Source organism: Diceros bicornis, chromosome 31, assembly GCF_020826845.1.
Source record: "Diceros bicornis minor isolate mBicDic1 chromosome 31, mDicBic1.mat.cur, whole genome shotgun sequence".
NCBI classification, from domain to species: Eukaryota; Metazoa; Chordata; class Mammalia; order Perissodactyla; family Rhinocerotidae; genus Diceros; species Diceros bicornis.
In genome coordinates this window covers 5,701,945-5,767,084 of record NC_080770.1, presented here as the reverse complement: position 1 = coordinate 5,767,084, position 65,140 = coordinate 5,701,945, and the positions used below count along the sequence as shown (strand labels likewise).

General features: G+C 43.3%; 1 protein-coding gene across 6 annotated transcripts; it reads right to left on the bottom strand.

Annotated features, from left to right (window-relative positions):
• Window positions 1-4,527: 4,527 nt before the first annotated feature.
• On the bottom strand, window positions 4,528-59,861 carry KMT5B (lysine methyltransferase 5B). 6 transcript variants are annotated; one of them, XM_058526216.1, is made up of 11 exons: window positions 59,851-59,861; window positions 40,992-41,227; window positions 34,082-34,229; window positions 29,898-29,966; window positions 25,119-25,284; window positions 24,009-24,118; window positions 22,382-22,548; window positions 22,066-22,085; window positions 21,849-21,985; window positions 15,785-15,981; window positions 4,528-8,814 (listed from the first exon to the last, which is right to left on the bottom strand). In XM_058526216.1, exons 2-11 carry the CDS (start codon window positions 41,149-41,151, stop codon window positions 7,337-7,339), a joined length of 2,652 nt encoding a protein of 883 aa, XP_058382199.1. In that variant the 5' UTR covers window positions 41,152-41,227; window positions 59,851-59,861; the 3' UTR covers window positions 4,528-7,336. The 6 variants fall into 6 exon arrangements, with proteins under 6 accessions (XP_058382199.1, XP_058382197.1, XP_058382198.1 ...); XM_058526214.1 differs by lacking the exon at window positions 59,851-59,861 and adding an exon at window positions 59,180-59,537; XM_058526215.1 differs by lacking the exon at window positions 59,851-59,861 and adding an exon at window positions 58,904-58,987.
• Window positions 59,862-65,140: the final 5,279 nt, after the last annotated feature.

The following is a 65,140-nucleotide window of genomic DNA, read 5'->3' as shown; positions in this document are numbered from 1 at the left end:
AGTTTGGGTGGAGAAGGTTGTGATGAAGGCCGTTTGAGCAGGTGTCAGCCGGAGACGGAGAGGGCAGGGGCCGGGAAAAGAGGCCCGTGTGGCCTGGGGTGCTGGGCACCAACTGTTGGGGTGGCACAGACTGACGCCAGCCAACACTAACTGCTGACGTGGGTGCCTGGCCCCACGTGAGGGACCAACTGGCAGGGACTCCGACTGCATCCTCAACAACCCCGCAGTTCAGCGTTATCGTTACCCGGTGTCCAGGTAAGAAGGCCGAGACTCAGAGAGTGGAAGTGCTCTGTCCGTGCTCACGCAGCTAGGCCGGCCAGAAGGGCTGAAGGTGCTGCTTGAAGCCACGTCGGCCGCGCGGCCTGGCCCCAGGCAGACTTTGGGGTTGGGGGGGATCAGGCCAGGTGCCCCTGCCTGCCGTGACCCCAGGCTGAGCCGTTTCCTGGGTCAGCTCTGCTCCCCTCGGAGGCCGGCGGGCTCAGGCCTTCGCTCACCCTCCTCCCCCAAGAAGGAAAGTGAGGTTTGGCGAGAGGAGGAAGTACAGGTTGTTCTGTTTGGTTTGCAGGAGAGGGACCCTGGAAGGGCTTCCTCCAACCCAACAGCGGCTGGGGGCGAAGTCACCGCCGCCTGCTCCTTCCCAGTCGTTCCCAGCCACTCCCCCTCAGCGGCCGACTGGCATCCCCAGCGCGGCTGGTGTGACGACGTCAAAATGCCCCACGTGCTGCCAGGGACTCACAGGAACAGTGGACAGCCCGTCGCTTCACAGGTGCGCTTCTGGAAGGTTAACAGAACCCTGCTTCCCACTCACACAAGTACAGCCTCCAAAGTCCACCCGTGGGAGATCAATTGTCCCAGGAGAACCACGCGTGTATTTTAGGGGAAACACAAGAAACTTCCTGGTCAGATTTGGTCCCTCCTCTGTGCCTAGGTTACATTTGCGTTGAGTCCCTGTGACAATGGCAGTCGCGCTCCCCGGGCTAGAGGAGACCTTGGACCTTTTCTTCGCTGTCCCGAGGCATCCTCGTGTTTGACTCACTTTTTCTGATAAGGAGGAGTCCGCACCCCTCGGGGTCCCAGCAAACACACGTGGCACCTCGCCCACTCTCCAAGCTCCCTAAGCATATTTGACTAAGGGGGTGGCTCGCCCCACTTATCCACATGATAACCTCTGGACGAAGTTCTCCCGGCCCCATGGAACCTCGTGGAAACGAGAGTAAAAAGCAGTGATTGCTGTCACCCAACGGAATTTTTAGGAAACAGAGACTTCCAGAATTAACCCGGTGAAGGTGGGGCCTCGTGACGTGGGCTGGAGGGACCCTCTGCTCTGGGACTCCCACCCGCGCTCTCCTTGGGCAGGCTGACTCACTCATTCATTGAACTGAAGTTACCAAGCCTTTACTCACCTCCCCTGGGGGCCCCGCAAGGTGCCCTCACCACCCCTGTCTCCACGTGTTTGTCCCCTACAGGCTGTTTCTCTCTGGCTACGGGCAAGCTTGCTTGGTTCCCAGGTGAAGGCTGTCTGTTGTCATCTCAGGTGACCTCAGTTCTGTCCAACGTCCTTGTCTCTCAGAAGCAGGACACGCTCCTCCAGGCCCCTTTGGGACCTTGTCATCATTGAAGATGCAGCCCCTCTGAAGTTCCGAGAGCCCGCCCTCTGACCTCAACCTCCTCTCCTTCCCGCAGGCTTGTCAAGCTACTGCTCTGCTGTTCTCTGAGCACAGGACTGCCTCTAGGCCTTGGGCACCTCTACTTTCCCAGGGGCCCACTGGGGTTGCAGACTCATCTTCTCTTCCCTAACCCGTGTGCACCCCAAGGCTCTTCGTGCAAGCCCTCTCCTGCCCACCTGAACCTTATGTCTTCCAGCTCTGGCATCTTCTGTGGCTCCCACCTGGCTGAGAGCCTCACACCTTCGCGGAGAAGTGCAGCCACCAGCCTTGGCTCCCATGGGTGCCTGCACCACCAACTGGTGCCTAAAAGGTGACAGGTCAAGATTTCTGTACGTTTCTATAGTCAGCTTGCTTTCCCTTTCTCGATTTCAAATCTCCTTCACACTCCTCAAGCTTTGGGGGCCCTCATCTCCCTGTTACTCTCAGCTGACCTCGCCTCCTACCTTAGACAAAATAGAAGCCCTCATGATGGAAACTGCTCCCACACACACCCACCACCTTTTCTCCTCGTTACCAAGGAAGATGGACCTACACCCCTAAGACCACCCTCCTCCCCAGACTCTGAATAATTCCTTCACTTCCTGTCTTGGAACTCACCCCCCAGCCCTCCCACCCCAACAGTTAGACTTGCTTGTCCTTGAAGCACCTCCTTAACTCCACTCCCTTTCCAGCGTCAGCCTTCCCTCCTGCACAGCACAACTTCGCCCTCTCTCCTCCACTGGGCGGGCCCCTCCTGGAAGCGCCGCCCCAGGCTGCACTCTCCCAGGTCAGGACCAGGACAACGCACCTGCCTGTGCCTGTCCGGCCTCTTCCCCTCCGTCATCTCACCTGCTCCCACAGCTTTAATTACACCCCACACCCAAGGCTCCCACACCTTGCCTCCCCACCCCCGGCAGCACCAAATACGTAATAGGTGTTCAAGAAATATTAAAGAAATGCCATTGTGGAGCCAGCCCCGTGGCGTAGTGGTTAAGTTCGGTGTGCTCCGCTTCCGTGGCCTGGATTCAGTTCCCAGGCTCGGACATACACCACTCATCAGGGGCCATGCTGTGGTGGCGACCCATACACAAAACAGAGGAAGACTGGCAACAGATGTTAGCTCAGGGCGAATCTTCCTCAAGCAAAAAGAGGAAGATTGGCAACAGATGTTAGTCCAGCGTGAATCTTCCTCAGCAAAAAAAAAAAAAAAAAAAAAGAAATGCCATTGTACTCCTGCCACTCTAGACACCACCTGCTCTGGGTCTCGACTGGGTTCCCATCTGCAAATTCCCTGCCAGCCCTCTGACGTCCCTGAGCAGACCCAGCAACGCTCTGCTTCCCTTTGGCAGACTCAACTGGGTGAGTTACCTCCAAAGGGCAGAAGTCACTGTCCACCGCAATTTAGCAGAAAAACTCACAAATCTCACAAGGAGAAAAGAGACTGACTTTTTTAAAAAGAACATTACAAAGTCATCCCTCTGAGACTGCAGGCTGTCTTCTGTCCTCCAGATCAGCAGCTTTCCAACCGTTTCTACGACTATAAGCTCAATGTCCCGGGAAAGTGGAGTCGCAGAGGTGCGGGAAGAGGGGTGGGGGCAGCCTGGGTGGGGACCCCCTTCCCAATCCTGCCCATCCACACACCCTGCCCCCTCCTGGAGAATCCAAACCCACCTTTCCTCTGGGCCCTATCGCTAGCAAACACAAGCAATGCCCAAGCTCTTTCGACATGGACTGATCTTCTCACCTACTTGTGTGCCAGGGTCACACTTACCATGACCCTGAGCTACAAAAGTGCCCTTGAGGGTGGCAGCTTGCACCGTGCTTAGTGCTGCGGGGTTCTGCAGCAAACATGATGAGGTGCACATCAGTGACAAGAGCTGGCACCTGAGAAGAGAAATCACACAGGGCTCTGGGCAGCACGCTGCAAGCTCGTGACCCCTGGTTACTGCAAAGGAATAACTCACTTCAGAGCAGAGAGAAAACCTGAGCCTGAACGAGAGTCCTGAGTACTGAACAGACAGGCCATCCCTCAGCCTTTCTTCCTACTGGGAACCCAAGTCTGGGCAGACACGTCACTTAACCCGTCAGTCAGTGCCTTGCGGTCCGGCCTGCATCTCCCACCCTGACGGCACTCATCAGAGCGGACGCAGCTCATCCCGAAGCTTAACTGGTGACCGGGCCAGTGTCCACGCTGACGTCTACGCTTCGCTAGCAAGATGAGCTCTGGGGATTAGCAGCTTGCCAGGGTCTCCCGCATGTTGCGGAGCTGGGCAAACTCAGGTTTCCAGCTTCCTGAGCCAGTCATAAGTCCTCTTCCAACTGGGTTTTGCCACAGTAACTGGGAGAAAAAAGGACCCACGACAGTTCTGGATGTGCCAGTTTTGTCCAATTCAGTGACTCAGGAACCACTAAGAACTGGCTTGCACAAGCCTTCTTGGGCTCAAGGCCTAGGGGGTATGTAGTTTAAAATGAGCCTCCCCGGGCCGGCCCGGTGGCGTAGTGGTTAAGCTTGTGTGCTCCGCTTCGGCAGCCCAGGGTTCACAGGTTCAGATCCCGGGTGAGGACCTACACACGACTCATAAAGCCCAGCGTCCCACAGACAAGAAAGTAGAGGAAGATGGCCACAGATGTTAGCTCAGGGCCGTGTTCTCACCAAAAATAGATAGATAGATAAACAAAAGGAGCCTCCCCATTGTGAGAAGAATGAGAGCTTCTCCCTATTCTCTGAAACTCAGCAGCACCAGCAGCAAAAGGAGACCAGGGCTCAGAGAACTCCCCACTCACCGACACTGAAAAGCTCTAGAAACTCCGATTTTACAAATTCGACTGTAAATTAAAACCTTGTGGAGGAAGTCACCACTTTAATTTTTTCTTCTCAGATACAGTGAACACCGGCCAAATTGTTTTAATTTCCGAATTTATTAAAATGATTAACCTCAATACTGCAAGTGCATGTACAAAATATTTGTAAAAAATGTTTTTAATGAAACGTTAAAGAACTTACCTCAAATGCTGAAAAAGTCCTTTTTTCATTCTTTCAGTACAAGGAATACATTGTATCTCAAAAGTATTACAACTCAGCAAAACAATTTAAAACAGTAATTTGAAAAATGATTGAAAATTGAATACTTTACATATATTTCTACCATCACTTCCTAATTCTTACAATGCCAAAATCTTTACCAATCATTGCATAAGCTCAAGCTAAGTTTTATTGAATGCAACCTTTTCCAAGTGGTCACCAGGGTGTGGATTCGCCCTTCCACACAGTGAAGCTCTACAGCAGAGCCAGAACAGCTCCGAGGCCCCTAACTTGCAGAACGGAAATTAGGTTTCCCTGGAAGGCGCCAGCAGCGGCTGCCGAGCGCTTGTGCACACCGACTCCTGAGGCAGTGACCGCTGCCCAACGGCACTGCTCAGACCCACGGGAAGGTCGGCCTCAAAAGACAGGCCGAAATAAAGTGAAAACAAACGGCATAAATAAGTTACTAAAATTAACACTTAAAAATGGAGAAAAGTGGGAAATGTGGTATTTTGTTACTTTTTCCTTAAGATTGAAATTCCTGACAGGGCTACTGTTGGTATTCCAAGAAACGGTTCAGGATTTAGTCTCGGAACCGCTTCAAAACACCCCAAACTAAGGTGGGACCTTCCAGACGTGGGGTCTAAGCTTGACCTTCCTTAGCGGCACGGTCTCCCACTTCTCCCACATAGGGCCACCGTGCGGACTGGCCGCGGTGTAAGGCGCTCCGAGGGCCTCACGATAGGCCTAGCGGGGCCGCCCTCTCTCTCGGGGTGAGGAAGGCTAGACGGAGCAAAGTGGGGGAGAGTGTGTGGGGCAAGGAAGTCGGCCACATGCTACCACATGAATACCTGAGGGGTTAACTGCACCGCAGCAAACAGGAGACGATGTAAGACTACAAGTGATTCCTTGAAGAACGTAAGGAGAAAAAAAATTCTAAATTTAAAAAACTTTTATGAGTATTATTAATTTCTATTTGAAAGCTACTAGCAATAGTTTTAAGGAACTTAGTTTAAATGATGTCTCCAGAACCTGGAAAACTGGTAGGAATCAATAAGTCTAACAGTAAGCATTGAGGTTTTCTCCACTGGACTTTTCATTACCTGCAGATTCCTTTTAATGTTTTAAGACATGGGCTACTTCTCTCTAGACACTACACAAATCCTCTAAATTGATTTTACTCAGGAACACTGAATTATCTGAAAGTACACGTTCACATTTCCCAGACATAGAGACCCACTGGCGTCAGACACCTGTTACAGATTTATATTCCCAAATCCTTTGTTCAGTGATTTGTAAAATAACCCAAAGAAATGAGATTGGTATTGAACATAAAGTAGTAATCAAAAATTTGCTCATTAAGTTACTTAAAATTAATTTCTCTTCTCAAAGTGCTTCAAAAAACAAATTAAATCTGACTCCTCTTTTTTAACTGATAATATAGTCAAAAAATCTTTGATATTTTCATACATAAACTAACATAAGCCAAGAACTCCCACTGATGCAGTGCTTAAAACTATATATTTATAATTTTCTATTTTATTGGCATGAATATTTCTAAACTTAAAAACCTTCCTGGTAAGTTCTTTTAATTTCTTATGACAAAAATTTCTCACAACACACAAATATTTACAACATATACATTGCCTTCAGTTCTTTACAATGAATTTCAAAGACAAACATTTTTTATAGGTTACCACAGAACAAAAGCTGTGACTCATGTCTTTATTTCATAAACTATTATAAGTTAAAGTGAATAGTTTTTTAATATTCCTTGTAGCATTTTACAAGTGCAACAGAAAACTTGAAGACCCAAATTAAGATAGCTGTAGTTCATTAGATAAATGTTGCTTGTTGTCATCACATTGTTCACAGCAAATTTTTGAAAAAATAAGCACCAATCATTCTTGCAAAGAACAATTTTATCTAAAAGGATTGAAAAGTGTTAAATACAAGGTCTTTAATTTACATGACAAGCAATAAATACGCCACATCGAAACTCATCCTGCACACTGCCACCCTCATACAGACAACGTACTGAAAAGTTGGCGGTCACGCATGTCATTGTACTTTTTTTTTTTTTCAAAGAAACCAATTTGACTCCCAACCGATGGTTTGCTATTTTAACCAAGGCCACAACAGTACACCTGGGCCAGCAGACAGTGTGAAACTGACACAACTCCAAAGGGGAAACATCTAGCAAGTAAATCAAAAAGCCAAAGATCATTGCTGGTGATATTAGCATATACTAGAAAACCTTAATATGCTGCTACTATGATTTGTTTTAAATTATTGTTTAGTCATATATTAAAGAGCCAGTTGATGCTCTTAAAGTTAAAAAAAGAAAACTGTGTAGCCACGTTATTGTCTTCAACGTCCTGGGTGGAAAGTTGCTGTCACTGTACAATTTTGCTTGAGCCTTTATTTTACAACAGGGCTTTACCTCTACCTCCGAATTGCACATAAGAAGGCTACTGAAAAAGTACAATAAAAATCTGCACAAACTAGACTTCAGCAGAGTCAGTGCGTTGTACACTCTACAGCACTATGCTGAGAAGGGAAGAGACAACAGAAGTGCTGCCACTAAAATGTTTCAGTTGAGGAATAATTGACTGGAATTTTTTATTTCTTTAAAGTAGGTATCCCAGGTCAGATTAAGACCAAGAGCTTATGCATTAAGCCTCAAAGACTGATCTTCTCTTCTCCTGGAAGAAATGTCAATATCTATAGAGTCTTTTCCAACTATTAGCCTCAATCGCTTGGCTGGAGGAAGAGGAATAAAATCATCTTCAAAGTCATCATCATAGTCATCCTCCTCCTCATCTCCTTCCGAAGAGGAGGAATCATCGGTACTTTCCTCCTCATACTGACTGTAGTCGTCAACTTCCATCTGAGACTCCAGGAGAGAGAGAGGATCACTACAGCACACCCCATTTTCATGAAGCCCCTCAGTATAGGACCCCCTACTCTCCTCGTCCCGTTTGAGCTGGATTTTCAATTTTGTAGAACTACTGCCTGATCCTGAGTTAAATCCATTATTAAGCTTTGCTACATAGAGATTATTATCATTTTCATGGTCTTTACTTAACTTGATGCTTATTTTTGAAGAATTCACTCCACCGTTCTCTTGGTCGTTTGTCTTGCTGCTGCTATCATGACGCCTGCGAAGAGTCAACTTGGGGATCCCCGAGCTATTCTCCAGGATTAACTGTGCATCATACCTCGTAATGCGCCTCTTCTTTTTACTTTTTGCAGTTCTGAAGTTGTCTTTTGCTTTGAAGCCATCTGATGTCACAACCGCAGCACCCCCAGGGGAAGGAGCCCAGTCTGGGTAGCTCCCAGGCACGCCCTCTGGGCCGCCGTGCTCGCCCTGGTCTGAGTGGGGCCCCATCACGTCTGGCACCACGCCGGCTTTGCCAGGGGAATCATGCACCGGAGTGGACTCCTCTGCTTTTGCCAACTGTTTCACAAGTTTTCCTTGTCTTGACTTCTTTCTCGACATGCTGTTGTCATTCTTATGACACTTAGCTTCCCCATTCTGTGCAGTCTCATGAGCCAGTTCTTCCTCCGGCATGGCAGGAGCCGGCTGCTCGTCACTGTCGGGGCAAGGCTCCGTCAAGCCATTCTTGTAGCTGTCCAACGTGTTTGGTTCAAGCTGGATGTCAGAGGTCTCCTTCAGGTCCGTTCTCGTCCTCACTGACCGCCTGGTTGTGTACGTGCAGGGAGCGCCCTCCCCATGAGCAGGAGCACCTCGCCCGGAGCTCTGTTTGTGCTCTCTTGCTGCGTGTCTCGTCGAGCACCCACCAGCCACTGAGGCTTGGGCTGGTCCCTCCAGCTCCTTATCTTTTTTAATGGGCAAATTTTTATACAGAACTACTTTAGGCTCTTTAAGTACCAAGTTTCCCATTTCGAGTTTTCTCGAAGCACTCTTTTGCTCCAGCCGTTTGCACTGATTTCTTAATTTTATCTTCGAAAGTAAAGGCTTTGCGGGCTTTTTCAGTTTCTTTGGTACCCTGGAATTATTTACGTGAGTTAGCTTAGCTGAGGTAGAATTGGAAGGAGCTGGGATTCTTGGCATAGATTGCCTTGTTAATGTTCTGCTCTTGCTGTTCTTTTTCACACCAATTGAAGATTTTCGGTTAGAAGCTGCAAAGGGAAAAAAAAAAAAAAAGGATGAAAAACCACCTTGGTAACACAGTAGTTCAACAAGACAATGCCAAAACCCAGACTATTAGTTATGACACGTTCAGGTTATACAAACATACGGCAGACAGACCCCCAGCTCAGTTTCCGCCAGCACATAAACATTCCCTACGCTGTTTTCCTTCAAGTTCTCTCATTTCTGCCGCATCTATTCATTTTTGAGGTAAGTAATTTCATGGTTAAAGAGCTCTTAGCACAGCAAGGCTCTACATTTCACTCTAAGCTTGTCCCTCATCATGATACTGGTCCAAACTAAATATTTCTTTTCCTGATTTAGTACTTTCCCACATAAAAAATTTGAAGTAAAGCTAAGGAAAAATCATAGGTTTTTTTTTTCCTTTCACAAATTCTTCTTAAATTCATCATTTTAAATGTTTCTAAAATCTATTACTCATTAACTCAAAGTGTATTACTTGACCAGTAATACAGGACTGAAATACATTACTAATGGGCTCTGCGAGACAAATCCTACCACAACGGTTTCAAACAAGAAACAGATCCTAGGAGCCATATATTGTTATTCCCAACAGACGTTTACCCCAGAAAACCACACTATTCTAAGTAGTTCCTGTCAGCTCTGAGAGGAGCAGCAGAGACTCCGAAGGGCTTCAGAACTGACATGGCTCCCTCCCTCCAGGGACTGCGGGCTGCCAAGGATCAAACTGAAAGAGGGAAGGAGACTGCTGCTGGAGTTACACTCTTGGGACAATCGGAGATCCAATTTCCTTCTTCTGGACCAGGATACAAAAAGGCTGTGATGACCCTACTGAGAATGACAACCTGAGAACTAACGTGACAGTCAAATGACTTCTCAAAAGGCTTATGTGTGAGTCGCGTTTAAGGTGCTCCCATAATGAGCCTCCAACCTTGCCACTTTCTGCCGTCTTCATGTTTTTCTCCACAATTACTTTTGGACCTGTACTTACACTGTTTTATATGAGTCAATTTCTCAATTATTTAGTATCCCCATCTCCCACCTGAAAACCTCTTCCCCATCAAAATACTCCTTTAAATCATTCCCTAGGGAAGCTGAGATGACCAAACTAACAATCACCACCTCTCACCAGAAAATGGGGAGAATAAAAAACAACGAATGTGGATAAACCCAGCATACTACCCAATAAAGACTTCGTCGCTTACTATATGCCTGAGCGTTGCCAGGGTGACTGCTGTTCCTTCTGCATGGCTAAGCAAGTAAGTTACCATTAATTTTTATTGAGAGAGATGAGCAAGAATGTATAACAAGCATTCCAAAAATATCAAACCACCAAGGATAGAAGGCTCTGTACTCAAGAAGACTGGCTCATAAATGGCTTCAGGGTACCAAAACCAGCAGAATTCCTAGGAATGAGATTCACTGATTGAACCAAGAACGTGCTTATCCATGTGGGCTGCTACAACGGAGGCAACTTATTTTTAGAAGAGTAGGAGTAGTGAAGTTTGGATGCCATTCAATTTGAGAACTGATGGATTATGAACCAGAATTATATGGAACTTACTGGAGATGATTTTTTAAATATAAGGATATTCAGAGAATTCTTTTGCTAGAGTATTTCTTTATAAGCTTACAAGTCTTCCTACAAGGTGGACCGAGATGTTTACTGATGTGAACACACACTAGTGTTTTGGTGCTTGGCTTGCTCAAACGTGGCTACGCTAACCCTCTGCTCAGCCTAGGACTCTTCAAGGATCTATGCCCGGGAGCTTAGTGGTTCTCAACCTTACTTTTCTGTTTCCCACCCCATTCTCATTTCGTTCCCGCAATCACCCCTACACGTCACATACGATCACACGTACATTGTCGTCTTGACGGCAATCCCCCTGTAATTTGGATGCAGCCTTTTCCTCCAAGAGCCTCTGCCACTCTGACAAGCTCCTTATCATGAAACCCTGTGAATACTTTTCAGCCCTTACCTTTCTTTCTCTGCAGAATGTGACATTGCTAATCATCCTTTTTCCTGAAAAACCCTCGCCCCCTGGCTGTCCATGAGAGCACTTTCCTGACTTTCCTTCCACGTCCCTGGCAATCTTCCTCCACTTGCCCCTTAGACTGCATTCCTCATGCTCTGCTGGCCTAAGGCCCTTTGGAAACTCTACACGTGGGCTCTGGGTGGTAAGCAACCACTCCTCCATTGCTATTACCGTTGTGTGCTGGCAGTTCCCGGAACCACTTTCTCTAGCCCGATTCTCTCCTAAATTACAGATCCATATCACCAAATGCCCACTGGCATCTGGATCTCCCTGAGGCTGTCTCATAAGTCCCTCAGTCAACATGTTTAAACTGAACTCACCATCAAGCCTTATGGCTACTTCTCCTTCTAAGTTCTCCATCTTGGTCAATACCACCACCATCCACCCAGCTGCCCAAGCAGAAACGAGGTCATCCTTGACTCTTGCTTTCTCTAACGGCCTCACCCAATCAACCACCATGTCCCGTGGAGTCCACTCCTGCAACGTCACTGGAACCATCTTCTCCATTTCCAGTGCCACAATCTCCTGCCTGAACTATGGGATAGCTTCCTACCTCTTCTGGTTTCTCCTGTTGCTTCCCCAACATTCCACTCTCCACCATGTAGCCAGAACGATTTTCCTAGTACATCACATCGCTTCTGGGCTTTAAACCTTTCAAGTACCTAATGCCCTAAGAATAAGGTCCATAGTTTTAAATTATGGTCACATCCCTTCCTCCCACCTTCCACTCCAGCCATGATGAACTTTATTCAAGTCCTACACTCATCCCCATTATCTTCATTTATGAAATTCCCTCTACTTTGAATATGCTTCACTTGGCCAACTTCTCACCCCCCTTTAAGACTCAGTTTGGGAAACCCTTCTCTCAGGGAGCCTGTCCTGACTTTCTACGTATGACAGGTTTCCATTCCAATGTATTCTCACGACACCTGAGACTCTCTTTACTTGGGCACTTAATTTTAAACCATTAGATGAACCATTTTATAGTGATTCTGAATCTGGGCTCTCCCCCTTCCACCCCTTCCTTCCGAGACAGTCATTGTTAGCTGACTGCAGTGAACCACTGACAAAGCACTTCAGTGTGTCTGTGTTCTAAACAGCACAAAATAGACTAAATTTGATGCTCTGGATTATTTCAACGGAGAATTCACTTTCATGTTTATGTATTTATCTGTGTATTCTCATTTTGTTTGAAAAGCATTCTCTCATCAAAAGCCCAGCTAAAAGGTGTGCTCACCAATCAAAGGTCAAGGAAGACAAAGACAAGCTGGGCAAGAGAGACATGAGCAACGGGACTAAGATGAGAGTCCAGTAAGTGCCAAGGGCTCTTCACTGACCCAAAAAGGTGCTACACTGTCTTTGAGCAGTTTGAGAACGTTAGTAACACAGGCTAAAGGAGGAAGACAGGGGCCACAATGGCAAACTAATAAAAGTCTATTGAGAGTCTAGGCATCCTGAGGGAAGTGGAGATAAGGTATGCCTGTGGCTACCCTGGCTTCAGCACTAATACGTCATATATGAGTCTCTTCCCTAGTGGCTGGGACATATCTCAAATGCATAAACAGTAACTTTAGGTGGAGATACACATTCTTCGCAATTGTTATACACTAGGTGCTGTGCAAAATGGCCAAATTAGTATGATCTCAATCCTAATAAGCATTCTTTGAAGTAAGAGCTATTACGGCTGTGGGAAAACGAAGCTTACATGAACTACCATGTCTAAGATCATCCATCTGGTGAGTGGCAGAGATGGGATGTGAACTGAATTCTGTGGCTCAAGAGTCCAAGTTTGTAACCACTGTATTACACTGCTTCTAAGGTATACCACAGAGTTATTATGGTGCCAGTCACCACTCAAGGATTAAGGACCCACAGCATGGCTATCACAGTCACTTCAGGGTGTCCCCAAAACCATACAGCAGCCCTGTGTGGGCATGAAGAATTACAGCCAGATACAAGAGCAAAATGATGTCAAAGCTTCCTAAGTGCTTGGGCTACATCCACGCTCTTAACTATAAAAGCCCCAGAAACGCATGCTATCAATGTGAACCAAAGTAAATACAAGGACCGCACACAGCTTGGCATCTTCAGAACCTGAGGATCCAGAAAACCCTCAACAGGACTTTAAAGACTTCAGTTCAAGGAGTTTATCAGGCACAACAAGCAGCTTCTGTCTCACATGACAAACACAGACCGGCAGTAGCTGCCTGGAAGAGTGTTGGAAAGGACTCTGGAGCAGCCTGTAGGCTCAGCAGAAAAGAGTATTCAGACCAATCAGGGATGTCTGTGACAGGCTAGAGTGAGAAGTGGTGACCCAGTCCACTCTCTCCAGGACAGGCACTCCCCAGTCAAGATAAACTTACTCCACCGACCGAGGCCTCTGTGTCTTGCGCTGACTTGTGGCATTTGCAGTGACTCATGTCCCAGAGCACAGCACTGACTATGGGGGTAGCCTAGCCATCGAGCCACAAGAGGCCTAAGAAACCAGAATCTTCCAATAATGGCATTATACTTCAGGTTTGTGGACTGAATGTGTGAAAATGGATTTCTTGTTGTCGCCTCTCTCTGGATGCTAAAGCAAAACAGTCAAGTTGTGGCTCCCGAGACACCTTTCAAAAAAGGATCTGTGTGGAAGGAAGAAATAATTTTTCTTCTGACTAGGCAGAAATGTTTCTTTAAAAAGAACATACATCCTGTTCAAAGAAAGCAGTGCCTCTGTCAGCTGCTAAATTCTAGACAAACTGCAGAATAAAGATGGGCAGCTGTGCCCAGAAAAAGCAGTCTCAATCTATACACACGATGGATGTCCACTCCCTTGGGAGAAAGGTTCGGGCAGCTCTGGCTTTGCTACCAGCTGCAGTTTCAACAAGTCTTTCCTTCAAACAGGCAGAAGAGTATGGTTGAGACACAAAACACCAAAGAAATACAGCTAAGAGAACACATGTGACAGCCTGAGCAAATACTGCTGTGAACCAGACCAAATGTCTGACGGCCTCAGAGATTAGTGGAGTAAGCCTCCAGCTCCTTCAGAGCATTGAGCCACATCTATCAACTCTGTCACACGACCCTCCAAGTTAGTTGCACCAACCCGTGAAGTACTCAAGACAATTTTTCTGCAGAGAGGTAATGTGAGTAAAGTAAGCACCTAACATTAGCAGTCACTGGCAAGTGCTATATTTCTATTCTGTAATACTGAGACTACAGCTCAAAGGGATTAGCCGTTCCCTCTACTTTAGAAAATGGCATTAATGGTCTGCTCTGCACAGTCACTTGTGTACTTGTCCTACCCTGGAGCTAAGGCATAAGCTCCCTGAGGGAGGGGCCCGAGTCTGATACACCTTTGTATCTTTTCAACAACTAGCAGGCTTTTGCTAAGTATTTGGTTTATTAATAAATATTCCTTAGATGGCCACATAGCAGTTAGTACATTCAGCACTTTCCAAAAGATATCTTCATTCTGATCTTTTAAGTGGTGTACTGAGCTCATTATCTACACATAGTAATATAGTTAATGCATAAAAACACAATACCCCCACAAATGTCACAGAGCCATTCACTGTGGACAGCGTTGCGGCTGTTTCCATATACGTCCGGCAGCACGCTTCTAAGTGTTTTTGTGTATATATCTATAAAGTGGGCTTCACAAGTCTCCAGCTTCACCAAGGAACCAGACTCAGAAAACAAACGTTGATTATGCTGCATTTATTATCAGAACTGACAGGCGACAGTGGATGATGGACTAACTGCTCTTTTCACTCTCTCTGGACGCTACCAAGTGGAAGAGGAACACAGCACTGCTTTTACACTAGGAGGTGATGCCAGGCTCTGACCCCCAGCAGCAGGTGGATGCAGGAATTCACGGCAGTGACATTCACCATTGGGGGAGACACCTTCCCTTTCCTCCAGGATGTCCTGCAGGGGAGGGAACCAAGATAGGGAGAAGAGCCTAAAACAACCAGCTCCCAGGAGTACTCAGGTGCTAAGAAGTAACCATGGACATGGATAGTGCCCCAACAGGCCCACTTTGTGGATCGCCAAGCCAAAGCTTTGAGGCTTTATTCCTGTTAGAGACAAGTCAGGCTCAAGACCTGACTGTTCTAGTGGCACCTAGAGAAGACTAGTGTTACCAGATGAAACCCAGTAGCAATCAGAGTGGTTCCAGGACTTCAAAGCTCCACGAACATGAGGTGTTTTCTTTTGCTCATTTAGGCTTTCTTCTCTTTCTTTTCTCTTTATTCTTCATTCTCTCTTTCTCCAGTTTCCATTAGATCTTGCCCCAAACACAACTGGTATCTTAAAGCTTGCTTCCTTCTCCTTCTCACCTCTCTTGCTACTTTTGCTGGTGGCTACACAACACGTCACAGTATAGCGACACTCAAAATGCTCCTCTATCACAATTCTGAGTCTGGTAACTGGTGGTTTGGTAAATTGGGCCAGTTCATTTTGAAAAAGGCAAGCAAGTACTAAAAAGGGGGAAGCCTTGAGGCCAGAAGCTATCAACTCCCCAAGTCCATCACCCACCCTAACAAACTGGCTAGGCACAGGAACATGCATGTGTCTGTGGGACCCTACCCAGTCCTTTGTCTTCTCAGAGAACCTAACGACATCATTATAGTGAAACCACCACCTTGAAAATGTTTCTCTCAAACATATGACGACCCTGGAACACATGATGAAGAATTCCATATCCAGTTACCAAGTATTCCTGAAAGGCAGACAATTCCATCTAGAGTACCAGACTGAATCCGGAGGCAGGACAGACTGCTTCTGAGCTCAAGTCATTTCTAGAACCTTGCAGTACTGCCGAAGCGCATGAGTCCCAGAGCTTCTCTCAATATTTAAAAGATCAAAACTATTCAAGCACGCTTTAGATAGCAAATTGTGTGAAAATATTAAAAAAAAAAAAAAAAAAAGATATGCTTATCAAATCTCCCTTACTTACTTGCATTGTTTTTTTCCTGAGTGGTATCTGCATCAGTGTTAGAGCTGACAGACTGACTGTCTGAATTTTTGCTGCTGTCACCTAACTTTTTAAGCCTATTTAAACGTTTATCTGTCTCTCTGAGTCCGTATTTGCTATTGATAACAGGAGCAGGCGCTGGCAGTCCCACTCTGGATTTAAAAGCACCAGTTCCCCGTCTGAAAGAGAAAACAGCACAGGTTAAACAAACAGCATCCTTGCTTACAACAAGCTCGCTGCTGAGGACACTTGGCCACATCAGGTCAACAGATGTGATGAACTGATGAGGCCTCAATCATCACTGGAAATCTGTCAAGCCTAGGATCTCAAAAGAAATTAAACATGTATATAAAATCAATGCAAAAAACCTTCTAGATTTAAAATAACAAAACAAATTGTTATGACTATTGTCAATCGTTTTTTAATTTTATTTATTTATTTTTTTCCCCCCAAAGCCCCAGTAGATAGTTTATGTCATAGCGCACATCCTTCTAGTTGCTGTATGTGGGACGCGGCCTCAGCATGGCCAGAGAAGCGGTACGTTGGTGTGCGCCCAGGATCCGAACCCTGGCCGCCAGCATCGGAGCGCGCGCACTTAACCGCTAAGCCACGGGGCCGGCCCTCAATCAATTGTTAATTGCCCGTGAGAAACTATTGGACCCTGTAGAACTTCATGTGTAGGTAAAAATAAATAACTAATTCTTCAATTTCAAAACCGGCTGGTGCAACAGTTAGGTCTAAATTGTAGCTTAAATAACCCACCTGTTAATTATATTCCAGTTTTGTTCTGCACAATTTAACACATTACTGAATATTGAGAATTAAGGAATTAAAAAAAGAAATCAGAAAATTTCCATACATTAAGTCATTACTTAGAACTTAATGCTAGATACAAACAGATCCTAACTGAAATACTATAAGAAGGCTAGGCTATATTAGTGAAAATTTGACTTCTGGAACAATAAAAACTGTTACTGAAGTAAACATGAATGATCATAATTAATAAAATGCTACTAAATAAGACGTTAAAAGACTTGCTTTCACCACTGGATAAGGATGATATGTAACCTGTGTCAATTATTTATATTTATGTAAATTCTTCCGAAGTGAGGGTGCTTATAAGAGGTCCTCCTAAACTTCCTTAAATGAATCTAGCTTTGGAAATCTTCGCTTTATTCAGTGTATAAAGGTAAATTTATATCCAGCTCTATTCAAAAGAATAAGTAAATTCTAAATTAACGAGGTTAAAAAAAAGCACTACATATTGCACTTAAAAAATGAGAAATCTCTTTGGCCAAAACTGCCTTCACTGACTTGCCTTTTATTGGCCTTAGCTTGTGAAAGCTGTATAATAACAGCTTCTGAACTTGTGGCAAAACTGTGAACACCCTCCATCATGAAAGCAGTATCGCCCTCCATAAAATCCCATGCGATTTATTTTTTCTAGGATTTAGATGAAGAGAAGATAACTTTTCTCACCGGAGGAATCAGTGTTTCACCTTTTGCTAAGAGACAATGGAAATTTTATTTTCCCTCCCTACGTTCTTACCTCTCCATGCTAGAGAGCACAGGCCTAAACCTAATGCAGAAACTATTTTTGGTAAGTAAGGTGAGCATTCTTGCTTTCTTCACCTTCCCAGAATGCATCTGGAATTCAATTTTTATTAATGCTTTTGTAAAAACTACAACAAAAACTTATGGTGGGACTGCCTCAATTCTTTTTTCAAAAGGTGTACTAGAAATCCGTGTAAAAACCTTTAGGGAATCTTCACCAGGCAGGCAACCAGTTACACTCCACTCCACTGTAAACTATATTCAGAAAGTAAATGAGTGAATCCCGAAGGCTATTTAATTTCCTATGAACTAAAGTAATCAAGTATTTTCAGATATTCTATGCCTTTTTACCCTAAGTTGTAACATTTCTGGTTCATTCCTGAAAGATGGGCCATACTTAAAGTACAATTAGGGCCGGGCCGATGGCGTAGTGGTTAAGTGCACGCGCTCTGCTGCTGGTGGCCCAGGTTCGGATCCAGGGCGTGCACCAAGGCACCGCTTGTCAAGCCATGCTGTGGCGGCGTCCCATATAAAGTGGAGGAAGATGGGCACGGATGTTAGCCCAGGGCCAGTCTTCCTCAACAAAAAGAGGAGGTAGTGCCATGGATGTTAGCTCAGGGCTGATCTCACAAAAAAAAAAAAAAAAAAAAAAAGTACACAAACACAAAATAAATGATTGTGGTGGAATTATTTTATGTGGAAATGAGAGTTTTTTTAAGTAAAACTCCACCATTCGTCTGCTTCTCTACCTCCTTTATTTCTTAACTTATGTAAAAAGTGAAACAATCCTAGGACAGTATATCCATAAAGCAAAAGTAAATAGTATCTCCCAACCACCCTCCATCCCCAGAGTCCTGAGGTACCAGCATTAACCATCTGCCAACAGTCCATTCCTTTACCATGGTCTACACACCTCTTTACGTTGTTTCTTTTTCAGCAAACAAAACCAAAATAGGATAATACCATACATTTTACTCAACGATCAGCTTTCTTATCATTACATCATGGACAAATAAATCTGAACTGAACACGTTTTCAAAGTTGTACTTTACATTGAATAAACATTCCATAATTTATTCAACCCCTCCCCAATGGTGATTACTAAAACTTGTGGGGTTTTTTGTTTTCGCTTGCCACCTTCAACACTGCTGCTCTACTGCTCTTGAAACCATATCCTTACTAACTAGCACTCACGTTTCCACAGGACAGATCCTCCCAATGGGAATGACTGCCAGGTAACAGGGTGAGTCTGTTTTTAACAAATATTGCCAGAGTACTTTCCTGAAACGTTACAGCAATTTACGCCCCTACTGACATTGTGTGAGTGCCTGCTTCTCCACATCCTCACCAGCAGTATGTCTTAAAATCTGCCAATCTGATAGTGAAATGAATACCCAATTACTGTTTTAATGTCCTTGTCCACAGCTGTCACTTTCTGTGCAGCATCCGCCTTACTTTCTTTCCTGCTGGAGTCAGTCTTTTCCTCATGAGCTTATAGGAGTGTTCTGTTATTAGGATATTAACTCTTGGCAATATGTATCCTTTTTCTCCCTTTAGTTGTTTATCATCCATCTTTGACTTTACTTTTGGCCACTCAAAAATTTTTGTATTCACCATTTCTTGTTTTACTTCTTTCAAAAGATCTCCACTATCCCAAGGTTAGACATATATTCTCCTAATTTTTTTCTTATAGTTTTGCATTGCATTTTTCAATTTAGATCTTTAAACTATCTGGAATTTACCTTGTATATGGCGTGAGATGGGGCCTTAGCTTCATTTTCTTCCAGATGCGCAATAAATTATACCAACATAACTTATTAAAGAAATGATCATTTCCCCATAAGTGGTATTAAGACCTCATACTTACTTGCCTTTATTTCAGGACTGTATTCATGTTCTCTTAACTATTTGTCTGTTTCTGGGCCACTATCATCAAGTTTTGATCACTACTGTTTCATAGTAACTTTTAATATATGTTAAGGCAAATCTCCCTTAACTATACTTTAGAAATTTTTTCTTGGCTATCATCAGACATACTTTCACATAAGCTTTAAAATATTTTGGTTCTTCATATTTTTTGGTCATTAGATTTTATTTCTCAAATTTTCTACAGTGAAATCTGCAGTACTTACTTATGAATGTACCACAACTGCCATTGTGTTAGGATGGTTATGGCCCAGAAACAAGCATCCAATGTACCCTGGACACTCTACCCAGGAGCTCAGCGCCTCTGTAAGCATTCTGTCCACTCGCATGTCTTCGTTGGGCCACCTCTTCTCACCCTCCAGCTCCTAGCACTGTGTGTGTGTCCCTTTCACTGCACTGCCCTCACAGCTGGCATGGTGCTCATCTTGTTTACCCTACATATACTAGGCCTAACATAAAGTAACTAACCATTCAGTTGATATCTGATGAATAATTGAATGAGTTTCTTTGACTAGTCTCATCCTCTCACCTAATTTCTGGAAAGGCAGAAACAATTTAGTGTTCCTGAGAATTTCAAGAGTATTCGTAGCCAATCTTTAAATCCAACTGCTCAAATAGTCTGACAATAGCCATGCCTACTGTTCTGTATTAGGCCTTTCCACTTAAAGAGGATTTGCACATGTTTCTATTTATTCCTCACACTAAGCCTGAGGAGATGACTACCCTCATCTGACCAGTGAGAAACTGATGCTCATGGAAGAGAAATAATCTGCCCAAGGGGCATAATGACACGTGTAGTTCTAAACCAGTGAAAGAGCTGTTTCAGGAGTGGTTTGGAATCCTGAGTATGTGGGTATGTTTTTCAGGACAGCCTTCAAAAACTTAGTGTGTCATTTGCTCCATTCATTCATTCATTCACCAAATATTCCTCAAGGATCTACTATGTGCCAGGCACTGTTCTGGAGGCTGGGGATATAATAGTAAATGACAAAGATAAAAATCTCTGCCTTCAAGGAGCTTATATTCTAAGGGGAAAATAACCAGAAACCACAAAATAATTTGATAGCTAACATTTGAGTATTAACTCTGTGCTGTTCTACATGCTTTATGTAGAACTCATTTAATCCTCACAGCAACCCTAAGAGATAGCTTCTGATGTTATCCCCATTTTGCAGATGGGGTACCTAAGGCACAAAAGCAGCTAAGTTGTCCAAAATCACATAGCTGATGCAATGCAGAGTTGCAGGATTCCACCCCAGGCAGTGTGACTCCAGATCTCAGGCACTTAACTGCTATACTATGTTGCCTCTATAAAATGATTTTAAAGCATTATTCAACTATAATTAAACTACTTCATGGATTAAAGGGTCTTTTTTGTGGACTTGTCTAAGATTTAACAAAGATTTGAACCATTTTTTATGTAGAAAAACAAATTTTATTCCTCGCCCCCTACAAAAAAAAGGGGCAAAAATTCAGCAGCATCAAGAATAGGTTTTCTGCCACTCCTTCATGGCAAGGCCCCAAAGCTGGGAGAGACACAGCAGGGGCAGTACTAGGACTCTGTGCCTCTGCTCTCTCATGAGAGCAGAGAAACCCCTGGCTACCTGGAAGGAAGGGAAACAGTTAGGCTGGTGGCTGTAGGCTGGGTGTTCTAAGTGGGAGAAGCAGAACTACTGGAAATCTTTGCTCAGATTTGCAAAAGCAATATGAAATGGATGAGGGCTCTGAAGTTAGGCTGACCCTGGTGTTCAGACACTTAGGTTTCTGCACTTGCTATGTGGGCACATTACTAGTTCACTCTCTCACAGGATGGCTGTGAGGACTGAAGGAGTCAGGGTTGGTAGAGTGTCCAGCACCGCGCAAGGTATGTAAAACGGGCTCAACAAATCCAGGTCTGCTCCACAGTGTGGCCTATGCAAGTCTGCACTACCTTGTAATGTTAGCCTTCCCGCAGCACTAGCCTGGACAGCTCGTGAGGCCGCCTCAGTGAGCTCCTGTATGCAGAAGCCACTACAGTGAGGAGTGTGAACATGCAGTCCTGCTAAGGCAGATCCGGGGGATTTCTACAAGGACTCCAGAATCTTGAACTCCAAAGAGAGTTCCTCACTAAGTGACAGACTTTAGGAATTATGAAGAGTATGTGCACTAAAACATAAAAATTCCAGAAGACACAGGTTGGTAACACACAAGACAACTTCAGCGTTTTTACGTGACTATTAGTGGTGAACTTCACTTGCTACTTTGGGGGCACCCGTACGCTGGCACTGTGTGTGCATGCGCACGAGTGTATAAGGTATTTCCCATTCTCTCCTTAAGAATATCTGTATTCTGATTTACTCATAAGAACAACAGTTGGTAGTAATAAGATTTTAAAGGATCAGGTGCCAGTGCCCCTAAATATTTCTGTAGCCTTTGATTTTGTTCATGCATGTTGTACTGGGTACGATGCACAAACCATAAAAGAGTATCCTTGCATTTAAATGATGAGGAGATAACGTGAGTTAATGCCCATAATCATCAGGTGGTTAAAAGATTGTAAAAGCTGAACATCTACTTAATACTTTACCTTTCACAAGTGTAACACTCGCAGAACTCATTATTTTCTCCAAAAAACCCATCTCCATAATAACAAGAAATTTCTTCTCCAGGTTCAATATCTCTTAGAGCCTTCACACACGCTGTATCTCGACCAGTTGACACAAACTGAAATAAAGTTAACTCATTAAGAAACTCATACCTGAAGCAGAAACAAAATACTTGAGATAAAAAATTTTTATGCTTACCTTACAGTTAGGTCTGCAATCTGAAAAATGTCCAAAAGATAAAGTCAATTAACTGTAGGAAAGATCTGAAACACGAACAATTACAGAAATCTGAAATAAGCTTTCCATATAATTTTACAACTTTTGACAGAAATTTAGGTCTCAAGTTAGAGCACAGGAATATTTAATAAGTTTGTGGAAAAAAAGAAAAAGAATCCGTATTTCAAACCCTCCTTTAAAAGAAGATAAAGGTTTTACACAGTGTGATACGGCATTCTAATTTTTAGCAGTACTGCCCCACACCAGTGCTAACTAACACCTGAGAAAGAAAGCTTACCATGGTTTATAAATGCAGCAGGACCAAGCCAGAGCTGAGCACAGTTTTTCCTTGTGGAATACATGACACTGAAGTCGTTTTCTCCATGTCTAAGCAGCATGTTCTCCTCAATTTCTGAAAGTTCGGCAATACAACCCACCAGTAATTCTATTTTGTCATTTCGTTTCCTATTTAAAATATGTGATGTTAAAAATTACTAGTAATTATAAATAATACGGCTTCTGTTAATCAAATAATCCTGTCCACTAAACACCAGGGATTGAGAGGACCTGGCCGTGCGTACTTTGGCTGACTACCCTGGATCCCGCCTGGAAGCCCCACAGCCTTGTGCATGGTTGCCTGTGCGGCTGCTTTATCTCCACCGGAGACTGGAAGGTCCTCCAGGGCAGGAACTGTGCTACCTGTCTCTGACCCCCTGCAGCACCTAGTATAGTGTTTTGCAGGCAGAAAGGACTCAAATACCTGCTGCACTGAATTCACCTTGCTGACAATGGATGAAGGAGACAGAGACAGGTAGTAGTAAAGGGCTGTGAGGACCCAGAATTAGGACGTCCCCCTCTAGAGCAGCACCACCCAACAGAAATGTAATGCAAGCCAAACACCGAAACTTCAACGTTCTAGCAGCCACATTAAGCAAGTCAAGAGAAAACAGGTGAAATTACTTTTAGTAGTATATTTTAACCCACTAGATAATTCAACAGGTAAATCGGTATAAGAAATATTAACAAGAAATACAATTTAATATAAAATCTGGCATGTACATCACATTTAGAGCACTTCTCAATTCAGACTAGCCACATTTCAAGGGCTCAATAGCCATACATGGCTGGTGGCTACTGTACTGGACAGTGCAGCTCTAGAACCCGAGATCTCAAAGCTCCACCTCCAACTGCAACACAGGGAGCCATGGGAGCCGATTAGCAGGCTGACACCATCCCAAGGGAAATAACGTTCACTCACGAACACACATCCACTCAAGAGGCCTGGGAGGGGAGAATGCTCTTTGCCCACTCCATTTGTAGGTACCTGACCCTACACTTTTTGCTATAAGAAATACTGGGGGTGGTATATGAGAGGGGCTACATACTTCTTCTGGGAGATAAGGTAGGGAACAGGCATGAGAGGATAGATAAAAATCACATATTCTCTCTTCCATGTATGGCTTTTATCCCTCCAAGCTGGGCTCAATTTTATTACTTTTATTTAAGCTGGTACATACATATACATTTTTTGTAGGCAATGCGTTAGGAAGCTTCCACCTGGGAAATTCCTGGGATTATTAAGACTTCATACCCAACCTTTCTTCTAGGCCAGTGAAAGACTGACTCTGGAAGCCAGGTTACCCCTAACCTTTCAGTAGTCCTGTCACTGAGCAGGCACCAGACTCAATAAATGGAAAACAAAAAGCACTCTGGCTTAGTTTAGAGACAGAACCTGGTTTAACTCAGACTTCTAATCTCACCACCCTGACCCTGGTCGCTGGGCCGAGGCACTGGCCGTGCGCCGGCTCCTTTAGGGTGAGCTCTGGCTTCATTCCTCCCCACGACCTTCTTAGCACTTGAACAGTAATTTAAGGGAGAACTTTAAATAAAATGACTTCATGGGTTTATACTAGTATAATAGTTACCACTCTTTTGTTGCAACTATTTTGGCTCCATTTTGTTCTGATGAGTATCTATTACAAGGCAATATTTCAAATCCACTGTCAGTTGCAAACATTCGCAAGTAAATAAATACCTAAAACAGGAAAAAAATTGGTATTAACTTTATATTATTTATCCTGCTAGATTTTTTTCAGAATTATAAAAGCAAACCACCACCAACAATGTAAACATTTAAGATCATTAAGTAAAAAACTTTGCTGTTATTTAAAAATTTCAAGGGCCAGCCCCATGGCTTAGCAGTTAAGTGCACACGCTCCGCTACTGGTGGCCCAGGGTTCGGATCCTGGGCACGCACCAATGCACTGTTTGTTCGGCCATGCTGAGGCCGCGTCCCACATACAACAACTAGAAGGATGTGCAACTATGACATACAACTATCTACTGGGACTTTGGGGGGAAAAAAGAAGGAGGATTGGCAATAGATGTTAGCTCAGAGCCAGTCTTCCTCAGCCAAAAAAAAAAAAAAAAAAAAAAAAAAAAGAGGATTAGCACGGATGTTAGCTCAGGGCTGATCTTCCTCACACACACACTAAAAATTTCACGTAGTGGAAAAATTTCACATCTACCTAATAGCTTGGCTATGTCACTCTAAAAGTTCACAATGCACTTCACTTACAGATGACAAAGTTTTCTCTTTGGATAGTCATACAAATGATCTTTTTTTTTTTTTTTTTTTTTTTTTTTGTAAGGAAGATCAGCCCCGAGCTAACATCTATTGCCAATCCTTCTCATTTTTTTTCCCCAAAGCCCCAGTAGATAGCTGTATGTCATAGTTGCACATCCTTCTAGTTGCTGTATGTGGGATGCGGCCTCAGCATGGCTGGACAAGCGGTGCGTCAGTGCGTACCTGGGATCTGAACCCAGGCCGCCAGTAGCGGAGCGCGCGCACTTAACCGCTAAGCCACGGGGCGGGCCCCATAGAAATGATCTTAAGTGTTATTAGATCTTCATACTGATTAGTCTTATGAAAAACTGATTCAAAGTTTCAGTGTTCACTAAATTTAGGCTTTTGTTTCCTTTACTCTTATCCAGACGGATAAATACAGTAGTATTAATCTTATTACTACACCTACATGTTCCTTGAATAATTTCTCCTGCGTTTTGTTCTTGTTGAGAAAATAGTGCCGTGCCCATTCGCCTGAAGTCAAACATTTGAAGGCTTTCTCCAAGTGTTCATCTTTTTTAAAACGTTCAATTACTTCCTTTAGTTCCTCTTGCCTTCCTTTAATTGGCCGAAATCTGAAAGAAATCAAAACCATAACTTTAGTTATCTGCCATCATCCTGGGGCCACTGTTAAGAGATCTTGAGAAACAGGTAATAACCTAAAAACAGCCAGACCTAACAAAAGAGAACAATCAATCATGTTGATAATTACTATTCAAGTAATACTGATCACCAGGAAATATAACTTCTCTTTCTTCATAAGGTATTTTCATATTTTTATTTCACTGTTATCTCATTAACTGAGAGGTGACCAGATGATTCAAACGAAAGCTGTCTGATTCAGGCTACTACTAGTCCTCTACTTTGGAAGGTACAAAATGAAAGATCTAGAATACAGTTTGTCTAGTTGAGAATTAGAATGACAAGAATTTTGTAAAACATGCAGAATCAAGCCATAGGAATGCAAGGCAATGAGCTTCAGAAGAACGAAGAAGCAAACAAAACCATGCCATAAACAAAAACGCTCTCTACGTACAGATAGAAAAACCCCAAACTAGGCATCCCAACAGGTTGTGAAACACACCTTGATGTTCCAACACCCATGTCAAATGAATCTTTGCTAACTGCATTCAGAGAACAAAGAGAGGGCAAAAAGTACAATTGCAGCAGTGATACTGCTGTACTGGTGATGTAAGGAAAAAGTGTTGGGGTAGAATTTTAAAAGGCTTCTATTGTAAAATCGGCTATAATGACTTCAGAACATCACATGCTAGGCAGACATTAACACACGACACAATCATGGGCCATGTAAGCCCCTTGTTCTAAAGCTGTGTTCTCAATAAAACACGTGTACTATGATTAAAGGAACTTGGATCTTAATTTCAAAATTTCTTCTCATGTCAATTTCATTTGGCTTATTTTCCCAAATAAGGTTTTGGGTTTTTTTTTTTAACATCCAACAACAAAAAAAGGAATTACAGACTGCTATTCAAATAAAATACATTAAGAAAAAATATTAGTGGCTCAGGAGAAAAAGTATTTGCATCTTACTCAAACATTCAAAACTGCACATCTCATAAACCTGAAAATGCTAAAACTGAGATCAGATCTAGCACCAAGTCCAGCAAAGGAAGCACTGAAGCAGATTTTTTTTTTCTGATAAGCTATCACAAATGTATTCATAACATTTCAGTAAGATTTTAAGCCACAATATTTCACCAAGGATTTTTTATCAGATGCTGTATGCACAGGTGCTGTGGTGAAAAATATGAGAAAGAAGACATAGCCTCTGTTTTTGAATAGAAAAGTTAATTGGGACTAAGAGATACATACATGCATCAAACAGTTAAGCAAGGCATCAATAAGCAAATGAATGTTAATATGGTACAAACCACACTGCTATAGCACTTTAAGGTACGGAAATTATAACCAAGCTGTATTTGTTTGGGAAGGGGTTTTGGAGTTGACACTGATATGGGCAATGAGGAAAGCGGAAAATTCAGCTTTCTAAAGAAAAAGCAGAATATTACTATAAAGGCAGGAAACAATCAACAGAAGGCAGGCAAAGGGAGAGGAAATCTAAGCAGAAGATCTTAATAAGGCTGGATTCAGGGGCTGCACGGTGGCATAGCGGGTAAGTGCACGCACTCTGCTGCGGCGGCCCAGGGTTTGCAGGTGCGGATCCTGGGCGCGCATCGATGCACCGCTTGTCAAGCCACGCTGTGGTGGCGTCCCATATAAAGTAGAGGAAGATAGGCACGGACATTAGCCCAGGGCCAATATTCCTGAGCAAAAAGAGGAGGATTGGCATGGATGTTAGCTCAGGGCTAATCTTCCTCACAAAAAAAAGAAAAAAAGGAAAATAAATATTCAGTTTAAAAAACAAAAGGCTGGATTCAAAGAGATAAACAGGGGCTGAGGGAATCAGCTGGCTAACAACAGTAAAGGAAAGTACTAGAACAAGGAAGAGGGAAGACATGAGGTCCAGAACAGGTATAACACTATCTACTGGACAGGATCTCTAGAGGACCTCAGATATATTAATGCATGGTGACACTTCCAGGAACTTACTGGCTACAGACTCTAGCTTCACTAAGCTCTCAGAACTATTAAGCAGAACTATCTGAAAGAGTTCAAACACAACCTAGAGATATCATATGAAGAAATGGACAACGCCCTATTTTCTATTCCAATCAACTGGCAAACCAGCCCTCACAGATGAGTGGAAGTCCTTTCAACAATTCAGAATGTCTTTAACTAGGCTGTTAGAATAGCACTACTAAAATAATCTAAATATTCGCAAATTGTGGAAGTATCCAAACTTCCACACAGTTATATTAAACTACTTACTTGTAGTCACAGGTGATTCTGTCAAGACTGGGTTTCTCTAAGAAACTCAATCTAAAGCCTTCTTGAGGCAACCCTATACTCGAGTTATTTGCATATAAACGACAGATAAGACAACCAATCAGCTGCTAGCTAAGGCATATCACTTCAAGCAATACAAAATATGAAATGGCAGGAAACAACCCATATTTTGCACAATACATGAGAAAGCAATAGTTCACTTTGAAAAATATGATAAATAATCCATGTTAAGTGGCAGGGCTACAAATGACAGAAAGAGCCAAGCAATCTTTACATGTTCCATGTGGAATTGACCAACGGTGACACTCTTATTTCAAAATAAATCGCACAGCTCAACACATTAGAAAGCAAGTCAGAGGCAGAGCTAAACTCCCTAAAGCTCTTCAGAACATGACAGAAAGGTAAGGTGCAAACCTGGGATGGACACTGGCTCTTCCTGACAGGCTTTATGTGTCCTCTCCACTTCCTGAAACACGTACCTTCCTATCTAAAGACGCCACTCAGCTCTCCCTAGTTTTGTTTACTCTCTGTTCATGATGCCAAACAATTTACGTGCTAAAACCAACACAAAATAACCAACTCTTGATTCCACGTTTCCTGTGCTTTTTGTTTTTACTTTCCTGACTTCTACTGCCTTACAACACAAACAAAATCCCTGAATCTGCCCCTTGCTACCCACCAGCAAGAACCTCCATTTCACTTAAAATGTAATTTACTGTCAAAACTTACTGTCACAGTTGGCTGCTATAGGCGTGAAATGATAGTGAGGCAAAGGAAGAAGAAAATGGTTCTGAGTGCAGACAGGAAGGGGAAGAGACAGTTGTTTTCGATAATCCTATAGAAGTACATCAAAATCACCTGGCTCACAGTTCAAGTCAAATCCCATTATAACAAATACTGCAGGGAAATAAAAATTATTTAATAGCGTAAGATTGTTCCAACTATTAGGGCCAGAGCAAAAGGCACTGCGGACCTTAGGAAAAATTAAAGTAATTTTCTATTATTGAGTAGAAAAATACCCTCTTGTCTTCTCCTTAATGATAATCACTCTAAATCTCCCACACAAATTGCACAAAGCTATTTTTACACCATGGTTCTTAAAGGTAGAAGAAAATTTAGATTATCTAAAAACAACTCTCTTGTTCCACAAACGAGGAAAATAAGGTCCAACGAGGGCTGCTTAGTGGAAGGCCTGGGACTACTCCCCAGGCCTTTCTTGATGCCGCTCTCTTATCTGGACTACGAGGGCCCTCTTGTGTCCCTTCATGATTAGAATAGGATTTGACTTGTGTTTGCCATTGAGAACCAGCACTGGGCCCAGCCAGAGACAGCATTGGCTGGTCTACTGATGATACAGTGAAAGGGGTGGATGCAAATACATACTTTTAAATTTAGTATTTGGGGGTGGGATGGCAGGGGAGGCAAGAGAACCAGGTATCTGGCATTTCCAAATCAATATACCCTTCCTCCCTCTCTTAATATGAAACTTGCAACCTTAAATAAACCAAACATTTATTTTTCTCTTCCCACATCTCCGATCAATGGGTGGTATAAGAAATAAAAATATATCATTTACAATCATTTATTATTAAAAGGGGCAGAAAAAAACATGAATTCACACTCCCACACACCTGTTCCCCACTCTTTCCAGAGACTGACTTCCCAGGTTTTCTTGCTATTTGGTTTTTCTGTTTCCAAACCCAAGAGACCACTGTGGCAATGAAGAAAAGTTGTAGATTTGTATTAGCTGTACTACTGTGCCCTTCCATTAGCATGTACAGTCAAGAGCTGACTGGAGGGATGGGGAAAGAGGAGGGGGGACAGAAAAAAGGGAGCAAGGGAAGGAGAGAGGAAGAGAGAGAAAAATACTCAAATATTTAAGATATAAAATAAGAAAACCACGAGGCAACATCGTGAACACATTTCCCTCTTTGAAGCAAGTTCAATCACAAACTGATAGTTCGTAGATGCTGAGAGGAGGAGTCATGCTAAAACCACAGCTCTTCATTCCTTCTTGACCTGAAAATAAACAACAACCAGAAACATACCTGGCTGGGGCCTGCAATCAGTGCTCAGCTAATCCCAGGGAGTGACTCCTGATCTTTTGATGAATGATTTCTCTTAAAATTACCCTGTTATGGAGTACAAGTGGTTTTTTAAATATATCTATTACTAAGACCAAACTATTTTAAAAGGTTTGCAAAATGTTCTAAAAATCGTGTTTATGCTGACATCTCCAATTACTCAACATAAAGAACATTACAAAGGTTGAAACAGGTTAGTTGGTATCTTATTATTGCTTGTAATGCACTCTACCTACCTCACAGGGTTGTTGTGAGGAAAACTGTCAGATTTTGAAAAATGCCTTGAGCTCCTCGAAGGAAAGGCGCTATATAAATGCAAAAACAAACAACAACAATAAAAAAACTATTTGTATAATTTGTACTTGTAATTTCTAAGCAGACTTACAATATTAGTTGTAACAGAAAGCCTTAAAACACTGTGATATTCAAGAACTTGATGAAGACACGGGTAGGCTCAGCATGATAACAAAAGCCAGGATGCTAAAATTCTTTCCTGCCCATATAACATCCTTTCACCCTTGATTATATTAAGTTAGAAAGTCTAAAAACATCTTTATGTTTTCTAGTCAAGCATTTAATTTTCAAGTGACATTTAAAGTGATTTATAAATTCATATCCAACAGCAAATATGAATAATCAAATACATAAATAAAATAAAAATTAGATGGTTACAGTATTGGAAGGATGAGTCAAGACTGTACAGGCTCAAGTTTGGATTAGAAAAGTTCCAAAGAAGAAGTGCCCTGAGATGACTCTTCTCATTTCTTCTTATTTCCTGCTCAGCTCACTGCTCACTTGAGCCTCCCCGACTCCCCAGGATACTGTGAAATCTCTGGGTCTGCAGCCTAAACAAGGGGGCATTACCGAAAGCATCCATCCTTGCTTTACAATATCCATCTCCCCACTAGCTTTTTAAAAGATCAGAGGTATTACTAATAACGCTTCTCCGATGAAAAGGAAGAATTTAAGTTTCATAATTGACAAAAGTCAACTAAATCTAAATACTTCCCAATAAATTAAAATTACTGTTTTGTTTATACTGTTTCGAGATATTCATGCTACAAACTTAATTGTTAGCAAATATAGGGATATATTAAGATTAAAACATAGGCATTCAGAACATAGCCAGTTTGGGAAATTCTCAAATCATTAACCATCTACTGTTTCTGAACACTGTTCCTGAGGGTACAGTGAAAGAAGCAGAAAGGAGGAAAAAGGGCATTAAAAAAAGAGAAACTAAAAAATGACAATCAAATTAGAGATGTATAAACATAAGAACAAAGAGACCACTTATACCAGTAACATACAGACAGCTTGGAGAATTAAAATCCAAGCTCCAATCACATCTTCCAGTCACTTCTTTTGCACTCCAAAGAGAAAGAAGTCCATAAGCTAATAATTTAAGAAATATTCATGGTTATTCAAAAAAAGCACTACAGATTTTCCTTATTTTCTATAAAAAATATCTTTGAAAATGATATCAGTCAACATTCTGGTAAATTCTTACTAAAAAGATCAAGAACTAGAAGGGATAGTTTTATTTTCAAATAAGTCCACTAAGATTAAATGAAAATGTATACCTTTAACTAAGATTAACAAGTTTCATTAATAAAATTTCTGTGTATTCCTCAAATGTCAGCTTACAAGAGAGTCTGTTAAAACACCTTTGACACCCATGCCTCTGGTGAAAGGCGGAGAGCACTTCTTGACACCAACGCCAACTGCTCAGCCACACTGGCCTACAGTGCCAACACTGCTGCAAAACCAACCCGGTCTAAGCGGGAACAGGAGGATTACCTACACCATCAATGGCTATTTCAGGAACTGTATGAGTAGAATTAAGCGCTACACTGAAAAATGTGAATAGATGTTTTCTTCTGCATGTTTAACTTTTTAACCAGTTTTAATTTTAGATCCTTCAACTTCTATTCATAAAAAATTTTACGTACTAGACTGGATGAATTTTAATTTAGAGGTACTTGGATATAGTAAAATCTTGAGTTTTAATAATATTATAATAGTAATAGTTGTGTGGCAATCCTAAACTTTACATTTCAGGACTATGTTGTTTCTTTTTTTTGTGAGGAAGATTGGCGCTGGGCTAACATCTGTGCCCCTCTTCCTCTACTTTATATGGGACACAGCCACAGCGTGGCTTGACAAGCGGTGCGTCAGTGCCTGCCCGGGATCCAAACCTGCGAAGCCTGGGCTGCCAAGGCAGAGTGCGTGAACTGAACCACTACACCACCAGGCCGGCCCCAGGACTATACGTTTTTAAGTGAGCCCTAGGAAGCTACTGATAAGGAACTTTTTTATCCATTTATCACATCACAACGAAGTTCAGTAGGCCAGATGGTTTAGCACCTCAGTATTCCAAGGTAGTCAGGAGCGTGTTAGAAATTCAGACCCTCAGGCCCCATCCCACAGCTGCTGAATCAGAACCTGCATCTTAACAAGAGTCTCCAAGTGACTCATATGAAAACTAATTATGAGCAGCAGTTGTCCAGGAGGACGTCTACAGAAAGTATCAATTATGTTGTTTTTGCAGAAGCCAAGAACAGGTAACCCTTCATCCTCTGGAAGAGTCAAAGCATGGATTTCTGAATACATGGAGTTCCTTCCTAAGACAACCCATTTGGATGGAATGCTTTCTAAAATGGTTTATATCCTTCCACATTTCAGTACACAAGGCATAATGAACATAATCTAGCCCTTCCTTGATGACTCCAGGTCATAATTATGGGCCTTTGGGGTAATATCCCGAATGCCACTGGACTATTATGTGAAACAGTGATTCACATTTCTTAACTCAGAAAAGAAAAAAATCAAAGGCTAAAGGGTGACTTAAATACTATCAGGAGCCTCCAGGAGAAGAATGAGCACTGGTCTCTTATGTTCACTGGGAAAAGGAAAACTGACTTAAAATAACACAGAGTAGATTTTATTGGACTGCAGCGGTTCTGCTGATTTTCCAGAGAACAGCCATCCATTTGCCCATTTAGAAACTTTAGATAGTTTCCCGCGAACAGAGGGGTAAGTATCTTAATAATCTCTCAAGTCCATTCCAACTTTTCACTTCATTTTAGTAAGTAAAGATATATGATGACAGGAAATTACATGAAAATGCCAAAGGCACATTTTTACCTGAATTACTTCTTTCTTGATTTAGAATTGATAAATGAATTATACAGTATCTTGTTTTAATTCTGGCAAGGGATAGAATTAGAAGGGGAAAAAAAAGGATGCAAGATTTTCTTCTAATCACCTTTATTCACCAATTCCTACCTTCCCCCAACTAATTACTGGTGACTATCCACCTGGTGATCAAGTCCCTCTAGGGTAGTCACTGACACCAGTGCTAGCAAAAGAGTGACAAGTGGCCCCGAGCGTGCTCTACCTTTTAAACTCCTGCTGTTATGTTTTCCACCAGATTTGAAAACCCTTTGCCATGGAAGTTGAGAGATAAAAGTTATAAAGCTCTAGGGGCCGGCCCGGTGGCGCAAGTGGTTGAGTGCGCGCGCTCCGCTGCGGCGGCCCGGGGTTCGCTGGTTCGGATCCCGGGCGCGCACCGATGCACTGCTTGGTAAGCCATGCTGTGGCGGCGTCCCATATGGGGTGGAGGAAGATGGGCACGGATGTTAGCCCAGGGCCGTCTTCCTCAGCAAAAAAAGAGGAGGATTGGCTGATGTTAGCTCAGGGCTGATCTCCTCACAAAAAAAAAAAAAAAAAAAAAAAGTTATAAAGCTCTAACTAAGTGTTTGGTGGTAGTTAATTATGAAACTATCTAAGGGCCTTTTGATGTTTAAGGGAATTAGAATAAAGAAATTTAAAGGACGACAGATTTCAAGAGCAATGTAAAAATATCTTATATAGATGGCATTTGATAATAAAGCGGTTACAGATCTGTTTGTTATCTGTATACTGAATATAAGCACGTCTTTAAATATTCACTCTGACTTACGATTAGCTGAATCTCAAAGATTAAACATGATGGCAAATTCCCTACATACACTGGCAATTATTTAAAAGAAGAAAAGTCTGTAATAAAATCATGTAAACAACTGATGTAACCTACTTTAAGTAGAAAAAGAAAGCATATACATTTTCAAGGTTTTACAGGATACTTGTAAGATTTTTCTTTCAGCTAAGATAATATCAACATTTAAAATAGAATATGAAGATGCTCCTCCAGCTTTATACTTTAATAGAAATATCTTGAGATAAAATAAGAACACAGAATTAAAACTGGCAAGACGCTTAGAGGCTTTTATTGGTTTTTTTGGCTCACATATAGAAAACCCTTCTGTAGCAAAGAACTTTCTTTAACGTCATTTTAAATTCTGAGTAAAGTAAAATTAGCCATCTATTTTCTTAAATTCAGCATCATCTGTTCCATTCAGGATAAAGACTTAAAATTTACCTAGTATTCATTTTGTGTGTTTGAAAACCTAAATAGGGATCAAGAACCAAACTGGTTGCTAGGTCATCATTTTCACAGAGTTCCTTGGCAGACATTCCAGAAGATGGTACATATCGACTCTGCCCTTCAAATCCTGAATTACCATTACCTGTGAAAAGAAAAAGAAAAGTAACTCAAACTGAAAACTAGTTAAATCTACCTTAAAAACCTTTAGCTTCACTGTCTATTCAAGGTAGTAATCAAGAACTGAAATAACTTATTGCAATCAGTTTTAGTAATTAAGAACTGAGTACCTTTTGCATAAACAGAAAACCAAATGCAGCAAACTAACACGATTATTGAGAGTATGTGGTTAGCAGATGATGTCATCAGGTTCCCAAGAAGAGAATCTGGGGAGCTGTGAGACTCATTGGCTCAGATGCCCTACTCCCCCCCCCAAGGAAGAGATGCGAAAAAGGGATGGGTGGATGTTCATTACTGCAGCAAGACAGCATAAGGGCCATCACAGACAGGGCTGGGGCAAGGAGGAAACAAGAGGAACACCAGACACTCTCGGCAGTAAGTACCAGATGGTAGATCTCAAGTACCAAAAGGAGGAGTTAACTTCGGCTTCCGGCTTTGGGGCAGATGATTATTACCCCCACTTTGCTGGTAACTGAGGCCCAGAGGTTAAGAAACTTGCCTATGATTACAGCGAGGTAGCAGAATTGGGAAAAGGAGTACAGAAAGAATGACAGGCCTATTTCCAACTGACCTGTTGGAAAGAGATTTTGAATGAATGGATAAAAATAGGGAAGGGAAGTGACTGAAATATATAATTGAAGCAATTGGGTTTAACTCTGGAAGAAAAACAATATAAAGAGAGGAAAGAAAGGCCAAATTTGTATGGATGAAGTTTCACCAGTGCTGAGTTGAGTCTGATGTACGTCTCTGACAGTCTTTTCATGGAGTCAGCACATGTAATTTAGAGAACACCAGCAGTATAACTTGAAGCCTCTCAAAATTGAGATGTGCAAGAAAGAGAGACACAGTGAAAGGTGTAACCTTTTCATTCACTCTTTCAAAAAAACAAAATAAACACTTACATGCAAGTCCCTGCCAAAGGGTAGGAGTACGTCTTGCAATCAAATTATTTTCACGTAGGTATGTGAAAAGCTATCAAAGTCATTATATTTTCTATAACTGTTTCATTGAAATATAATTCACATACCATACAATTCAACTACAAAAAGTGTACAATTCAATGGTTTTTAACATATTCACAGAATTGTGTAACCATCACCACAATCAATTTTGGAACATTTTCATCACCCCCAAAAGAAACCCCATACCCATTAGCAGTCAATATCCATTTCTCCTTTCGACAGCCCCTGACAACCACTAACCTACTTTCTGTCTCTATGGATTTGCCTAGTTTGAAAATTTCATATGAATAGAATCACACAATATGTGGTTTTTTGTGACTGGCTTCTTTCAATTAGCATGTTTTCAAGGTTCATCTATGTTGTACCATGCATCAATACTTCATTCCTTAACACGGCCAAATAACATTCCATCGTATGGACATGCCACATTTTGTTTATTCATTCATCAGGTGGTGAACATTTGGGCTGTTTCCGCTTTTTAGCTATTATGAATAATGTTTCCATGAACATTCATGTAAAACCTTTTGTGTGTACATATGTTTTCAAATCTCTTAGGCACATACCTAGGAGTGGACTTGCTGGGTCATGTGGTAACTCTATGTTTAATCTTTTGAGGAAATGCCAGACTGTTTTCCAAAGTGGCTGTACCATTTTATGTTCCCAACAGCAGGGAATGAGGGTTCTAAATTCTCCACATCATCACCAACACTTGTTATTATCTGTCTTTTTGATTCCAGATATCCTAGTGATTGTGAAGTGGTATCCTGTGGTTTTGATTTGCATTTCCCTGATGACTAATGATTTTGAGCATCTCTTCATGTACTGGCCATTTTTATATCTTTGGAGATATGTCTGTCTATTCAGATCCCTTGCCCATTTTTAAATTGGAGTTTTTTGTCTTTTACTGTTGACTTATAAGGGTTCTTTTTTCTTTTTTTTTTTTAATTTTTCTTCCCCCGAAAGCCCCAGTGGATAGTTGTATATCATAGCTGCACATCCTTCTAGTTGCTGTATGTGGGACGCGGCCTCAGCATGGCCGGAGAAGCGGTGCGTCGGTGCACGCCTGGGATCCAAACCTGGGCCGCCAGCAGCGGAGCGCGTACACTTAACTGCTAAGCCACGGGGCCAGCCCTATAAGAGTTCTTTATATATTCTGAATACTAGTCCTTTATCAGATGTGTGATTTGAAAATATTTTCTCCCATTCTGTGAACTGTCTTTTCACATGTTCTTGATGGTACCCCTTATATAGCACAAAAGTTTGCAACCTTTATAAATTTCAATTTATCTTTTTTTTTCTTTTATTCCTTGTGCTTTTAGTGTCATATCTAAGAAACCACTGCCTAATCCAAAGTCATGAAAACTTATGACTAGGTTTTCTCCTAGGAGTTTTATAGTTTTAGCTTTGAATTTAGGCTTTTGATCCATCTTAATTTTTCAGATATAGTGTGAAGTCAGGTCCAACTTCATTCTTTTGCATGTGATTATCCAGTTTTCCCAGCAACATCTGTTGAAAAGACTCTCTTTTCCCTCCTTAATTTTCTTGGCACTCTCGTCAAAAATCAATTGACTGCAAAAATGAGGGTTTATTTCTGGACTCTCAATTCTATTCCAGGGATATATGTCTGTCCACATGCCAGTATAATACTGTCTTGATTACTGTAGCTTTGTAGTAAGTTTTGAAACTGAGAATGGGTCCCCAACTTTGTTCTTTTTCAAGACTGTTCTGGCTATTCTGGGTCTCTTGAATTACCATAAGAATTTTAGGATCAGCTGTCAATTTCTGCAAAGAAGCCAGTTGGGATTTTCATAGGGATTGCATTCATCTGTAGATCATTTGCAGAGTATTGCCATCTTAATATTAAGTTTTCCAATCAATGAACATCACATGTCTTTCCATTTATTTAGGTCTTCTTTAATTTCTTTCAACAAAGTTTTGTAGTTTACCGAGTATAAGCCTTACACTTTTATTGTTAAATTTATTGCTAACTATTTTTTCTTTTGGACGCCACCATAAATGCAATCGTTAACTTCATTTTTGGATTGTTTGTTACAAGTGTACAGAAATACAATTGATTTTTGTGTACTGATCTTGTATCCTGCAACCTTGCTAAACTTGTTTATTAGTTCTAATAGTTTTTTAGTGGATTCCTTAGGATTATCTATACAAGCACTATGTCATCTGCAAAGAGATTGTTTTACTTCTTCCTTTCCAATATGGATGCTTTTTAGTTCATTTTCTTACCTAACTGCTGTGGTTAGATCCTCTAGCACAATGCTATTGTACTAGAATACAAGTGGTGAGAACAGATATTCTTGTCTTGTTCCTGATCTTAGGGGAAAACCATTTACAGATCTTCCTCAACTTACAACTGTTATGTCCTGATAAACCCATCATAAGTTGAAAATATCCTAAGTCAAAAATGCATGTGATACACCTAACCTACCAAACATCATACTTAAGCCTAGCCAACCTTAAACATGCTCAGAACACTTACAGTAGCCTACAGTTAGGCAAAATCATCTATCACAAAGCCTATCTTATAATGAAGTGTTGACTATCTCATGTAATTTATTGAGTACTGTACTGAAAGTGAAAAAGAGAATCACTGCATGGGTACAGAATGGTTCTAAGTGTATTGATTGTTTACCCTCACAATCACATGGCTGACTGGAGCTGTGGCTCGCTGCCACTGCCTAGCATCACAAGACAGTATCATACTGCATATCACTAGCTTGGGGAAAAGAACAAAATTCAAAATTCGAAGTACAGTTTCTACTGAATGCGTATCATCATAAAGTCGAAAAATCGTTAGTTGAACCATCGTAAGTTGGAGACCATCTGTAGTCTTTCACCATTAAATATGATATTAGTGGTGGGGTTTTCATAGATGTCCTTTATCAGGTTGAAGAATTCCCTTCTATTCCTAGTTTGTTGAGTATTTTTATCCTGAAAGGGTGTTGTCAAATGCTTTTTCTGCATTACGATGATTGCATGGTTTTTGTCTTTCACTCTACTGATATGGTGTTACTATATTGATTGATTCTCAGATGTTAAATCAACCTTGCATTCCTGGGATAAATCCCACTTGGTCATGCTGTAGAATCCTTTTCATCTGTTGATGGATATGGTTTGCTAGTATTTTGCTGAGGATTTTTACATCCATATTTGTTAGAGATACTGGTCTGTATTTTTTTTTCTTGTGATGTCTTGTGTTTCAGGAGCAGGATAATACTGGCCCCATCAAATGAATCAGGAAGTGTTCCCTTCCCTTCTATTTTTTTGGAACAGCCTGTGAAGAATGGGTATTAATTCTGCTTTAAACATCTGCCTTTATTCACCAATGAAGCCATCTGGGGCTGAGATTTTCTTTGTAGGTACTGTTTTTTTTAAATTACTGATTCCATTTCTTTCCTTGCTATAGGTTTATTCAGATTTTGTATTTCTTCTTGAATCAGTTTCAGTAGTTTGTTGCTTTATAGGAATTTGTTCATTTAATCTAAGTTATCTAATTTGTTGGTATACAGTTGTTCACAGTATTCTGTTATAATCCTTTTTATTTCTGTAAGGCAGTAGTAATGTCCCCTCTTTCATTCTCAATTCTTGAGTCTTTTCTTTTTCTTTGGTCAGTCTTGCTTAAAGCTTTGTCAATTTTGTTGATCTTTTCAAACAATCAACTTTTAGCTTTGTCGATTTTCTCTATTTTCTTTCTATTCTCTATTTTGTTAATTTCCACTCCATTATTTCCTTCTTTCTGCTTGCTTTGGGGTTTAGTTTGCTCTTCTTTTTCCAGTGTTTTAAGGTGAAAAGGTAGGTTATTGATTGAGAGCTTTCCTCTTTTTAAATATAAGTGTTCACAACTATAAACTTCCCTCTACACATTGCTTTAGCTGCATCCCGTAAGTTCTGGTATGTTGTATCCTCATTTTCAATCATGTCAAGTATTTTCTCATTTCCCTTTTGATTTCTTCTTTAACCCATTGGTTACTTAGGATCGTGTTAATTTTCACCTATTTGTGAATTTCCCAAATTTCTGTTATTCACTTCTAATTTTACTCTATTGTGGTCTAAGAACATACACTGTATGATTTCAATCCTTTTAAATTTATTGAGGCTAGTTGTATGGCCTAGTTTATGGTCTATCCTGAAGAATGTCTCGTGCACTTGAAAAGAATGTGTATTCTACCATTGTAGTCATTAAGAAGAGTTAGTTTAGAGTATTGTTCAACTCTTCTTTCCTTGTTGATCTTCTGCCTAGTTGTTCTATCCAATATTGAAAGTGGGGTACTGAAGTCTCCAAATTATCGTTGAATTGTTTTCTCCCTTCAATTGTGTCAGTTTTTGCCTCAAGTACTTTGTGGCTCTGATGTTAGATGAAGTCGCTGCAGTTTATCTAAGATGGAGCATTGCTTTGTTTCTCTTCATCACTGGCTCTCTTTTTGCCCCATTCTTGCCCAATAACTTTCAATGTGATGCTGTCCATCTTCACACTCTCTGGGTTTTTGCAGTCTATCCCTCTAAATCTGTCTATACTTGGCAAAGTACATTTTGTATCACTCATTTTCTAAATTCTTCTGTACCTCCAATAATTAAACTAATTAAGACCTTTTTGCATTATGATGCACAAAAGGAGGCCAAGAGCAATTTAAAAAAAAAAAAAAAAAAAGCTTAAGAGATGCCTATTTTACTCACCAGAGCCAATACCACTGTTATAGTCACTACATCTCTCAATTTCCCACCACATGCTAAGGAGTGAGGAGGGGTCCATGCCAAGGAGAATCCAGTCTTGGGCTCTCTCCCTACTCCTGTCTCAAGCAGGGATTTCTCTCTGGTTTTTACCGAATCAGTGACCTGATCTGATACGGAAAGGTTAATGGCAGTCTGCACCCAATGAATAGCATAATCCCTAAAAAGTAAATGAATCAGAATTGGTACAATCTATCTGAAACTGTAAATAACCCCAGGCTAATGCAAATCTACTGGGAGTAGGTTGATTCCAACACAAACTAAGGCTATTCAGTACTGGCTAAATTAACCTTAAGAAAAATAAGAAATAGAAAAAGTGTCCTCCTTAACATGGCCATATACTTTTGGACAATCTTATATAGCTGCCTACTCAGGTTTACACTTAGCCAGGGGCATTTTACCACTCTTAAAAGAACTACGAAACCTGTATCAAATCTACCATTTCTCTAACTCTCAACAAGCAGCCTCATCGGCACCAAGAGGTATAGAGGTAAAGAAGTGGCTCATTATCAACAGAGCTTCACTGTCAGCATCAACGACTGTTCACCCTATGTAAATAGAAGAAATGCGGACAATTCGTGAAGCTGCCCTAAATTTCACTTGTCATGTAAATTAGTTGACTTTATTATTCATATTACTCTACAAGTTTTCAAAGAAATACATACTTATACTTACACCAAATATAAAAAACACAGTTTGAACTCATAAGAAATTCAGGAGCAGTACTTTAATACTTTTTATAGCACAAATTAACCATTCAGGTACAAATGCTACAAAACATAAAGTTATGGATATAAAAAATGACCAAGGTTATTATATTAAACATTAAACTTGAGTTGTACACAATGTCTGATGAGAATAAAAATTGACAGAACTCTGAAAGAGTAAAAACACTATACTGTTAACTGTGAGAACGTAAAATTGTTTGGGAAACAGAGAACAGAACACACGTTACGAACTGGAAAGAATTTCCACCCCATATCACAATCAAAAGAACGACAGGTTAAGTGTGTACATACATCTGCTCGACCTCCTCTCGCCCGCGTTTCTGCCAGCCTTCACCGTGTCCTTTCCCGTGTGCTGTACTTTTGATTGAGTCTGCTGATGGTCATTAGACAACTTGCCTCCATTTCTCCTGCCATTCACCACCATGTTCTTGGATTCTCCCAACCACTTCATACCCACAGACAGCCTGACCCAGGTGCATTTAGTCACTCTCTTCAAATAGCTTAGAGAATAATTTCAATGTTCTCTCCTAACAGAAACAAAATATGAAAAACAAAACAAAATGGGGAGGTAAATACATAAAAGACCAAGCTATACAGATCCTTGAGAAAGATACAAAGTATTAAAAGTAATTTACTAATTCATGTTTCCACTCTTTAAAGACTCCCTGGCTCCCCCAGCCATCTGGTGTCATGCTGAGGTCTACAGTGCCCCCAGACTCTGAGGAGGGACTCATTCTGGCTTGCTCATTGCTTGTGCTTCAAATAGCGACTGGTAAATACTAAGTGCTCAATAAATAGTTATCTCTCAGTTACCAGTAAGAATCATCTTTGCTCCTCATTATGCTGATATCTAGGTATACCCCAATAATCTGCTCAAATTACACATTTTGGTAACATTCCATTAACTCCATGAGTAGACTACAAGGAAGTTCTCTATTCTGTTCTGAGGAAAGCTTAAGAGGCATCTAAATTAAGCTTTGTCCACAACAGCTGTCACATCTTTTCGCTGTTGTTAGTTTGAAGCCAACGGTCAAGGTACAGAAGGGACCAGTAGTCAAATATCAAAGTATTGCCCGTCATGAAATGTCTGCCTTAGCCTTCCTTTACAATGGCAACAAAAACTGAGAGATTATTGCTAATACAGCGGTATCCCTCACTATCTGAACTTTAATTAGCGGAACCTGGGAACTGAATAATTTGGAGAGTGACAGCATAACAGATTACGTTTGATGGTAATGGAATGAGAAAAAAAGATGTCCATGAGAGCACCTCATTACGGAATTATACTTTAGTGTACGTCAGACTAAAAGGGCTCTAAGATGAGAAAGCAAAAAACAGAGAACTTGAGAGCTAAAGGGAGTTTACGATCCTAATACAATCCTTTCAATCTGCAGATGGGACTGAGGCCAGAGAGACTGAGGTACACACCCAGTGCCACACAACCAGCCTGAGGCAGAACCAGGCGGAGAAGCCAGCACTGCTGCCCAAGGCTCTCTCACCACACCAAAGGGCAATTTCCCTTATTTTTTATAAACACACAGAAAAGTATAAATGATAAACTATTTTGAAGTACTCCCAGAAATGTATACCTGGACATGCCTTGAATGATACCCACACAAATACAAAACATTAATATTTTTGTGTGTGTGTGAGGAAGATTAGCTCTGAGCTAACATCCGTTGCCAATCCTCTTTTTGCTGAGGAAGATTGGCCCTGGGCTAACATCTGTGGCCATCTTCCTCTACTTTATATGGGATGCCGCTACAGCATGGCTTGATAAGCAGTGCGTAGGTCAGTGCCTGGGATCCGAACCTGCGAACCACGGGCCACCGAAGCCCGTGAACTTAACCACTACGCCACTGGGCCAGCCCGAAATATTAATTTTTACTTGATCTCAGGTCTCTTTTATGTCACAAGAATTTTGTGTGTGAATTCACAGTGGGGTAAAATGTGTATGACATGCTTAGGTAAAAAGGTAAAAAGTATCTGATCCATATTAAGGATACTTTTATCATTGTTCTCTAACATGTATTTTTCTCCTGGTTCCTTCACTATTTAAATTCAATTAGTATTCAACTTTTATTGTGCCTATCTTTTGATCTTATAGGCTGCGCTAAATCCAGAAAAATGCTGCTGCTTAAATAACAGGAAAGGGTGAGTAAAACTACTGACACATCAAGCTATAAGCTAAAGATTTTTCAATTATTACATTTTATCAAATTAAATAAGACCTCCTATAGATGATCAAATATCCTACATTTACACTTAGAAGAAAAGGCACAGAACTCAAGAGCAGCATACTTCTGAAGCATAAAGGCAACAAAAGCTTGGAAAAAAGGCAATGCCCCATGACACTTCTTTTCTCCTCTGCCTGGAATGCAAGGAGCCGGCTTTTTGTCTGGCTAATCCCTTCATGTTCCAGCAAGTTTGCCTCGACCCTCACTGCTGAACCCAGGTAGACACCCCTGCTACAAACGGAAGTAAAAGCCCTTATGTCACTACGTAGTAATGGTCTGTCTGCCTCCTTAATTGACAGAATTCCCGGGGTCAAGAATTTATTTTTCTTTTCTCTAGCACAGCACAAAGTAGATCAGAGGCACTCAACTAATTAAAGAATAAATAAATGAGGTTGTGGTTTAAACCACCTAACAGAAACTGTATTTCCGTATTTTTTTACACTGTAAATTAAAGTTACAACCTGACCTCTTTTTTCTCAAGATGCTCACGCTCTTAAAGGCAGTGAGAGAAGCTCCTGCACAGGCACGGACACAGCAGGAATCACAGCCACGACCGTCAGCAACCCCTCTACCCGCTGCCATTACGCTCTCTGGTGTATCCCCTAGCTTTGCAACTCTACAGGAAAGAAGAAGTAGAAGGCGAAGTGCTTTTGGTCCTTTAGGAAATCCATCCTAAGAATGCCCACGTTACACACAACTTAGGGCTAATGACTGAAGAACATGTTTTTAAGACTCTTAGAAGTCCTAATATTCCTCAATGATAAGACATAAAATGTAACTATACGGAATAGAAAACAGCAATGTGGCTTTCGGTAGAATTAAGAGACAAAAGAAATAGCAAGTCATCTCTCCACAGAGAATCCTTAAGTCCCAACCAGGATTCCCACTCCGAGACAAACAGCAGAGAACCTGGGATGAGACCCAGCAACCTGGGTTTGAATACGCTCCAGGTGACTCTGGCGCCAGCTCCAGTGTGAGAACTATTGTTCTGAGTTACTTATTCATTCACCAGATCATCTGTTAGGGCAAAGAACAGATGCCAAATTTTAAGAAAAATTATGAAATAAAAAATTTTAATTTGAGGCAATTATATCTAGCAACCTAATTTTTTTTTTTTTTTACTAAGAATTAGAAAAAGCTCACCAATAAATCATTTTAGCAGCACATTTCAGCCCAGTTTATGGAACAGAGACCGAAATCCACTCTAACTTATATGTAATTACAACTAAATGTGGGTTAATGATCCAAATTGGAGCAAATTCATAACCCAGGTCTCATTCATATTGTGGTCAGTGGAGACTGTTTTGTTTGAACTTCAGGTACCTCAGAGTAACAGGCATTGCCCTCTGTCAGTCAAAGACTGTGCCTAGATTTCACTAGTATGACTACACTACATCTGTCTGCATATATTCCAGCAGAGGCTCCAATACTCTCCACCTGTCCAGATAACAACAGCTGTCATTATGGCAAAAGACTTTACTTAAGCTCACAAATGAGTATTTTGTAAAAGCAGTTCTAGTAAAACTATCAGAAATTTGGGGGCTCTTTATAAATTTTGAATTTATAAAATGAATATATACTCTACTAATTATCAGGTCATCGTTTGTTCTGCCCTCATGAGTGTGGAATCTGTTTCGTTGCCTCCATCCTTCCTGTAAGACTACAAGCTGGAAGAAGGCGTACATATGAAAGGCGGAGACGGAATTTCAAAAGCTAACAGAGCTGATATGGTAGCCGACTGTGGAGACACGGGCTGAAGACACTGGGTGGCTAGCAAAACTGAAGGCTTCACGGCTCCCCAGAGGTCCCCCAACAGAATCACAGTGCAGTCTCTCTGGCCCGGAACACAGCTGGCTCACAGGGAAATACCACCATGGTCTTGGCTTGGTTGACAGTGTCTGGGCTAACTGGCCACTGACTATAATTAGAAGTAAAAATTACCTCAAATTTATCCCAAAATTGGCCAAAAAAACTTTCAAGAAAGGAGTACTAGCTACTCCTCAAATGGCATAACAGCTACAAATCTCTGTTCTGATTTCCCAATATAAAAATATCAGGAAAATTGTTAGACATATACTATATTCCGGAGACTGTGAGGATACAGCACAGAACAAAACAAGGTTTCTGCCCCCATTTGTGCTTATATTCTAATGAAGAAGCTCAGGGAAATAACAAATTAACAACCATCAGCACCTTGGAGAAGATAAAGCAGTTTCTAAGGGGCGGGGAGCGTCTCAGGTGGAGCAGGGTGTGATGAGGGAGTCCAGGCGGCACCGGAGAGTGCAGCAGGCAGAGAGCCAGCACGCAGCTGAGGGGAGAGCAGCTGGAGAGCAGCTGGGGTGTCCAAGCACGGAGCAGAGGAAGGGGGAGAGAGGGGCAGCAGGGAGGCTAGAGAGGCAGCCAGAAGAAACAGCATGGCACAGAGGGCCTCGAAGCCCCTGCTGAGACTCGGGCATTGGCTCTCAGTGAGATAGAAAGCAGAGGAGGGACATGACCCAAGCTACAGTTTTAAAGGCCCATGCTAGCTGCTTGTTCTGTGGAGAGGAGCTCACAAATGAATGCTTTTACAAAAGCAGTTCTGATGAAGCTACTAATAATTCGGGGGACCAGAGAGAGAGCACCAGTTAAGAGACTACTGCAATAAACCAGACGAGAGACACTGGCGGCTTGCAGCAGCAGAGGTGGTGAGAAGCGGCTCGTTTCAGGTTTTTGCTTTTCTGAAGGTTTTGCTGAGAGACACGAATTGCTAACAGATTGTGTGAAAGAATGAGAACTCAAATATCCCTCCAAATGGAAGAATGGAATCAGTATTTACGGAGGTGACAAAGACTACAGGAAGATCAGGTTTGGGCAGGGGCAGGAGAGGTGCAGGAGAAGAGTTTGGTCATGTTTGAGATGCCCATTAGAGACCAAGTGGAGATGGTGAGAGGCAGCGGGATACGAGGACCTGGAGAACAGGTCCAAGCAGGATACATAAACTTGGAGTCCGCGTACTAACGGCATTTCAAGCCACGGGACAAGATGAAATCACCTAGGGAGTAAGTACAGATAAAAGAAGTCTCAAGACTGCGGGGATGGACACCCTAATATTTAGAGATCAAGATAAGGACACAGCAGCAAAGGACACTGAAAGGAGCAACTAGTGAGGAAAGGGGCACAGCAAGAGCCAACCAGGGGCCAGGGCTCCAGGCAGGGACAGACCAACCTGGGCACACACTGCAAGGCTCACAAGATAAATCTCTTATGAGAGTTGAAACTCACGGACAGGACGGGCCACAGCCAATCCCTGAGCCTCTCTCAGAAACGACAGGGAACTTCTAAAATGGACATCACGTCTTGAAATGGGCTTATGGAGAAATAATTACATGGCAGAGGGGACTATAAAGAATAATGAATAAAGGGAGTCCTAAGTTTTTATATCAATTGTTTCAAATAAGAGAAAAAGAGCAGAAATTTCATGTGCCAAAAGAGACACGTGTAAATGAAATTCAGAGGGTGGGAGATGATGGGAATAGGTTAATTTGAAAGCAGTATACCCTGAGAGAGTTTATAATGATCTTTGTTTTAAAAAAAAAGTTTTTAAACAAATAGAATAGTTAGTTAATTCTCTGGACTGGAGGAGTAAAGACCATCTGAGTAGGGTAATGGGGTGAATTCTGAGGGTGCTGTGCAAGGCTTTGCTCCCTCTATTTTTATGCGTTCACAAAAACGATGCAACCATGCTCTAAGGAAACTCAGTTGCGATTCTGCTCCAGGATGGGCAGCACCGTTCCCAAGAGGTTTACCCGACACTGAAGTCCCAGGAAAGAAAGAGTCACCTTACATGGTTTCACTGGACTAACAGGCGGGGAAGGAAGCACATACTTCAGATTCTAGTACCAAACATAAATCAAAGGGTAGCAATTTAGGATAAGACAAAACATACTTGAAAACTGCTAAAATAAGAGTTGCATTTAAAGAGGCAAGTATTTAAAGAAGCAACTTCTAATCATATTACAATACCACTAAGGTAACAAGCACACACACACCATCACCACCACACATTCCAAATCACCAACAGCAATGGCTACCCTTGGTGGAATGGGATTAACATTAAAATTTTTTTTTCCGAGCCGGCGTGGTGGCGTAGTGGTTAAGTTTGCATGCTTTGCTTCGGTGGCCTGGGGTTCTCAGGTTCGGATCACAGGCGCCAACCTGCACACCGCTTATGAAGCCATGCTGTGGCAGGCATCCCACATACAAAGTAGAGGAAGATGGGCACGAATATTAGAGCAGGGCCAATCTTCCTCAGCAAAAAGAGGAGGACTGGCAAGAGATGTTAGCTCAGGGCTAATCTTCTTCACTAAAAAAAATAAAAATAAAAAATTTCAAAATGTTTACAGTGAACCTATTATTTACAATTGGAAACGAACAAACAAAAACCTCTGATACCTGAAAAAGTTTCAAAAGAAAGCACAGAGTTGTTTCACAGAAAATGTGCTCGGTTCATGTAACGCGCCCCCTCTATTCCCGGCAGTGATGGACCCTGAACAAATGTCGATGCCCTCCTATCCTCCACTGTCCCTCCAAGGACACAAATGGGATTACAAATTACTCAGCGACTTTCGAGTTAACTGCTCATGCCCAATCTGAGAACTCTGGTTCCAATCCTTTTTCACTTAAAGCTTTTGGATGGGAGTATTTTGTTCAATGTCCTACACACAAACCAGGATTTTTAAAAATCTGTCAGAAAAATGAAAACATTGATTCTGAAAGATTATCAAGAATGTTAACATAATTCCTGTGACATTACCAAGAACTCTAGCCAGTGTACAATGCTGAACTTGCCCGGAGACAGTTTATGTTAGAGAAATTATCCAGTGGCAAGGAAACAACTCCCAAGTGGCTGAAGAGGAAAAGGTAACACACATTTTAAAAGAGGGCTCCAGCTTGCTAGAGGACTTTTGGAAATCTTTATTGAGAAAAAGCAGAGCAAACATTTTTCAAGTGATTCAGCTACAATTTGCTAAGAAAACAATTCAATACACCAAATGGTTAACTGGATTATCTCTGGAGAATGAGATTACAAGCAATTTTTACCTGTTACACGATACATTCTTCAAGAGGTTCAACTTTTCAAAATGAGCATATATTACTTTTATAATAAGTTTAAAGATATACATAAAAAAATAAAACAGACTTCACAAAAATCCTTCTGTATCATTCACGAGTATGTAAGTTAAAGCCAATTTCTAAAACCTTAAATACAGCAATTCAAAAATCAGCCTTCTAGGGCGATGGGAAGCCTAACATGTCACTGAAATACTTCTACAAGTTTTGGACGCCTTCACTTGTGGACTTTGTGATGCTCAAGTGTCATAATCCCAGACTTCCAGGAGCTTTATATTTAAAATAAGCACAAGGAAGACAAACACAAATAAAAAGAATGGAAATGAGAGAAGGCACTGTCCAAAGAGGAAACCAAAGACAAACCTGTACACACACCCCCCAACAGACAAAATAATCCACACGGACCAGGAGCGTGACTCTTCAGGCTGGTATCATTCCAATAATGTCCCACAAGATAAGTGAAAAACCTATTTCTCCTTCTAGGGCCTCACATGTCCAGCCTAGCTCACATATGAAAACTACATGCAGTATAGTAAAAATAAAAGTATTTTGAAATTGAGAACTACCATTAACAGAACTTACCTTAGCAATGCCTACCAGGTCCTGCAGGACCCAGCCCCACCTGTCTCTGTCCTTGCTCCAGCCGATTCTCCAGCCTAGCTGATAGCCCTCTAGTGTGGGAGGCCCACCACAGGGCCTTTGCTCTTGGGATGCTTCCAACCTGCCCACCAGTCCCCCCCCGTCTCCCAGTCCTCCACCCCAAAGACTGCCTTATTATATACTTGAACAACTGTACTCACTCCTTTCTGTAACTATTTGATGACATTTGTCTTCTGCCTGTGGTATAAACTAGCTAAGGTACACCTTCCTATCACTGGGACCCAGCACCAGGCCCAACACACTACAGGTCCCTTCACACCACATCCCCCATTCCAGTCTCAAACTAGCTGCTACATATAAGCCCAAGTGTTCATGAGTTCTTTCCCTCAAATCTACAATTACAAAAGGACTTGACAACACACCAAAGAATTTCAAATTGGTCTTTATCAATGGCTATTCCAAATCCATCTGCAATCAATACATATCCAAAGTTCCACGGAATCCTACAGTAATAATTGATACACTCAAGCCAATATAAGAAGCCCTGCAAAGCTATGAGAAGCATTTGTGATCAATATTCCATCATCAGACTATAATGCAGTTTGACAGGGCAATCACTCAGTTGCCAATTTGTTAGAATACTACCAAGAATTCATGACCACTTTATCCTTAAAACTTGCTCCCGTAAATATTGTCATCAGAAATAAATCTCACTGGAGAATTTAGATGCCTCGTCAGAGTTCAGCGAGTGCTAGTGCTATGAAAGAAAAGCCTGGAGATTTTTGTGTTTCTGAATTCACAACTAAGCCTTCACCTAAGGCAGAGCTGCTGCTGTAAGCCTGGAGCTGTCTCGCCAAGTCAGTGCTAAGTTGGTATCCAGCACCACACTCCAGAGCAAAGAAGAGGTCTTTATACTTGTAAAATTACTGATGTCATTTAATTAGAAGTATCATCTCTGCTTTCCTCTTCCAGCTTTTGTACAGTAGAGTCAAACTCATATGCATTTTGGTTCAGCCATTTAACAGCTTTCCCAAGCAGACTCAGGTGGTAAAGCCCCATTTGGAGCAGCAAGGGAATGGTGCCTGATTCTGAGCAGTTTCCCACCAATGCATTAATAATGCTCCGCCCACCCCCTTCCAGGATAAAATGATGGCTGGAGACAGCACCACAAATCATGCTAAACTGGCTGCGCTAACTGCTCTAAAGCAGGATGGAGTAGGCTGGAAAATGGTCCCCAAAGATACCAGGTCCTAACCTGAAACCTGTGAATGTTAGTTTATAAGGAAATGTTTATATAAATAAAATGTTTATAATAAAGTAAAATGTTCCAAATGTTTATTTGGAAACATGATTAAATTATGGATTTCAACATAAAAGAGATTATCCAGGTTGGCCCGAAATGCTATCACAAGTGCCCTTATCAGAGGCAGACTGAGATCTGACACACTGATCTTGACACACACAAGAGAAGGACAGGCAAAGACTGGAGGGATGTGGCCATAGCAAAGGAACGCCACAGTCACCAGAAGGAAAGAGGCAAGGAACAGATTCCCTTGTGGAGCCTCTGGAGGGAGCCCTACCCACACCTCGATTGTGACCCAGTGAAAGTGATGGTGGACTTTTGGGCCCCAGAACTGTGAGAGGATACATTTCTGCTGTTTTAAGCCAAGTTTGTGGTAATGTGTTACAGCACCCACAGGAAACTAACACAGAGACCATGAACAAGTAAACCAAAGGAAAAATGCTTTACAGTTAACAGAGTCCAAAAATACATAAAATTCCAAAGTGTCACAGGAAAAAAGATTTTAAACACCTTTTTTTAAACAACTTTTTAAAGTTGTTTTAAATACACTTTAAAAAAGTCATTTTCCCTCTTCAACTGCAGGTATGGAAGCATGGCTACAGAGAGAGCTATATGGATTTTGAAGATAAAGCTGGTGTCTCAATTACACATCTAATTACTCATGCACTGTGCTTAAGCCCAGTTAACCAAGACCTTCCTCAGAAGCGTCATGATTGAACATTTTTATATTTATATAAAAATTTACAATAAAGAGGAAAACTATTAGAATGTTTCATTTAGCAGAACATTTTAAAGATTTTATTTATTTATTTTTTCCGCCCAAAGCCCCAGTAGATAGTTGTATGTCATAGCTGCACATCCTTCTAGTTGCTGTATGTGGGACGCGGCCTCAGCATGGCTGGAAAAGTGGTGCGTCGGTGCGCGCCCGGGATCCGAACCCGGGCCACCAGCAGCGGAGCGCGCGCACCCAACCGCTAAGCCACGGGGCCGGCCCAGCAGAACATTTTAAACAGCAGAATATCCACTAGTGGTAAGTCTACGGCCAGACGTTTACAACACACTTACTTATTCCGCCACTGATCTACAGCTGGGCATATAATCAACTCCTCTCTAATTGCCTCATTACAGAAAATACTGCTTCATAGTTTATTTATCCATGTCCAATCTGTATCACAATAAAGAATTTCATATAAGAAGGATTCCTGTCTCCAGTTCTCTCACTAGGTTATCTCTAAAATAAAGGTTTTACCTGATGTGGCTGTTGAGAGAAGTTCTGCCAAAAAAAAAAAAGCCTGCCTCCACATCTCTCTGTATTGGATCCATCTGCTTACCTGGTTGTGCCTATAAATAAAATCAAGGATGCTTCCTTTGTTACTGTTTCCTCTGAGACCCAAACAGCATTTTACTTTTCTATGAACAGATGCCACCTAGTGTCAAAAGTCTGTAAGTACAGCCCACAGTTCCTCAGAAGCTATGAGGTCAGTAGAACAAAGAATAATCAATTCCTACTGGGCAAAGATGAGGATGGGAAAAACTTCCAAAAGGTGATTCTTGGGCTGGGTCTTAAAGGCCAAGACTGGGTTTGCCAAGTGGCAGACTTTGCCGGAGGCAGTGCACACAGCGGTTCAGGATGCGGCTCCGGCTGGAGGCAAAGCCCCTGGGTCCCACCCTGGCTCCGTTCATTACTCTCCAGCAGTGCGACCATGGACGAGTCATTTGACCTCACTAATGCCTCACGAGTACCATGAAAATAGAGCCTACCTCCTCAGTTTGGCACAAGGATTAAATGAGCAGAAATTGCTAATAAAAGTCTCCAACTGTCTCCTCTTTTCAAGTAACTAACGCAGAAACAAACAGGGCCAGACATGGCGATGCGCTATTCACAAAACTTGAATTCAGCAGAAATTTCCCCTCCATTCCTCATCCTACCATAACTCCCACAAGAAAAAAATCACATCGCCTCATCCATTAGAAAAAGCACACATTTTCAAGAGAATAAAAAAGGACTGGGAGTGCTAATTTATGACACAGAGCTGAGGTCAGCTCTGCTTTTCCCTACAGCTCCCAAGGAGAAGGAAAGGGACTTCTGGCACCAATGTATAATCAAAAATCATGCCAAACTACACCCCCCATATCAACATTCAGAGGGGTTACAGTGGAATTTAGTTTGTTGTGTATCTGGTAAAACATTTTCTCTTACTGTAACTCCATTTTTAAAAACAACAATAAATAACAGCTCCTCCATTCATTTGGTGCTTCCTATATTCATCACTTAATTCTCACACCCCGTAAAGCAGATACTTTTGCCTCTTTTTTTGGTTATACAGATGAAAGGCTGGAGAATCCGCTCAGTTGTACTCCAGAAAGGACCTCACCGGTGGAAAAGCATGTGACTGGAGGCAGAGAGACCAGTTACAAAATTAAATGCAACAGTAGCAGCAGGTGGGGAAAGACAGAAAAGCTCTGATGTTTCAAGTAAGCTTGGCAAGACTTCGTAACAAATTAGATACAGGTGGTGAGGGACAAAGAGGAATTCAAGATGAGTCATCCTGAAATCTTTAGTTGGGGAGACTGCAAGAGGGCCATTAACTGGGTTAGGGACTACAGAAGGAACACGTTTGCAGAAAAGATGAGAATGTTTGGATTTGCTAAATTTGAGGGGTGCAGGCACTACCCAGGTGAAGCTGTCATAAGATGTTAGAAGTCAGGAAAGAAGTAGGGACTGTGAGGAGATTAACATTAATAAAAGGACTTTACAGTTTACCAAGCATTTCAACGTTATCTCAATTCAAAGAATCACAGAATTTCAGAACAAGTCTTAGATTAAAAGAAATAGGCTCAGGGAGATAAACTGCCTGCCCAAAGTACTTAACTTCTCCTGACAAGATAATGTGCTGCCAATATATGAAACCAAAAAAAAAGTTTGAGCTTTATCATGGGCAGTTAAAGGAAAGAAAAAAGAGGAGGGAAGAGAGCAGAAAATAAGACGAGCAAGACACACACTGGCACTGAGACGGAGACAGATCCTGCAAAGCAGCATCTCCACTTAGAGCGTCTGGGGACAGGTGCTGTGAAATGCCCAGCACAGTGTCCAACTCACAGCTAAAAAGAGTCTGCTCACGACGCGAGTGAAGAACTGAAGGCCACAGGGATGATCTGGCAGTCCTGGGCACAGCAGAGACACACCTCTAAGCTCTCGTTTTCTGGGCACCATTTCGTATTGTTGTCCTACTATGACCCAAGAGCTGTGCTAATAACTTTACGTGCGTCACATCCTTTACCTCCATCACAATCCTTTAACATACACAATACAGTAAATATATTCATTAACATATAATAAAAATATCAAATTATACAATATATAATTTATACAATAAAAATATTAAGTATATACAATACTACTATCACCATCCACATTCTACAAATGAGAGTAAGCCTTGAGAATTAGAAAAAAATTAAGCCAAGGCTGGGTTGAGAGAGGCTGTATGTGCTTGACACCATATAAGAAAGCAATACAATCCTGACTCAAACAAATTTTTAAACATACTTTGCCCCATATTTGAAGAGTAAGACCCCAGAACAAAATAGGCATGGTTCCTGATTTCACGGAGCTCAGAATACAGTGTGGGAAGAGATACAATCCAACAAGGATGAAACTATAAATTCTGGTAAGAGCTATAAAGGAAACAAATAGAACGTTAGGAGAGATAATAATGTAGGGATAGACTTTAAACTGGATGATCAACGAAAAGAAATCAAAAGCATAAATATAGAAGCGATCACCTTTTTTGGGGGGGAGAGTTTCAAAAACACTCCTGATATCAAACAAATATTTTCTGAGGCAACTGGCTTTGTCTAAATCCTCCCAGACCCTGAATGAGGTCTGTTTTTGTTTCTTTTTTAAGGGGGAGGGAGAAGAAGGTTTCCATACAGCCTCTATAGCCCCACATTCCACTGGTTCACTGGCTGAGGGATCAGGCCCCCCTTTACTCCTCACTCGGGGGAGCTCCCCCTTCTTAAGAGTACGTTGGTTTTCTTGCTAAAAATACACATTCCTCCACACCATGAAACAAAAGCCATTTCCTTGAAAATCAAAATACTCCTCAGAGACCATTAAACTGTATCAGATACTTCAACCTTGTTACACAAATCAGACAGACAAAATGAATCACTCTGCAGACCCAGAGTCCACTAAACCCAACATTTACCAAGAACCTACTGGGAGCCACCGGGCACTGTTCATGGTGCTGGAATATTAGTTGTGTCCAGGGAACACTAGAGGGTGCACGAGAGCTTCAGCTTTCAAGAAAATCAAGCAGGGCTACTAGGTGAATGGGCGACCTTGAAAACCAAAGGGAAGCACATGAAGACCCAGTATCTGAACAGGTCAGAAGGGTGCAGAATAAAAAGCAGAATGACCCTTCACTGAAGGGGCCTTTTGCCTAAGACCAGTGCCATTAGAAATCTGCTGACTGGGTGTTCCTACAAAGATGGTACAAGGTGGAATACGGTTTGTTTCACCCTAACACACGACTGAGGGTTCAGCAGCTTGGCAACCCTATAGGTGGGTGAGACAGGTATTAACATTACAAATGAGATGGCTAAAGCTCAGAGAGAAGTGGCTTTGCTAAAGTCAAACTGCTATTTGGTGGTGAGGCTGGGTCCAGAACCCTCATGTTTACACTGCAGTCTGGGGTTCATGCAATATTTAAGCCGCATGTGTATCACCCATAAATAAAGAGGCTATCATTAGCTTCTTTAGCCTCATAGCATTAGTGAATGCTTCCTACGTCTTGTTACTTTCTTCTTCAGTGTACTATAATACAGAAAATAAGACATCTTGCAGAGATGGCAACTGACAAGGAGCCATACAGACCTTAAGAATCAAGCTTTTGAGACCCTTGATATACCCTAGTCTCTCAATTCTAAAACTCAGCTGATTGTAAGCTATACCATCAATTTATTAACATTTCAAAAAAAAGGGGAAAAACTACATGGAATATACAGATGAACTATGTAAACCAATTACAGAGATGTCAAACTATGATTAAAATAGCTCTTAGAAGCAAGAGAATAGGGTGGCAATTAAGTGTAAAAGATAAAGTATAATTTAGGATTGAAATGATCTCAGAGACTAATGTTTAGTTATTTTACAGACAGAGAAACTGAGGCCTGGCCCTACCACTGTCTGACGTAAATGATGACAGAGCAGCACAGATTCTTACTCTAATGGTCCTCCATCCAGCCCCAGAATTACATGTATATATAGTAGTCATAATTACACACAACCCTGGAAGACTATGTGGTGTTTGAGTTTGTCTCGCAGACACCAGGCAGCCCCAAATCTGGCTGGCAGACGCAGGAGCCAGAGGCAGTGAGTGACGGAACTGGTGTGATGGTCCTAGGCACCCTTCAGCAAGAGGGAAGGAAAATCGTGATGCAAAAGATAATTTAGACCATGAATGACCATGGATAAGTGACGTTTTTTTCCCTTTTGTGAGACTATTTTAAGAGTTAATGCAAATTGTTCCTGGTTCCATCACCAACTATATAAAGATAATATATCCCCTCTAATTTACTGCCTCCAAGCAATATGGGGATCAAAAGAAAAGTTTTTTAAAAAGCTAACATTAGACATTAATGTTGATTTACAAAAATAAGGTGATGAGTCTTTCCTGTACAGATGGATTTGCTCTATAGCAAGCCTTTAAAATAGTAAAATCCTGTAATGCATTTAAAATAAGATGTGCATGACTAAAATTTGGGAACGTGTCCGTTGAACAAAATAAGATATTTTTGTAACTGAAAAGTACTTTCTTTAATTTGACTAGGACAAAGAGAAACTCCAATCACATTAACAGATAAATACAGGGCTAGATATTGATCAGACATGACCTTTCCTCTCAGCCCACACTTCTCATCTTCTAGGAAACACCAAATTATGGGGAAGAAAAGGGATGACAGTAAGAATTCAAGGAAAAACAGATCTGTAGAGTTTTTTTTGGGGGGAGGAGGAGTGTAGAGTTAGTAGAAAGAATGAAAAGAAAGGTGTTAAACTTTCCCCCGTTAAAAATCCTCTGGACAAAGCCCTAGGGTCCTCCCTGTTTGCTAGAACCCCTTCCTTGTACAGCTTGTTAAATGGAACTCGGGCATTAAAACTGCAGGGTTTAATTCACATTTCAAACTTAAGAGCTTCAAACAGGAAGTATATATTTTAAGATTTCAAAGTTGACATTGTATTCAAGAAAGAAATTACTTTTCAAATCACTGTGTTCTAATGCTTAGAACCCCCTAATGCTTGCAATTGAAAGTGCACTGGCTAGTTTTATCTTGTAATAATTTGGGCTTGTGCTTCTTACAGCAATTAAAACCATTTCCTGAACCAAGACACGTCGGTAGAATAAATTTTTCCCACTTAATATAAAAGTAACTAAACATCAGGCTGAAAAAATAAGTTCCATCTTATACAAAAACTTACTTCTATTGCATAGCGCTCTATCTCAGCAACAACTACCCCACGTTCTCTCCTTGCTTTTAGTATATCTGTGTAACCAAGTGTGTCACAGTGGAGCAAAGACACATGGTGCTTGTCTTGAACGCGTGGAAGACAAGAATTAGAGTGTTCTAGGGCTGACATGGTCTTGTAACTCTTGCCCATGAAGGAGAAGGAATTTGGTGACTGGAGAGAAAGCAGAGCTCATATATGGCAAGCAGGAGTATAAAATAATGGAATCTACATGATTTATCTGAAAGCATTTGCCCTCATAAGCCATGGAAAGGGCATTCTTGTGGACAGGGAGCTGCTACACACATAAACGTCTTTGCAACACAACCGGGCCACACACTTGTGTCCTATAAACCCACAAATTGATACTCACATAAAGATCAGATTCAATCCCAGATTTATATGACCCAAGGGAAAATTTACAAACCAACACCCGCACCCACAAAACTCTAGGCTCAAAGACACACAAACAAGCACTTCCTTCACATGCATATCCTGCTGTACCCCCCCACCTCCATCTTCCCCCAGGACTGCCCACTGGTATTTGGTATTTGGTTCAAGTACGGAGAGTTCAAAACGTAAGCAGTTCACTGTGTACAAGACGACAGATGCAAATACAGGCAAGAGAGCACCTGGAAATTACTTTGAAAGAGTTTGGTTTCAAAGTTTATGGGTAAAAATATCGAGCCCATTCTACTCTCCTCTTGAAGGCTAAGTATCCACAATATTCCTTTCACTCTCAAACTAAGTTGTTTTGTTAATGACAACAACGTTTTCTAACAACATTAGAATGGACATACTTTGAAATACTAAATACAAACTATTAATTTTGGTAACTTGGAGATTAATAAATTAACACTTTCATCAAGTGTCTGTTGACAGCCTATGCTGTACCTGCCCCGGGGCAGAGGAGATACATAACAACACCACAAGCTCACAAGAAAGCTGACAGTGCGGGCAAGTAACCAACCAAATGTAACACAGCATAACAATCGTGCAGGGGACCCAGAGAAAGTGTGCATTCTGTTGAGTGGACCAGTCCCTGCACCTGCGTGTGTAAGAGACGCTTTCGCCAGGAGGTAACATTCTCACGGGGCCTTTCTGAAAGACAGGTGTGAATGGGGAGGGGGGGAAGGGGGTGCAGGAATGCTGGGCAGGATGTGACCAAAAGCCACCAGGCATGGGAAACTAGTGGGGCCAGTGCTTGGGAAAGGGAGAGCAGGATGTAGAACGTTTAGAGAGTAAGAACTGGAAAATGGGCCTGAGCTCCCACACGTGCTGGGATTAAAGCGTTTGTGGACTTTAATCTCGGAATATAGGAGTCTCAACAGCGAGGGCCACACCTCTGGTTCAAGTTGCTAAACGTTCGGCTACAAAGTAAACTTGTATCTACAGTAAGTAACTCTTTAAGTACGCTTTTCAATAGGTACAAATTATCTGTGATTATTTCAGGCAAAAATGATTTCCCCCTCCCTTTTCAAAATATTGATACTTTTACACTAATCATCAAAATTTATACGTGTTCTCAATATTAAAGAATAAAGGAAAAAAGTTTCAGCTGGCAACTGCTTCCTCGGATGATCCTCCACACCAGTCCTCGGACCTATGGGGCCACGTTTACTATACTTGATGTCAAAGTAGTTTAAACCTAACAAGGTCCTGATGAAAAGAATGACAATCAAAACCAGTCAATTCATCTGCTCACTACTCTAGATAAGATCATTTGGCAAGTTCTCGAAAACGAACTTCAAAGAACACACATTCACCTCCTCAGTCTTCCTAAAGTTTCCCCACTCAATGGATCGGAAGTAAGAGCTCCAGAACGGGGTCAAATGAACCCAAATAGAGAGGGAGCGCGTTTCTCCGGGTCTAACGCGCGTCTATACCATTCCAGCAAGGTGGGCCCAGCTGTCATCTTGAAAACACGTCTGTCCCCTCTCACAGGTGGGAAGGACTCGCATACACATCGTCTCGGGACAAGTGGAAGGACAATGAGCCACTCTGGAGAACCAGCGTCGCCTCGGGCCCCGGGGCAGGGAGGCCAGAAGCCGGAGCGCTGTCCAGGGAGAGACGGAGTGGGGAGGGGGCCGGCCCGGGAGGAGACGCTAGAGGAGGCTCGAGCCCAAACAAAAACAACCCAAAGTGGAGCGCGGCCGCGGGAGCAGATTGGGCGAGACCGTTCACGGCTGCCCATTGGAGAAGAGGAAAAACAGAGTCCCCCAATCGCGAGCGCCGGGGCTGCTCCCCTCGTGCGGCCGCGGGCCGGCCCGGCGCTGCCCGGCGGCCGCTACCGCTCCCTTCCGGCCGCGGCGCCCACTGCAGGCCCGCGCCCCCGGCCGCCGCCCCTCCCCCGGCCGCGCCCCCCGCCCCGCCGCGGCCCCCGCCCGGGCCCCGCGCCCCCGCCGCCCCGGCGCCCCCCGCCGCCCGCCCGCCCGCGCCCCCCTCTCACCGCCGGGCGCCGCCCGCTCCTCCTTGGGGCGCGTCGAGGCCCCGCCGCCCGGCCGCTGCGCTGGGGGCCCGCGCCGCCCGGCGACACTTCCCCGGCCCCCACGAAAATTAATCACCAAAAAATAATTCCACAGAAAAATGGAGAGTAAAATCCAAGATGGCGGCGCCAACCGCAGCACCGCCAGCTCCCTCCGCTGTCGGCAAATAAGTCCCAGCGCGGCCCGAGCCCCCCGCCCCCACCGCGCCGCGCCCCCGCGCCCCGCGCCCCGGGCCTCACCTCGCCTGCCGTGCGCCCGCGGGGTCCCAGAGGCAGCCACCGGCCTGGGGGCTCCGCGTCCTGGCTCTTGACACCGCGCTGCCGCCTCCGGTGCCCGGGCGCCCTCACCTCATAGCCCCGGAGCCTCGCCGCCCGCGCCGCAGACGCGTCGCCGCCCCCGGTGAGCCGCTCGGACGCCGCCCGGGAACGGTGGAAGGACACGAAAAGGAGTACCCGCGGCTGGGCGGAGGGACACTACGGTGGCTCGCGCCGCCTGGGCCTCCTCTGTTGCTTTTACGGGACTCGGCGGCGGGAGGCGGAGAAACACGAGAAAGAAATGAGTTCCCCGCCGGGTGCTCGCGACGGCGGAGGGACAAAAGGCGAATTCTGAAAGGCAGAGCCGAGTCGTCGCCTCGCTTGGCTCGTGGCGGAGGGATCCGCGCTGAGCAGTCGGCAGGGATCCCTCCGCCCCTCGCTGCCCTTTAAATCGCGGCTGGAGGCGGCGTCGCCGTGCGCCCCTCGGGCGCCACCCCGGCCTGAGGGTTCTTCGCTCGTCCGGTCCCGGCGGGGCCCGCGAGCCGGCCCCCCCCCCCCCCCCCGCGCTGGGCCTTTGTCGCCGCTGCGCCCACCGGGGACAGCTCTCGAGCTGGGATGCCGGGCAGCCCTGGGGGATGGGCAGGCTCTTCGCCCACTGCGCCTCCCGGTTGCGGCGAGGGGAGGTGGCCCCACGGAGGCGAGCTTCTTTGTTGTGGGAATGGGTGTCATTGGAGGCGGATACACCCTTAAAGACCATGTGGGCAGCCCGAGCATTCCACCGCGCACTGTGGAAGGGAGGAGGGAGTGAGCGTGCGTTCATCCGGCCACTCGCTTCCTAGTGTCCACTGGCCATTTCCTGAGCACCTACTGGGTGCCGGGCTTTCCGTGACACAGTGGGATCGCCATTCTCTCCCCCAGTTGGGCAGTGCCAGCACCAAGGATGCAGCCCCCTCAAGGAGCTGAGGCAGGTCGGGAAGATGCCGAGTGGTTCACACGCGCCAGGTGCTGCGCGGCGGGGACGGTGCAAAGCCCCACCCTTTGGACCCGGCAGTCTGATGATAATGACTACAAAATAACAACAATGAGAGTAACATGTATACAACCTTTACTGGTTACTAGGCACCGTGCCCAGGCTTGGTGCCTTATCGCATTCACTCCTTCCAACAACCCCCAGGAGGTGGAGACGATTGTGGTTCCCAGTTCCATGGAGGAAAACTGAGGCACAGAGAGGTTAGGGGACCTCTAAGACAGCTAGTCAGGGCCTGAACCAGAGACCTCCCCCAGTACTCTGGTGAAAAACACAGACATCAAGGAGGAGCTGAGGTTGCCACCGGTGGGCAGTGCACGGAGCTGGTGCCTAAAGATGTCCCTAGGGAAGCTGGAGACCTGAGAGTGGATTGGAGTGTGTTAGGAAAAAGGAGTGGTCAGGAAATGTGGGACCAACAGGTACAATGGCCCTGGGGGGGGCGGGAGGGAAGAGGCTTCTGGAACTGAGGAACTGAGGGAGCTGGTAGACCGATTCCAGGAAGAGCTCCACGTCCGCCTTGGTTTCCCTGCATCCCCAGGGCCTGGCACAGAGTAGGCACACCGTAAAGGATGGTTCAGGGGAGAGTGTGGATGACCACAAGGACTGGTCTGACTAACACCAACACAGGTGCCAACCTCATTTTCCCACCTCCTCGACTTTGGGTAGTAGACATGATGCTTATTACTCCTTCCACACGTGGGAAACTGAGGCACAGTGATTTGCTGAGGGCATGTGTCTAACAGAGGCAGAGACAGCTCTAGAGCTTCAACACCAGAGCTCCTCTCACTGTCGTCACCTTCCCTCCCTGCTTCCCCCCTCCCAAGGCCGACTTGGAGGTTGGGAGCTTGGTGGAGCGGAGCCTCCCCACCTCTCAGGTAAAGCAAATCCAGGCACATTGCTCTGTGCTTCCTGATCTTTCACTCTAAAAGCCATGCGATCATCTGTGGCATCAGAATTCACCTTGCCATGTTCCTCTTTGCAGACACAACTAACAAATGATTGTTTTGGTCTTATTAGTTTCTGATATATCACTAGACATTCTTTCCAAGATTTTCACAGCGCTTGGCTCCAAATACTCAAATTGCACCCCATTGAGGCTGCCTTTGCCACACACAGCCCCACTGGACGCCCATGGGAGGCGTGCACAGGAGGGAAATGCTGTCTGCCTCCAATGGGCAGCCACAGCCCTTTGTGGACCCACTAGGTCTTGGTGGCCAGGCCCCAAGTCCAACCATGCCCGGGCAACCGTTCACAGCCCCGAACACCAGTGTCCTCCCCACTCCGAGCGTTCCAGAGTCTACCCCAACACGGACCCCTGAGGCTGACATCCAAACCCCCAGCCCTGTAAAGCCTCCAGACTCCCAAGATGCTGGCATCTCCATTTACTCACTGCCCAGGGCCAGACCAAGTGTTCTGGGCGGTGACTTGCAAGGGAACAGGCCTGACCTGCAGTCTGGCAGGGGAGACAGATGAGCAAACCCAAGCACAGCTTCCTCTCAGGCTCCTGGGTGCCGGGTTTGTCCCTCCCCCAGCCTCCTTGCATTGCTTCCAGCCTCAGCTGAGCAGCCTGGGGCAGGCCGGAGCTCCTGGCAGAGCTGAGTTGGGGCTCAGGACCTTGATGGAGCCATGCTGAAGAGAGGCCAGGGCTGAGCCGGGGAGAGGGCACAGCCCGGAGCTGCTCTCCTGGGAGAGACTGGAAATTCAACTTCCCCACAGTGAGCGTGGCCAGCTGGAGGCCTCCTCCTGCCAGCTGGCAGAGGCGGGGGGGATGGGGGACAGGAAGTGGTGTGGCCAGGCACCTGCCCAGCCCCCACGTGACAGGAGCCATTGGCATTTACACTGTGAAGGCTCTGGATGCCCCAGAGTGGAAGTGCTAAGCCACAGAGGCTGTGGGCCCCCCACCAAGCCTGGACAGAGGGAAAGATATTAACAACTCTAAAGAAAGACTGAGTCATCGGAAGGGGTCCGGCCAGCCCCGGAAGACCAGGAGCGCCAGACCAGCCTGGAGCTGACCTGGGAGCCGTGCCCTTGCCAGGGCCCTGGCTGAGGCCATGGAGCCTATTCCAGTCCCCCCAACAGAGCCCAGGGGCACTCCAGAGACCCAGCCTGGTCCCACCAACCCTGCATCTCTCTCCAACTCCCCTTCTTCAAATGCCAGGTTCACCCAGTGACCTGCTGGCAGAGACTTGCTTACAGGGATCCTGCACCCACAGGGAGGGCCCACAGGTCAGGCCGGACCCAGAACTCCAGGCTGGGTGGCGTGAGGCTTCTCATCGTAAAGTGATAGGTGTTGGCTTTTGGACCCTGCACACGCATCTCACCCGGTCCCCCACCCCTGCCTGGAAGACTGGGCTGTTGTGATGACAGCAGGTGTCTGAGACTGGCGGGAAAGGGAGGGGGCACACCCAGGACCCGCCTGGGTGGCTGCTGGCTCCCTGGCCACCTGCCTGAGCACCACTGGGCCCTCTGTACGTCCTTGCGTCCCACCCACCCCTCCACTGCTTACCCCTCCTTTGGTAGATGGGGAAACCAAGCCCGTGAGAGGTCAGTGACCTGCCCAAGGCCCCTCAGTCAGCAGCAGCAAGACTTCATAGCAGCTGTGAACAGGGGCTTGGCACAAGTCTGACTTGGATGTGAATCCCAGCTCCACAACTTACCAGCCAGGTGATGTGGGGCAAATGATGTAGCCTGTCTACACCCCATCCCCTCAGTTGTGAAAAGGTGCTGGGCCTCAGACCTGCCTAGGTCGTCTCATTCAGACCCTTAAAATCATTTACGTGCTTAAGATGCCCAAATTCCTGTCTCCAGCCTGGACTTCTCTGAACTTCTGACACCAGACACTTAGGTGTTTAATAGGCATTTCAGATAGAGTACGGCTATAATTGAACACACGCACACATGCACACACAAGCCAGCTTCTACCTCTCAGAGAGATATTCTACCCATTGCTCAGGTCAATACCTAGCTTTCATTCTCCATTGATGGCCTTTGGGTTTTTTTGTTTTTTTCTCCTTAGCACACATCACCATCTAGCATCTGTATCTTTTACTTACTCATTGCTTCTACCAGCTATCTCTCCCTTCCAGGCTACAAGCTCCTTGAGGGCAGGGGGCTGTGTCTGCCTTGTTTGCTGCTGTATCTCCAGCACCCAGAGGCTCAACACATGAAGGATGATGCTAACCGTCCAGGATTGCTACAGGGACAAAAGGAGGTGTAAGTGAGTCTCTGACCACTCTCCCTGCTCCGGGGGCTCAAGCTGGTCTTTTGAGGAAGCTTCTCCACCACCCACCCCCACAAAGCGCACAGATCCGTCCCTGCCCCTCAAGCCCAGAGATGTCCTGGGATTTCTGTCCACCTGGGGCAATCAGACAGGCCCCAGGCACAGCCCCGTGCCCCTGAGGGATGGTAGTCTTTCGGGTTCCCACCACACACCCTCTTTTATCTTCCCCACCACAAAGAGAAGCCCAGGCTTAGTCAGCCCTGTCCTATCACACACACCTGGAAGTAAACACAGAAAGGACCCACGGCAGCTGAAAAACGTGTCCCCTCAAGGGCAGAGAAAGCTTAATCTTACTATTTTTTAATAATTTCAAACTTACAGGAAGGTTCCAAGCATAGCAAAAAGAATTATTTTCTCTGAACTGTATGACTGTAGGTCGCCGCCCAGATGCTCCATGAACTCAGATGCTTCTGAACAGGTCAGGATGTGTTTCCTTCCAACTGAGATATCCCCCTGTAAAGCCAGACTATGAGAATCGAAATCAAGAAATAAACATTGGTAGGTCACTGCCGTTTAATCTTCAGACCGCATTCAAATTTTCCCAATGACCCTAATAATGTCCGTTATAGCAAGGGAGCTTGTCCCGAGTCCTGCAGTACCCTACTTGTCCGGTCTCTTCAGTTTCCTTCTGGAATGTTCCTCATTTTCCTCGACCCGCATGACCTTGACACTCCTGAAGGTTACAGACCACTTGTTTTGCAGTATGTCCCTCAATTTGGGTTTTTCTGCTGGTTCCTCATGATTGTATTAAGGTCAGGTGTCTTTGGCGGGAATGTCACAGCAGTGAAGCTGTGTTCTTCTCATGGAGTCCTATCAGGAGGTGAAGGATTTCCATTTGACCTGTAACTGATGACGTTCTCTTGGGTCACTTGGTTAAGGGACATCTGCCAACCTTCTCCACTGGAAAATCTCTTGTTTTCCCTTTGTAACAAGTAAGTATTCTGTGGAGAGGTATTTGAGAGGATGTAAACATCCCATTCCTCATCAAACTTTCAATGTATTAATATATTTGTTTTACTATGGACTTATGGGTTCCTATTTTGTTCAATAGGTTATAATTTGTTCCTTTCTCTCCCTGTCTTTCTCTCTCTCTTTCTTTTTTATTTCTCTCTCTTTTTATTTCTCTCTCTCTTTCTCTCTTCAAAGATATCTGTGGCAGCTTTACTTGTAATGAATGGATAGACAAATTGTGGTCTATCCATGCGATGAAATCCTTCTCAGAAATAATAATGAATGAGCTACAACATGGATGAACTTCAAAAACGTTATGTAGAGGTAAAAGAAGCCATAAACCATAGAGTACAAATTGTGTGATTCCAAATATGTGATGTCCAAAGACAGAAAAAAAACAATCTATGGGGATGGAAATCTCCAGGCAGGTGGCATTGACTAGGTAGGGACATGAGAAGCTTTCTGGTGTGACAGAAATATCTTCTGTCCAGGGGGTGGTTACCCGGGTGCATATGTTGTAAAAACTCTCTGACTGTAACTCTAAGTTCTGTACAATTACTACATGTAAATTATACGCTCAAAGAAGAGGGGGAAAATCTGGAAAAAAAAGGGAATTGAACTGGGCTACTGCTCAATGAAAACTTCTCCAAGTTTTCCATGACTTGTCTCGTGGCCGAGAAAATTTTGC

Bases quoted from the DNA above. Each gene is read 5' to 3' on its own strand.
- KMT5B (XM_058526216.1), bottom strand. From the start codon at position 41,151: ATGAAGTGGTTGGGAGAATCCAAGAACATGGTGGTGAATGGCAGGAGA. The intron at 15,982-21,848 runs GTAAAGTATTAA...TTTCTCTTTCAG, and splicing joins GAGTGTTACACTTGTGAAAG to ACGGGGAACTGGTGCTTTTA. The intron at 8,815-15,784 runs GTAAGTAAGGGA...TTCCCTTTGCAG, and splicing joins TCAGGAAAAAAACAATGCAA to CTTCTAACCGAAAATCTTCA.